Source organism: Acipenser ruthenus, chromosome 24 (genome assembly GCF_902713425.1).
Source record: "Acipenser ruthenus chromosome 24, fAciRut3.2 maternal haplotype, whole genome shotgun sequence".
Lineage (NCBI taxonomy): Eukaryota > Metazoa > Chordata > Actinopteri > Acipenseriformes > Acipenseridae > Acipenser > Acipenser ruthenus.
In genome coordinates, this window is record NC_081212.1 from 24,992,897 (window position 1) to 25,064,985 (window position 72,089).

Genomic DNA, 72,089 nt, shown 5'->3' on the forward strand with positions numbered 1-72,089 from the left:
GGGTATAGGGACTGGGCTGCTCCCTTCCATCCTAAAAGGGTGTTCCTCCCCACTTGCTTGTGGGACAATGTATGGGAGGCTCTGATAAGCAGTGATTATACAATATCTGCTACAGTGATGCCAAAGCACCTTTCAAGAGCAGCAACATTAATCAGGAAAAGAAAAAACACAAAATCTGAATTGTTGCGAAAGTTTCAAATAAATAATAGTGAGAAAGAAATCCTAAAATAAAAGTAATGTTCTGCTCACTAGGTCGTTAATGGTAATGGAAATACGAATGGACGATCAAGCAAATACATGAAAGCCCAAAATTCAATACTCTCCACTAGGAATATATCATTAACCTCTCCAGTCTGTGCTGCTGCAAGGCAGCTTGAATTCAGCCTCTGTCCACACTTTGTTTGCTTTAGGACTCCTGTCTGCGCAGTGATTCATAGAGTGCTGTTCACTACACAGGCTGTATTCACTGCCGTGGCTTTCAGCAGTACTGAAGAGCTTTATGTTTGGCCTGCTCACTTGGGTTAATCAACTGCACTGTAAAGGGAAAACTTTCCCAGTGGAATCACTGGAATCCCTACCAGTAAGGTTAGGTGGCTTGCATCTACTCTCTTTAGATAAATAAACAGAAAGGGGGCCATAGCACTGTAACACTAGGACTGTTCATGAATTCGCTGGAATGGATTTTACACATATATAGCAGACCCTATAAATGCACTATAATATACACTATCTGACGCAGCTGTCTGAGTTACACATGCACACAAAGATATACATAGAAACTGGAGCTATACACACAGTGTTTCCTGTCAATAAAAGGACCCCATGCGCCTGTATTCCTGTCACTCTTCATGCAAACATAAATAAACAAATAAATGCATTAAAACATTTACTGAAACTTAATTCTCAACTTCACATCTGTGAAATATAAAAAGAAGTGAGAAGTGTTTTCATTCTTACCTAACAGAGTGAGACCCTCAAGGATCTCTGGATGGATGGTATACAGTACCACAAGCCTAGCCTACACACTGTATATACACACATCATGTAGGGGGATGTATAAACTTGGGCACAGTGATTTACTGTGAGATACACTTTCTTAAGGCCAACATGATATTATGCTTTAAAAGCAATATACTAATTGTGAGACAGGAATAGGTTACAACTAAGTGGTTAATGCAGTGAAGTGACATCTTTATACACAGCTGCTAAAAGGGAGGGCGGTAGTTGCAAGTACCCAATCTAAATCATTGAAACTTTCTGGCAATGGGTTAAGAAAAAAAAAAAAACTCTTCTGAGTAGAAAAGCTAGATTGTTAAACTGTAATTCATAGCGCTCGACAGCCTGAAACACAAATATATCCAGATCTTTTTATTTCATTTGACATGTGGTAAAAACAATGGAACCAATACATCCCCTCCTCTCTATTCCATCAACAGGCATCAGGGGTTTAATTTGTAAAGGAGATAATCAACTCTGGTAAGTAATGTGTTTCATTTTCTGTTTTTTAGTTGTTGAAACAGAATGTCTGATATAATACAATGCTGCCTGTCGTGCTGGATTCCAAAGAAAGGTTCTGCAGTAGTTTTCTGCTTTAGAAGATGGACGTGAACCCAGCAGATCAGGTAGACCCTGCTTTTCTGAGACTCCTCAGGATTTCCTAATTCAAGCCCTGCTGTTTTGACATCAGCTATTAGAATTTAAAACAGGCTTGGGAACAGAATGTGAAGGGCATAGCCAACGTACAGCTGGATAGCTGAAAGAGGCAAATAGTGTTTTTATAGAAACTTGTTTTGTAATTTATATGTTTTGAGCCAATTAAAGTACAGAAAAGTGCAGTGAAGGCATGGTAAAGCACACAGAAGCATAGTAAGCTATACATTTAAAAAGGTCAGCATACAACTCTTTAAGACCCGTGGAGGTTTTTAGTGTTTGAAGGGTATGTCAGTAATAAGGAATCATGTAAAAAATGCAGAATGAAATGTCATTGTGATATAACTGTAATGATTTGGTATTTACTGTAATGTTATTCTAAGTTCAACAGGCATGATAAATAGCATATACACTAGGGCAGATTGAATGGATAATCCTCTTGGAATAGCAGCTTGTAGGGCTCATTGAAATAGGTCAACACACACAGAAGGAAATAAGAAAATACAAAATCTTCCCAAAGGTGTAGTTACTGCTTTCAGGGATGGGATTTAACAACAGGGAGTTAAGAACAGTATCTGGTTTAACAGCTACTGTAGACCACGTTAGCGCATTCATTTTCAACAGAGCTCCATTTAAAATGTACTGGGTGCGGGCTGCTCAGCGGATGTCTGGTGGCTGGGACAGGGAAGGTAATTAGACAGTGCATCTACAGTATACAGTAACTTGCATTAGGCCAGGCTGTGCATACCTGTGGGGTGGCAAACAGAATACATTTTTGTTGGACTAAAATAAGTGGATTTCTTTCTTTGTAGCTTGTAAACACACATATATTCTTAACTATAATAACCACTATATATATATATATATATATATATATATATATATAAATAAATAGCATAAATACATTTATTAAATCTTTTGCTTTTTAAGAACCACACATTCACCCACATACAGACATATATACAAACATATATAGAGCCGCCAAAATGTACTGACAGTGTTAAGTTTATTATACATGGATACTTTATTGCACAACAGAATCATAATGTGTTCATATTTATTTTGGAATGAACTCAGAATTTAGAACAGGTTCTGGAACAGAAAGTGAGGGGCATGGCCAACACACAACTGACATTAGCAGTACCAGTTGCACTCTGTGTGGTAACATTCAGAAAATGAACTGCATGTCAATGGAATATAAATCACTGTGTTTCTTCCAAATACAGCTTTTCTCCACACAAGCTTTCGAATGAATGTATTTAATGTGATATTTTGCTTCATTTCTTTCTATGAATGAAGTTTTGTCATTGTCTTGCTTGCTAGCTCACAAGCTTATCAAGGGCACTCAAGCAAAACCAAGCCTTGGCTAAGGTTTTGAAACAAAACAACATTACTGTTCTGTTGCATCAATATTCGAGTCGCAGAGTCTTAAAGGAAACTCAGTCTCACACAGCAGTGCTAATTAAGGGAAGAATGTGCTTTTTTTTTTTTTTTTTTTTGTAAATTTGTTTTTTATTTTAAGACCCAATGGGCCAAACTCCATTTGGAGTATGATTGAGGAAAAGTAGAGTCATACATTACGTTGCTGCAGTTTCTTTTACTTAGTGGGAAAGGGGTGTGAGTAACTTGATGCCAGATACAATCGTGGAAGGCAGTGGCAAATACAGGACGCTTTCTCTAGAAGCTGCACTGCAAACGGACACCTGCTTCAAAACTGGGAAAACTTAAGACAGTGTGGAATGACATTGTGTTCTCTGGGGTACCTCAAGGACTGGATAAAGGTCTACTCACAGCATATGCTTGCTTGGACTGTATCTCCATGTTTTCTTTGAGGAGTCAGTTTGAAAGAGAAGCAATGCCAGGTGAGTTAAAGGAATGCAACTAAAGCTTAAGAGACTCCGACAACTTATTTTAAATAATAACTCTCGTCCTGTTTATGCTATTTATATAATTGTGATAATCCAGCTACCAACCAGTGGCCAGTGGAGCTATTCTTTAATCTTGGCTGGTGAGACAAGGACTGTGTCTGTACTCTGTAGGCATCTGGTTCTCTAGTTCTTTAACAGTTTGAGGAACTGTGCCAGGCAGAGTCTGAGGTGTGCTCCTCATAGCTGTGGGTTGTGTAGAAATCTTTCCATTATCAGTACCAATAATACAAATAGACTGCATTGTCTTTCTCTTGGTACGTGTGTAACATGGTGGAGACTTTGCATAAACCTTTGACCACTCACACCTCGAGTGAGGGGCTTATTCACAAAAGAGCCATGTTTATCTGCAGTTGTAGCTATAGATCACTGACAGGGGGCAGAATCTGTAACGGCAACACTGTCCACTACACTCTTCCCTTGTTAACCTCTGTGATTCGCTGCAGCCAGTCTATGAGATCCGGGTGAAGGCATCAACATAACAGGGCAGAGCCTGGGCTAGGAACGGTGACCGCTCACGTTGCAAGTGAGCGACTTAACCACTACTGTATGTACAAGGGTCCGGATCGTCTGCTTGTGTGGTGGTAGAGCTTTGCACCTTCTCTCACCGGGAAGGGGGAGAATCAATGGCAGTACATCACACAGCACTGCCGAAAGAGAGGCTGGTCCAGGTGGGAGAAGAATGTGGCAATCCTTTATATGATCATTTCAACATCTTATCAAATGGAGCTCTCTGTTGGACACCTACAGTATGCAACCGGTTCATTTCTGTATGCAGCCTCTAAGATATGTTTTCAGACATGACACTCAGATAAAAGTTGTATTATTTTAACTTTGTACTGTACATACAACATAACATAGTCTGACAGTATGCTAGTCAGTTGAGCTTTTTCAGTCTCTATTGCCTAACTGTGCAACACAGACTGTATTTCATCAAGTAAACAGGAAGTTAAAGCTGTAAAAAAAAGTGGATGCCGATTGAACAGCTTTCTAAATCAAACAGGGCAGAGGTTCTTCAGTTTCATTGGGAGGTCTGTCATCCAGCCTGCCACAACAAAGGCACAGCAGAATAGAAGGGGCCAATCCTACAAACTTCTGTAAAAACATGTACAGTGATATAGCATGGTAAAAGCATAGCAAAGGGGGGTAAGTAAAGCATAGTGAGAGCATGGTAAAGCACAGCCTAGCAAAATAAAGAACAGAAGAGTGATAAGGTGAACTAAATGCACAGTCTGAGAATGGGAACAGCACGGTAAACTATGAACTGTACAGAAACCATAGGTGTAAAAACAATGCATATATAAAAGGGGCACATTGAGCATGACCAGATTGTTATTATTTATTTCTTAGCAGATGCCCTTATCCAGGGCGACTTACAATTGTTACAAGATATCACATTATTTTTCCATACAATTACCCATTTATACAGTTGGGTTTTTACTGGAGCAATCTAGGTAAAGTACCTTGCTCAAGGATACAGCAGCATTGTCCCCCACTGGGGATTGAACCCACAACCCTCCGGTCAAGAGTCCAGAGCCCTAACCACTACTCCACACTGCTGCCCATTATAAAAATATATACCGGTATATTCTGCCAGGGTCCCTCTTTTTATACATCAGGATTTTAGACGGTGCATCTGTGCATCTGTGCTGGGATTTCATGATCCCACAGGCTGCCAGCGTGCCAGTGTGCCAGAGTGCCAGTGTGCCAGTCTGCCAGTGTGCCAGCATGCCAGTGTGCCAGCATGTAACTGCTGGGAATTTGAACCATATGAATCCAGGCTGGAGCTCAGTGCCCTTCTAAAACCTGCCACGTTTTAAGAAATTGTCTCAGGACGACTTCTTAAAAAGTGCACAGGCATTAGATTGCCATGGAAACAAAACACAGATTCAAAAGTAAGCACTAATACACTGCCATCCTTATACCCCTTGCTAGACGGACCAAATGATGCCAGAAGTAGCTGTTGCTGCAGTTATAATGCCTTTCAGCTGGAATAACAGCCACACCCTTGCATGTCATAAACTCATCCTCCTTAGAGAAAAAAAAGGTTTGTATCTCACCTAATCCAAGGGAAAATAAACATGTGTTTCTTTAAATGGCAAATTATTCATCAGTCTGCTGCTTTTGTTTATAAACAGCTAATGAGTTCACAGGTCAGTTTCTCTTGTGATTGATAGTTTATATCATGCAACACTTCTTATTATTCATTGGTCTGGGTACTTTTGAGGTTAGCCAGCATGGTCTGCCAGTCCAAACAGAAAAAAAAAACTTCCAGTAAGACAGTGTGCTGGGAAAGTGCAGTGCTGTTTGTTAAATGTGGCAAGGTTCAGAGTTTGCATAACTATAGCTTTTTATTTGTCACACTCTATTAGAACTCTGATGGAGAGCAAAGGACATTCTCAGGCTGTGACAGAGGCTGTTGTCTGTATTGGAAACCGACTTAGTGCTGTCAACTTCTCTGTGCTGGAGCACAAGCCAAAATAACTAGGACTTGGAAAAGAATCAAAGAACACTGTGCGTGTGTATAGAGAGCTGGATGGAAAACACACATTTTGCAATAAAATGTATTTGCACATTATAAAAACACTTTCTTTTTTTGTTTTTTTATGTCCAGCTGTGGACTGTGCAGAATAAAATATTTCAGCTCCCCATTTAATGTATTACAAGTTCTCTGCTGTAGAGAAAGTAGATTAAGGTTAGACTTGGACATCAACATGACATATTACAGCTGTAGGCCTTATCTTAGAAGAACGCAATATGAAACTGATAGAATGAAATGGTCTTGTTAACACAGGGGAGACAGTGAATCAGGTACAGACTGTGACAGCTTTGACAGCTTACAAAGCTACTTGGTATGGGTATGACATACAGTAGAAGAGTTATCTACGGTATTCTTGCTGTTGTTATGTGATATACAAAGTGAATATAACAACAAGAAAACACTGAAGAATACATTAGTTAACATAATATTTCATACCTGAACCAAAATTACTATTGAAGTTTAATATTTTACCCCCTCATGCTATCTTCCCAACACATACTCAAAAACATATTGAACAAACACTGAACCCTACGGAAATCTCAGTGATCACACTCCTCTTCTGAATGTGGAATAAATAAATACACTATTCCTCCGTGCTAAGAAAACTTGCTGACTTTGTTTGGCTGACACTGTATTGATGTGGCCGTTCTCGATGAGCTGCATCATTGCTTACTAAAAACATTTAGTTTAATAAAACATAAATAAAACGAACACTGTATATGAATCAGGTTTAACTAGATATCAGGAAGTACATTCTTCTAGTAACCAACCCAAACACATGATGCTCAATTTGGCTTCTTATTTGGAGCTGACCTGCGTGTGTATAAAGTAAGAGCTCATTTTTCAACCCCTTTGTGCTTTGTTGTTATACATCAGTGATGCCCAATGTTATTGATAAGGGTGTGGGTGACATATATTTTACATATACTGTAGCCTATAGTAATAAAGCAATGTAATTTTCATTAAAATACGAATCAGGTGTTGGTTTAGGGCTGGTTACAGATCTGGTGTAGTTTAGTATTTGGGCAAATCAGAGTAAATAGAAGGGGTAGCCATTCCTGTCAGGATTGAAATGCATTGGTGGAGGTCTGCAAGAAACCTCACGTTGACCCACAGCATTTCTAAATCCTCCCTATATTATCCAGTCTCTAAGAGCCAATGGAGGTAAAGAGTCCTGTGCAAAGTACAAAACTCCAAGATGGGAATTAATAGGAAGTCATGAGGCAACATGTGCTTTCTAAGCAAGGAAGAAAAGAGCTTTTATCTAGTCTGCCTCAACAGTCTCTCAGAACACTTATGAAACAGGATTCCTAACTGAATTTTCTAATTGCTTTACAGAAAGTCTCTTTCCATTAGCTGGCCAGGGCAGAGGAAATCCATCAGCAAACATGCCGCACAGCTATACCAACCACAAGAAGAAAGCTAATGGGCTTGCGATGAAGACGGAGAGGAGAAGCACTACAGGCAAAACCAACAGGAGGTCGCGGAAGCTTGGGCTCATTTCCAGGTCGTTAATACTGTGCAATTCCAAAAACAGTGACGAAGGATCGAGCCCGGAGGAAAAATACCCTGATCCAGCTGAAAACGAGAAATACAGTGGGAGAGAAAGATCGGAGAGAAACCCCAGGGCACAGGTGCTGTCCACTACACACTCTGCTGAACACAAAGATTGTGACCCACAAAGGACCACAGGAGAACATGAGGAACATGCCAAGAAGACTATGAGGAGAACATTTTCCATTAAGGTACAGGATGTTTAAGATTTTTCAGATTGACTATCTATCTATCTATCTTTCTATCTCTCTCTCTCTCTCTCTCTCTCTCTCTCTATATATATATATATAGTTATGCTTATTGTACATATTAGAAACATATTTTGTTTTTAAAAGACAATTAGTTTGCAGAATTGATATCAACATTTTATCAATATTAATTATGAATAAATTGTGAAAATACAGCTCTATAGTTTTCTAAAAATGCTGAAAGTTGAACCCTTTTCCTAGGATTCACTATGATGAAGGTTTAACTGCTGATAACTGATTGTAAATTCATATCCAGTGCACTTCATAAATTGGGTTCAATTATCTAATGGAATATAATAAGAAGATAATTCATATTATTACAATTAAAACATGCATTTTCTATATACAATATTTGTATGTTTCTTTTTTATGCTTCTTGAAGGATAGAATAAGACAAATAATAATATAGCCAGTAAATTATGAACTAGTGTTGAATAGTTCATCTATTGCTATGTGAAAGTTATTAGAACATTATTACATTTGCAGTATAAATGCTTCTATAGGAATATGCTTTCTCTATTGGTTAGCCATGTTGTTATGTGTGTAGATGGTTGATAAGTCATTGATGAGCTATTCAGCTTTAATAAATTAGGATTTTGTGGTTTCATGTTTTTTTCTTCTATATTGTAAATATATGCATCCTTTTAACAAGCCATACATTGTGGTGTGGTATTAATTTTTGAACCCTTAGCATTTCACCGGTATGTTAAGATGTATTTTGAAAGAGCAGCTCACAGCATGACGAATATTTGTCCATTTGACTTGAAGTTCAATGAGATTTGGCAGCTAAGCTGTAAACGGCTGCTAATTCCAGGAGACATCTAAGGATAGCCATTTTTTCCATTTTGGTTTTGTTTTTCCATTATAAGACTCATAAGTGATGTTGTTTGATGTTTGCGGTTGGACGGTAGCTTGTGGACTTCGAATTGAGATAAGTAAAAAAAAAAAAAAAATAAATAATTTCACAATTATGACTTTCAAAGGCCATGCTATGTACCCTCAGAAAATAGCTGGATTTTTTTTTAAATGAGAAAGCAGCTTCTAAATGAAAGAAATCTAAATGAAAGACTCCTGACTGCTACATTTTGAAATGTAGTTAAAGCACTGTAAGTTGTTTCCAATTAGTCTTTTTTCCTTGTTTGTTATCTTGCAATTTCTTATGCAAATCAAATACTGCTAATCACATGGCCAGTATATTGTAATTGTCTGCTGCTCATATCCACGTACGGTGCAATATCTACTGGGTTTACACAAAGGAACCCTGAGGGGATAAAGTTGTTCATAAAATCCTGATGCAGATCGCAGAAGAAATTCCATTGATGTCATGGAAACAGGCTTTTTTCTAAACAACAACAGCCTATGGTCAAACATGAGGCTGCACTGATTTCAACATGGATTAAAATAGATTAACTATTTATTTTTTTCAGCTGGGGAAAAAAAAATGCTGTATGTTGACAAATCCATATTTAAGACAATTATAAGACATATTAAAATGACTAAAAGTAAATTCATAATACAGAATAAGTTATCATGCTCTCATTGCTATATTTGAATACACAGTTGTGCCTAAATGCTCTCACGGTACCTTGCAGAAAACTTGATTGAACAACTCTTTAAACTTGGCAGACAATTCATTCAAAATCTATGGATTTCTCACCCTACAACATGTGACTAACATTTAAATGCAACATTCTTGTTAAGGGAAACAACAGTGCAATTACAATATGACAGAATCTCATTGAAATCAAACGTTCCGGGGAAGTGGGGGGAGGTAATTCTCTAATGTATACACACTGATGGATATTAAATGAATTGAAAACTTGTGTGAAGCGGAACATGAGAAGGGCCACTTACTCTGTCTCAATCCCAACAAAAGCAGCCTATGTGAACCCTGAAAGAACAGCAGCTTTATATTTATACCACTGGTGTCTTGTTATTAAACAGGAAAGCAGCATCTGGAAATTGTGTGTGGCTACTGGTGATGAAGGTCTGGGGATTCAAATCTCTGCAAATAACACCTCTGCAGTACCAAACAAAGGAATTACTGTTAGCCATGTGATGAATGGAGGGGCAGCACACAGGTAAGCCTCAGTCTGTACCACTGATTCAAGTGGTGGTGGTCTGCTGTCCTACATTTCTCTGTAGCCTTGTACATGCTTTCTGGATTATACTTACAAGTGTACTGTTACCATTATATTGTCTGCTACATCCTTTGCTCTCTACTCAGAGATGGTCGTCTTCAGCCTGGGGATGAGCTGCTAACAGTGAATGGACAATCCCTGACTGGCCTCTCAAGACATGAGGCTGAGGCTGTGCTCCAGACAGCAACAGGGCTAGTGGATTTGGTAGTTTCCACCAAGCTAATGGTACGCTTTAAAAAAAAACAAAAAAAACATTTAACTGCAATCACTGAATTTTACTAGGCTTAGTAAATGTAAAACTTCCAATAAAACACTACTAACAAGTGACATTGTAAATGACGACTGAATACGTTCTATTTGTCTTCAGATTAACAAACATGAATTTGTACTATAAAGGACTGAGCATCTCAGAATTAATTTGAGGTTTACTATTTTTTCTGAGCACAGAAAGATAAGAGTTACAGGTGGGATTTAAAAAAATGTCAGTAACACTAAACTCTGCACCACTGCACAGCTTCCAAGTGATGTTTCTTATGAGACACAGGGTCCTATTCACAAAGATCATGAGTTAATTAAAGAATGTTTTCTTGAAGTCTGTTCTGATGGATAAAAAAAAATGTATGCATGGAAGAACATTTTCATGAAAATCTGTACAGTAGCTAAGTCATCAAAGACATTAAAAAAATAAAGAAAAGAATAACTTGCATAATGACATGCGGCCATAGCTTATTTCTCTCTATATTTTTCTTTTACAGACTTGTCCTGTAGATGAAGATAAGGGGTCACTTTTATGTAACAGATCTACCTCGGTTTCTGCACCACCAACTACCGACAAGGAAAACCTGCAGCCTCAGACAAACATCATTGATAAAGAAAATGCTGGGAACGACATTCCCCCAAAGGTGACTGCCACTGCCTTACCCCTAATCAGGCTCATTCTCTTTGACCAGCTTCTCTCAAAGTAAAATGCTATCAGCATAACTGATTCATTTCTTTTCTTTCCAAATCTGCAATGAACAACTTAAACACTAACTGCACAAAAAAGATGTACTGTACAGTGCTTTTTTTCCATACATTCTAACATTTTTTTCCCCCACCATACTGGTTTTTGCTTGTCTTTACCAACTGTGTGGTACATAAACAGACTTACCATCTATTGTTGACTAGGCACAGGAATGCAGGCATCAAGTTATAATGATGTGTGCTTTGTTTAACAGAGTACAGATGTCAAGATGCAACTTGCGTTTTAAGGTTGATTATCTTTCTAACTGGTTGCAGAGAAACAGCACAGACATGACTGGGGAGGGATCCAAAGAGCGTCATGCAGAAAAATCTGATAATTATTCCCAGACCAAGTTGTCCTGTAAAAGGACTCGGAGTAATTCTACTAGTAAGTATGCATTTGAATAAATATGAACATATTAACCCCTTCCTATTTTCATAAAATCATGCTAAGCTTGTCATACTAAATTCTAAACTATATATAAACCAGTTTAATCATGTAAATGAGCAGGTAATTCCAAAAAATGCATGTTAATAGCCTGAGCAATTATCACTGATTATGAACTCTCATTTCCCCAGGAATAGTGTGTGTGTGTGTGTGTGCGTGCGTGCGTGCGTGCGTGCGTGTGTGTGTGTGTGTGTGTGTGTGGAGGGGAGTTAAATATCAATGGAGTCTAGTGTTAATTAGACATTTCTTTATAGGCTTGTTACCACTGTAGAAGAAAATTAAATTCTGTATACCAGATTTGTTACTTGTGTTTTCTTTGTTCAGTGTTTTTAAATGCCACTAACTACATTGCACTGTAATAACACAATATGGTTGTATGAAACAACTTGCTTAATTACAAAATAAAAAAAGAAATGTTGGCAGTTGCTAGTGTCTTTTGTAATAGCACTGTTTTTGCACATGTGGTTGTAGATACGTACTATGTAACCACATATGCAATGACAGTGTAATTACAGTGTAGTTAGGGTCACTCAATGTGAAGTGTTCCCCTTGTGTGTGTTTCAGGTGTCAATCCCTATTGGATTGGAGATTTAGATGCCCTTATCATTAAAACACCAGAGATGTATAATAGTAACAACACACAGGGAAATCCCGGTTTCTACGGCAACAGGAAGGCACTCTCCCAGCAGCTGGAGTTTCCTGATGCACCTGCCCAGGTAAGAAGCAGTCAACAGAAAAGATCACATGTGTATACAGCTGTAATAGTTTGGTGTCTTACTGGGTAAGGTTGTGTGAGCAGCATGACTATTTAAAAGTTAAAAGACCCATCTGTGCTGGCGCCACAAGGCACCATGGGGACTGCAATAAGGGCATGCCAATAGGATCGCTACACGATTTCATTGTTTGTACATTACGTATTACATGTCTTTGTTTTTTTTTCCTCAAAAGGTTATTGCAAGACCCACTCGGTCTTTAAGCTCGGCACACTTAGTGAACTCGAGCAGCAGCGTGCAAGCCTTTGTTATTTCTAATATCGTTCTGATGAAGGGTCAAGGCAAGGTAACTTGGTTTTATTCTAACAAATGACATTATTATTTTGCACTTTGTTACTTGTAGATGCATAATTGCCACAATCACATATTCCTCTACTTGTATGTAAATGTAATATCTGAAGGCTGATTACTATAGTTTTGGGGGGCGATAAAAAATATACTCCTCCTATTTATTTGAAGAATGGACATTTATTTGGATGATTCTGCATTCACCTCAATGGTCTTTATCGCTCGTCAGGGTTTAGGGTTCAGTATAGTCGGTGGAAAGGACAGCATGTATGGACCAATAGGAATCTATGTCAAGACTATTTTCCCAGGTGGAGCAGCGGCATCTGATGGAAGATTACAAGAAGGTACAGCAGCACAAAGTCATACATTTTATTCTGCATGTACATTTTGTTGTGTAGCTGTGCATTACAGTATGTTACAGCAGATGTAAGAAAACTTGCTACCAACATGGCGGCAGCTTTCTCAGGCTAACACAGTTTAGATGGACACCTGAGAAGTCATTTCTTAAGCAGGTTTGCTGTATATTTACTATGGCTCTAGTGATCACAGTACAAACAGCATTTTTATGTATCACAGGAGATGAAATACTGGAGTTGAATGGCAAGTCGCTGCATGGATTGACCCACGATGAGGCCCTGAAGAAATTTAAGGTATATGCTAAAATGCAAATCCATGATTTTATAGCAATTTATAAAATACAATTAACAATGGTGGTTTTACTGAGCGCTGCATTTTGTGCATTTTGTTTTGAAGCAAACTAAGAAGGGCTTGCTGACGCTGGCTGTGCGGACCAGCCTGCGGATCGGAGCCTCGTCCAGCTCCTCCGGCGTCTCCCACCTGTGCCGCTCGCGCTCCCTCAGCTCCAGCGCCACCATCAGCAGCCGGGGAAGCTGCTCCGGCCCCGAGCTGGCAGACTGCAGCTTCCTCCCCAGCCCAGCCAAGCCCAAAGACAGAATCATGATGGAAATCACTTTGCACAAAGGTGAAACACGCTCTGACCCCTCGGGGTCAAAACTGCTTTGTAAAAAAGTACAAACTGGATGCACTCTTGTCAATGGCCCAGCCGGTTTTGGTAAAAACTGAAAAGGGGGTAGAATCGCTTGAATGAAGGTTAATGCCATTGTAATAAAACATGTTTCATATCATATCTGCCTGGATTTGGATTTTGGAAATGTAATCTTTGTGCACAAGTGGTGCTTTCCACTGGCAGTGCTGCTCCTTTGAGACGGTCTAGGATGCCTCTAGTAATTTGACTTTGGCCTCACTTGTAATGACAGTCAGTTAACCTAGCTTTTATCCGATAATTGAAATGCATCTTTGCGTTTGTAAACTACAGATATTGCTATTTTGGATCCTCATTTCTGCAATACAAAAGCCAACCAATAAGATAATTTCATCTTTTGCTTAATGCAGCTTTTCACCTTGTCTCCTGTCTTCAGAATTGGGTGTGGGCCTTGGGATTGGGCTGTGCTGTGTCCCCTCCAGTGAAGGCTACCCTGGCATTTACATCCACACCCTCTCCCCTGGCTCTGTGGCCCACATGGATGGAAGACTAAGGTATTTGTTCACACACCCCAGGAACAGTATATTTGAGTTGCCTGTTTGTGTTACTGTATTTTTGACATATGCGTGCCCTTAAAGTGTTTTTGACTGTGCATTTCAGGGGTGGGGATGAAATCGTAGAAATCAATGAAACAGTGGTTCACAGCATGACTCTCAATGAGGTTTACACAGTCCTCAGCCAATGCCACCCGGGGCCTGTCCAGGTTATCATCAGTCGTCACCCGGATCCGAAGGTAGGTAGGGTGCACTTGGTTTCTCGTACAATAGCGACCACAAGTGTTTGCTTATTCATAACGACACAAAGAGCTCCTTTGTAGAGCCCATTCAACATAATTGTTCAGTGATTATCTCTAGAATGTCATCATTTGTTCTCTAGGTTTCAGAACAGCAGCTAAACGAAGCCATTGCACAAGCTGTTGAAAACAGCAAACTGAAAAAAGTCAAGAGTCAGTGGAGTATAGAAGGTACACAAAATAACATGATTTAATCATTCAAATGGTATGGAGGTAAAGGTTGAGCATGCTTTATACCAGTAGATCAAAAGTAGTACCAGAACATGTTTCTTTCTTATAGAATATATGGAACTATTTAAATTTATTAAGGACCATATTAAGGAATGTTAAGGACTATTTAATTAAAGCCCATGTAAATTAATAAAATCACAGTTCATCAAGTGTTTATTCTTATTTTTTAAAGCACTGTTTAAACAAAGCAAATGTTTTTAAAAACAGTCCTTAAAATAACATTGCATGAAACAGTCCTAAAGGTTTGTGAATAGGGGGTGTGGGGTGCAATCAGAATGTATTTTTGGTGTTACTCCCCAAAAAAAAAAAAAATATATATATCTATATATTGCCCCTTATCTTTCAGCCCTGAAAAAGAATGAGCCGTGCTCCCATGGAAAGCAGAAGTGTGAAAAATGCTTGGAGAGAAGTTTCAGTCAACTGAATAACAGGAGACCCCAGAAGCTGATGATCCGCTCAAGCAGCGACACGAGCTCCAACCACAGATCACCCTGTTCTAACGGGGGCTCAGCCTACTCAACCCAGCAGGCAGGCATGAAGTGCAGGGTCCACAGTGTTGACGTGCCCATGACCGCTCCACAAAGCACTGTGGCTGGATCGCCAGGCTGGTCGGTTATAGAGATCAAACCATCCCCTCCTCACCCAGACGATTACAACGTACCTAAAAGCAAACATTCCAGCCAACAATCTATAGACTTCATTATCAAAACCGCAAGAGCCTCCAAGCCAAAGCCTCCACCGAGGAGGTATTTTAAACAGCAAGAAGATTCAAAGGAAGAGCATTTTTCTGATCATGGAGGTGTGAACGGAGATTCACCCAACGACTGGAAACCATCTACTACAAAGTGCCAGGTAGGATTTTATAAAAGAAATGAACCACTCTGCGTACTAAACATGTTAGGATGGTTATCGAATTGAGGACCGGTAGAAGTGGAGATCCTAGAGTTAAATACTAATGATTCTGTACTATCATTACACCTATCAAAGCTAAGCCTCAGTCTTTTAATACTTACACATTTTACTAGCATTATCGCTATGTGAATATGCTACGTGATGCGATATATAATTTAAGACATAGTATGCACTGATGATTTCCTTAAAAGCATGATATGACTGTTAGTGTGTTTGTAATAACTTCAATGCACACACTCACACAATTATAGAGCACTGTATAATAATACTGGGTGTCATTTGTCAAGAGGCCTGTTGAAACGAAAAGGCTGCAAAGTAACATTATAACACCTCTCAAACCTCAGTGCAGAACAGGCAAGGTTTGTCTGTGGATGTTTACACTGGCTGTTGCCAGAGCAGATGTAGTTTGACCAACAGCAAGAGCACAGTAACTGGTGTGTTTATGGTACACACCATAAAAAATATAACAGAACACTTTTTACAACACTCATGTTTATTGATTTAAGTCTCACAAACATGAATCTGGCCACATATATGTTTTTTTTTATTATTAAAATATGAAGATGTATTTTTAAACATACATTGCACGTTTACTGTTTCTGGATATGCTTCCACATAGTGCTCAGCAAATGCACAAACCTTTTAACACGTTTCAAATCAACATCATCTCCAGCTGATTTTTTTTTTGTCTTGCTGTAAGACCTGTAGATGTCCAAGGTTGTTCATTGTCATTTCAAGGATACGTGCTATGTCTGCTGGGTCATGTGCCTGTGAGGAAGGGCTGATGTCTTCATTCTCACTACCATCACTTATATTAGAATCTGTAATTAAATACATAAACTGGACTTTACTTTTAAGCCTGGAGAAAATACACATATAATAAGTATTACTACCACATTATTATTATTATTTAGTATAAGTGGTGCATTATTATTTGTATTATTATTATTACTACTAGTAGTAGTCGTAGTAGTAATGCATCACTAATACTAAATAATAATAATAATAATAATAATAATAATAATAATAATAATAATAATAATAATAATAATAATAATAATAATAATAATAACACATTCTTAGAAGAAACTGCCTGTTCACTATCTCTATGCACCTGTGTCTCATCATCAGAGCTGTTTTACTCACTTTCCTGATCACTACTATCTGTTGGAATACAGGCAGTTTGTTGTTTACGTCCATATCAGCCATCCTATTTGCTACCTACAAAGAGGAGATGGACTCATTTATATTAGATATTGTAAGAGGTTCACAGCGCCATCTGCTGGTTTGGTCCAACCTTTCATGTGTTTTTTTTACAACATACATTGTCCTCTTGTATTACTTATCTTACCCATAGAGGGTTCAAATTAAAATTGACATTTACTACTGCTCAGTGTGACCCAGGGAAGTCGGTAAGACAGGTGTATTGGGTGAACAAAGAAATTGCAGTGTGGTTAGCATGACTGATAGTTTCCTGTATCCTCAAGCATCTCAAACCATTCATCTGCATAGCTTAAAACTGAGAGTATGTAGATTTGTCTAGACGGACCGTGGCTAAGACACCCAGACTCATAAGACATGAGATACACTGTAGCTGTCATTCAATTATCCAGAGGAAAGGTTTTCCTATTGAGAATAAATCCATTTAATGTTGTGTGTATTTATTATCCACCTCATATCTGATAACCCAGGCTATAGCGACCAATTAAACAGGGTGTGGGCTACAAAGATGAGATTTATTTACTGCATACGTGAATTTTATTTGATAATGATAAGCGTGGATAATAGAGCTATATACTACATATGATATGCATGCATTTTCTGTGCATCTTAATTTTATATGTTGAAAAATGTGAAGTATAACTTTTTTTACATGATTTTAGTTTTTTTACAGTTTATTCATGGCTTTGAGAAAGATTCCTGATTTACTCTTTAAAAATGTACGTTTGAGTATTTCTCTGATTTGTGTGTTTAAATGGGGGAGGGGGAGGTGTTGAGTGTGGGGCATAGCTGAATTAACGTAAAAACATCTAGTTCCATAATATTCAAAATTAAGCTTCAGTGCTTCACTGCATAGTAATTTGACTTAATTACAAGAAAAAACCAGAACCCTGGAAATGTGCTATCAAGCCCCTTATAAAAGTGAACTATGGTCAATTTGCTTGGCAATTTTACAGTTTCTCATGATTTTCCTATGCATGCATTTGACTGTACATGCTTTACCATGCTTCCAATATGCTTTACTACACATTGCTATGCTTTCCCAAGGTATGCCACAGTCAGCTTTTAAAAGGGCGTCTTTTCATTGGCTCCCAACCCCCATTTTTATGTATTTATGTATTTATTTATTTTTTTCCCTGACTTTTGTGGTTAATCTGGACTTTTTGAATTATTTTAGTAAAATGTAACAACTGTGATTCCCCTACTGTATGCAAAGATTTTCCAAAATGCCTGTGCTAGGACATCAGATATTAATAAAACCAAGATGAATACTAATGTCTGCGTTTTACAGACATTCAGATCCAGTTGTTGCATAATCAGCATTGTTTAGATTTCAGCCTGCAGAATTGATTTCATGTATACGGTTTATTTAATGCATGCCTTGGTGGTGCATGTCAAATTGAGAGATGAACGGATGCATTGCTGTAGCTTTTGTGGTCTGTGCAAATTGTCTTGTTTCCTGTTTGTGTTACAGGAAGCAGGGAGCTTGGTGTCTGAAGGAACTAAAACGGTTCACACTAACACTCTCTGCGTGACTTCATTATCACCAGGGGACTCTGGTCACTTCTCTGAAACTGCAAAAGATAACTCTTTACGAGCAGAAGGAAGACTCCAAAGTATGTATACGTTTTATCACTAGAACACATTTAAAAATAATCTATTTTTTAGGTACAATGAATTAGGTGTATCTTGTAGGATATTGTAGTATAAGGTGCTGGTTTTGTTGGACTGGTAAAAGTGTAAGATATAGTAGTTGCTTCCTTGACTGTTTCCTGAGGTTTAATGCAAAGCCTTTCACAAAAGCAGTAATCAAACATAGTTCAGCCATGTCAGTATTTTTTGAGTGGTTGTTGAGCATTCTTGGATGGTAATAGGGGTTTAAAATAATGATTATTATAAAAACCTTGTAACATTTCAAATGTTTCCACTACTTGATTGCTAAAACCAGATAAAACTACAGTAAATAGCCCTCATTGCTAATCCATCAACATTGAGAAATACCCTTTGAAAAAAAGGACATGCATTTGCTGAACAGTACAATGTTTTAAATGTAAGACTGATAAGCTATGTTTTCTGCAAAGCAGCACTTGTTTGATTTGGCTCTTTTAATAGCGGATGTGATCGTTAGTATCTTACTTCACTCAGCACTAACACCTCTATGTGCTGTTGAGGCTTTTTGTCAACAAAGGGGAAATCATATTTTGCCTTGGCTTCTTTTATAAAAACAACAACAAAAAAAAAACTGACCCTTACTATTTCCAACAACACAAAGGCTGTATGTAGTCAGGCTTCATAATTTTAATATATGGCTGCTTCAAACTAGGTGTTGGTTCTCCTACAAACCTCTCTACGGGAACTAAAAGGCCAGCATTAAGAAGACAAGCTCACGTGGATCTCTTTGTGGCTCATCAAACACAAGACCCGTGGGTAAGGATTTCAGACAGTACTGAGGGACAACCAAGCTGTGCCATCATGAGTCAGGAGAATGGGCAACCAGACCTGAACGGCTCCTCCGTGCACGAAAAGGATGCACCTGATGGAGCTCCGGCTGTAAAAGACCCCCTGAATGTTAAGAAAGGTCCTCCAGTGGCACCAAAGTCGGTTTGGGTTCGCCAGAGCCTGAAAGGTTTAAAGAGTGGAAAACTGCCAGCAACAACCAAACCTCGGGACGGGGGCACACCAAATCCAAGAAGCACGTTTGGTGTGAGCTTAAGAAATACTTTGACCAAATCCAACTTGTCATTCAAACAGAAAATTAGCTCTTTTGAAACTTTCTCTAGCTCCGAATCTACTGAAAGAGGAACTAAGAGGATTTCTCCATCACTGTCTTTACCCTTGGTAGACAAACCTCCAAGCAGAAGTGACACAACTTCAGCTGTCAACACTGCTTGTCATGCTGCCAATAAAGCAGCTGAGGTTAGCCCACCTGATGAAAGCAAGTCAGCAATAGAGGTGACCATCCCGGCAGCAGAGCCAGAGGTACCTTCCTCTCCCCCGCCAGCGTCTTCATTGCCCAGCCCCAGGAGAAGCAGCAGCACAAAAACTGTGCCCTCCACAGCATCGCTGGAACCTGAAGAAAACGTGGTGTTCAAATCCCCTAGCCAACGGACAAGAAGCTTCCCACTGGCTACCACCCCGTCCTCTGAAACCTCCAACCCGAAGACCTATGATGGAGAAAGCCTCTGTAAAATTCTCTCGTTCAGTAATCAAGTATCGCATGCGTTAATGAGGTCAATGCGTTCCCTTCCTCAGTCCCCCTCCATCTGGCACAGCAACCCTTGGTCTGCTGCTCCAGGATCCCCCCAAGCAGCTCCTGACGATGACTTGTCCTGGGCTGACAAGACCCCCGGGTCGCCTGCTGTTGACCTGAGCCATGCTGAAAAGGGATTTTCTGTCAGGTAAGTTTCCCAACAGGAATGAGTTTTGTTTCTCCTTGTTATCAGAAGTAAGCTCGTGTTCTTGGGTATTTTAAACCTAACAAATGTATAGCAAGTGCTTGAACAGTCCTAAGTTCAAATACTAGTATGAAATTTAGACCGGTTCAGTTCCAGTATAATTTAAATTACTTAAAATGGTCTGCTTTCATACTTTTTATGCTGCGGAGAAAATGTTAATGTAAATTGGCATCACAAAATCTTTTGTTTTTGGTATTAAGAATTAAGAATTGGTTGAGAAATTCTTAATGACTTTACAAATGAAGCCTCCTATATTATATGTCCTGTAGAATATTTTCAGACAGCATTGCAGTGTTGAATATTGAATCTCCCAACAAAATATTGGGCCTTATTCCCAAAGCTTCCTCACAATATAAAGTGGACCAGCAGTAAGAAAGTGTATTTGAAAGTCTTGGTTATCGCTCCTGTAAGGCTTGCAGAATGCTAAAACAATCATTTTCCTTCCACAATAGCTTGGCAGAGCTCAGAGAATGCACGATAGGCATGGCGGACGAGAAGAGAGAGGACGGGAAGAGGGAACGCACCTCGTCCCTCTCCTCCTCAGCCTCGGCCCAGTCACTCATCTCCCTCATTCCTGCAGAGGAGATCAAGAAGATGATAGAGGAGGTGAAGGCCCTAGATGAAGAAACCCTGAAGGTACAAGTCTTCTTGTTGTCTTCACCACTTCTTTGGAGTCTGCATAGCTCCTTTAAATGAACGCAACGTTCTGTACCGTGTTTTAGGACTAGCACAATCAAGTTTGACCAAACATAGTTAGTTTAATGATTTAAAAAAAGTGATAGAGAGCAGGCCCTCCAGTGTATTAAGTGTTATAAGAAATGTCTGAATGTGAAAGATGGTGTCCTTTTATCATTCAGTTAAAACAGGGCTGTGATTCATTCAGTGCAGTGCTCTATTCTATATGATGGTTGAGACCAGGTAGAAGCATTTGTCTGGAGTGCACTGCAATATGTTCTAACTTTGATCATTTCCTTTACAAGCTAAATATTTGCTGTGTTGCGGCCAATTCTTTTTCCTTCATCTGACACTCTATCAGGATGAATTAGCTTATAACCTAAGTGCCCATTATGCATTTCCCTCTGGCAGCAAAAAGGCTAAGGGCATCAAGAAACAGTTACATATTTTCCTGTTCCTATTAAAAATGCATTCACCTTTCAGCTGGATTTAAGTGTCCCGGTAGCCCTCAACGTCTCTGTTTCCATTGTTTTAAAAGCACAACCGTGTCCCTCATGACAGCATTTCTAATAGGCAAAACAAGACAGGTCAATTGGCTACAGCTGCCTTCTCCATTAGTTACAACACCTGGAGGAAAACACTTCAGAAACACCAAATATCCGTTCTGTTATTGTTAATTGCAGCAGCTGCTCTTTATTAAGACACTCTGGTCAGCTGGTACTGAAATAAACTGGGTACTGCAGAGGAGAGTAAGTATTGCGAACGGGAAACCATGTAACAACACATCTGGTGTGAGTTTGACGCCACTTGTTTTTTTTAATGCAGTGTATAAAATACCTAGACTAGAGCTTTGTGTAATATTTAGTATTAAGCTACTTTTATGTATTAATATACTGTGTGATTGTTTCATTATTCAGCAATTTGAAGACATTCACGTTGTAATTTTGCACAAAGAAGAAGGCACTGGGCTGGGATTCAGTATTGCTGGTGGGATAGACCTTGAAAATAAAGTGACCACAGTGAGTATAATAAATAGGAGTACTGTTTGCATTGGTAGATTGGGTTTTAATAAGAGAATGTGTATTTGAGAAGCCGGTGTTGTTTTTTCTACACTATATGATCACTGGGAAAAGTATCTGTCTGTCTTATTTCCTCAATTTAGCAAAGCTGTCAAAAAAGCTAACCTGTGTGTGTGTGTGTCTGTGTGCAGTACACTGCAGCATTAACAATAATTCAATGAGTCCACAATTATTGTCTATTGTTAAGACCTGCTTACCTCCATCCTTCCCCATCCCACAAAAAATTACTATTTACATCACCAGGTAGCATCCATATTTTGGTGTGTCGGCACACAAACAATAAAAGCTAAGTAAAAGTGTGCATAGCCAATAAAAAGATCTACAATAAATAAAAAGACAAGTACCCCCATAGCACAAAACAGCTGAAAGTACTGTATTAAAGGTATTGAAAAGGTGCTCTTGCTCGCATCTTACATCTCATTCACATGCTGTCAGGTACACAAGGTATTTCCCAGTGGACTGGCATCAGAGGAAGGAACCATTCAGAAAGGGGATGAGCTGTTATCCATTAACGGGCAATCCCTTAAAGAGGTGACGCACAGTGAGGGCACAGCCATTCTCCGGCAGGCCAGGATGCTGAAGCAGGCGGTCATCGTTATTTGCAAGTCAAAGGAGAGCGACACAGGAAATGATGAGAGCAGTGAAAGCAGCTTGACCACAAGTGCTGTTGAAAATCCAAGTATGACAGGTAAGTCAGATTGGGGCATTAGTCCACATCACAAACAACCACAAAGTCCAGCATCACTTTTCATGAGCACAAAATTCACAAAATGTGTCTGTTTCCCTGTCAGCATTCACGTCTGGGACCTCCTGACTCTCTCACTGTCTCTCCCACCTGGACACCTATTGAAATTAATGACGAAATGTTTGAAGTGAGATATCTAATCCTGATAAAAATAAACAGTGGCAGTGACTGCAGATCTACAGCCACCACTAGGTGGCACTATAAGGCAATAATCAAAGTGTGGGGTTTATAACAGGAAAGAGAATTAAATGGGGAAAAATACATGTACACCATTGAATATAACTTTATGCTTTCAGATGCAGAGGATGCGGGTTCCGATACAATCGCTGTCGAGCTGGAGAAGAACGCCGGGGGTGTGGGGTTTAGTTTGGAAGGAGGCAAAGGGTCCATTCACGGAGACAAGCCCCTTGTCATCAACAGAATTTTTAAAGGTAAGCTGTTGGAAGGAAATGCAGCGCTGCTTGTAAACTGCAGGATAAACTTGCATCATTATCCTGAAAAACAATTCACAAGTCACGAGGAAGCAAGGAAGTACAATGTGTGCAACCCTAGGTGTGATGCAACATTCTAAAGTAACATTCCATTCCTGCTTCTCTTTTCAGGGGGGGCTGCTGAACAGAGCAGGATCCAGCCGGGCGACGAGTTACTGCAGATCCAGAGTACTGCCCTGCAGGGACTGACCCGTTTCGAAGCCTGGAACATCATTAAAGCCTTACCGGAGGGTCCTATCAGAGCTGTTATCAGAAGAAAAACTGATGTGAGCAAATCTGAGGCCACTGCAGAGGAACAATAAAACAGCTGCCGACATTCAAGGTTTTAAACAGAGGTGTGTAAGCCAGTCTCTGTCGTGGAATCAGCAGGAAAACGACACTGTGTTATCAAACAAAGCCCCCAAACGCTCGCTTTCCAATCGCAGGGCGGCTAGGAAGGCCACCTCGAGCTACAGCCGTGTAAAAACTGTTCAACGCAGAGAAACGAAACCTGGGAGAGACACCAGACAATGGACATTAGGAGTCTCAGTGTTCATTTAATTAAAATGTTTCCAGAGTGTTGACCATAGTGAACAATAATAACAATGACACTTGCAGTATAAGGGTACAGCATTCCTGGTGGTAGTCTTAATATCTTGTTGTCACTTGAGTGTAAAGCTACCCAAAATATACAGTGGTCTGGTTTCTCTTAGCTATTTATTCCAAATCATTAGCACAGTTCTTGTTTGATGTTACACTTTCCAGCAAGCGTTAAAAGTCTAGTTATAGAAAGGCTACCTGCTTCTTCTATGTCAAGGCAAGAAATGCACATCTGAAGAACTTTAGAAACCCTGAAAAAAACAGATGATAGATATCAGCTTGCTCGTTTGCTTTATTCATCAACAAAAAAAATGCTTGATGGTACTGTAATATTTGTATGCTGTTGACTACAACTTTTTAAACTATGCCAAACTTTTTTTTTCCTTTGTAGCAATTTTACCATTTTCACAATTATGTAAGCAGCAGGTGCTGTGTTCCAGATTTGTCCTCAACATCTGTTAAATCTCCTGGGTTTAAAAGCACAAATGGAATTGCTGGATTTTCATGTAAGGTACAAAATATTGGCAGCAGAGTATAATTCTAATTTGAGTTCACATTTATGTGCAATACTTTCCTTCTTAAAAAAAAATAATAATAATAATATAAGAGACACAGTATAATGTAAAATTTATAATTTTGGTCATATTCTGTGTCAGTGAAATGTATTTTTTTTTCAGGAAATAAAGTATTTTATAGAGCTATAAAAATAGGTTTTTCTTTTATTTTTACAATTCATTTAAATATTTCTTCTGACGCCCAAAATATACTGTTACGTTTTTCTTTGATTGCGTTCAATAAAACATTACATTATCTCCATTGTTATTTCAAAAGTTTATTAGTTACCCTAAATTACTCTCGTTTTTTTTTTTTAATTGAAGCTGTTTTATTTATTTTTTTAGAAAAAAATAAAACCTGGTGTTAACATAGGATGGTGCTAAATACTTTGTGAATATGGACTTCTGTATCTGACATTAGCAACACCAATATAGTTTGTCTAGTGACCTCTTCTGGTACCATGCAATAATGTACTTAGCAACTTAACCACATCAATCCTGAAAAAAAAAAGACACAAAACACACGCACGCTCTAGAATTACACCTTTAATTCCCATGCTGAGAAAATTCCAAATAAATACATTTAGTTTAAGGTCATTCTCAAAATGAATTTTTCTCTTAGTGCCTTACAATTACAGTACAACACAGTTTTAGGGTTATCACTTTCATAGCAGCAATCTGTTTAAAGAACAAGGAGTTGCAATATCTTATTGAGTCACAGATTCCATAATCTATTATAAAACATTAATAAAATAAAACTATCAGAATCTAAAATGTTATTGACTGGTACAGTACAGTATACAGACTAGCTGTGAACTCCCATTACAAAGACTACTCATAGAAACTTAAAACCGTGTGTCAATGGCACACATACAGAACACAGTACAGTACAGTGCAACAATTTAAGAAAACACAATGGGTCTGCTGCTGACTGAGAGAGTAACACTTGCTTTCATGAATGCAGGGACAACATGAAAAATCTTTCAAATAATACAAACCCTTACTCTAACATAGTACATCGCATGTATGTATATTGCACCTGTGTAAAAACATAAATACATGTAGAACTGTACCTGAAGGGAAGGATTACAAGATATAAACCTACAATAAAAAAAACAGTGTTGACACTGATGAAGGCGTTAGCGACACACTTGTCTACGTGACTTACACCAGGCGTTTGGGTGACAGTTATGAATAGAAAAGTGCAATATCACATTAAACACTGTGCACACTTGGAAACAACCATGCTCCCTGAACGACTCAATTGAAGTAAGTGCATTGGAAGAGTGACAGAGAAGACAGTCAACACTGACACACATCATGCTTCTCACATTGAAATACTTTTCTGAAAATCTGTACACCATTTGCATATGCTCTGGCTTTTATTTTTATGAACTAGTAACATTGTTTTTAAATGCAGCTATTTGCTTTACATATAAGTTTTCCAAGTGATAGTCTATGATTAGAGTGTGTTGCTGTTGGGTCTATATTCTCTGCTGGATTTATCCGTTACCCAGGTTTATTTACCATCTAATGTCGCATTTGACCAAACAAAACAAAAGTTTTTCCCTTTAGTCTGCTGGTCTTTAGCACATGCATTTCAAAATAATGTGTAAGAATGTAAAAAGAAAAGCTGGTCTTTTGCTCAATTTGTTGGATTAAATTCTAGACAAAACAAATCCCTGTGTTGTGCTTAACATCTGTTTTTTATACATACACAAGAATAGTTTAAAAATAACCACATCGTATTGAAATATTAAGTAAACATGTAAAATCTGAAATTTCCAAAAACTACAATATACCGTGCAGCTGGAATCTCTATGGAAACTTAAAAACCCATTTTCCTGTATGGTGCAAAGAAAGTTTGTTCTTCATGTGATAAAAAACTAAAGCGATACCATTGGCAGTATGCATGTACACAGCATTATAAAAGGCTAACAATCTCACCACAAAGAAGGGAATAAATATAATGCCATATAACATACGATGCTTTTCATGTTTTCCAGCTCCAGAGATGTAATTAATTTTCTTTGAAAGACTTCACTGCTTTTGTGAGGTTGTTGTAAAAATCAGTCATGCTCGAAGGAAAGAACGAATCCACCACAGATCGGGGGAGATAGCCTCCAAGATCAGTCTGAAAAAAACTGAACAGCTGTGTCTTACTTGGCTCCCTAGAAAGGAAAGGGAGATATTGTGAAGATGCACATGTTCTTATTATTCAATTCTGAACCAATATACGTGGCAAAGTGCAGTGGGAATTTCAGTTCAAATATATTATTGACATGCACAAGAAAACGAGTATGATAGCTAAACTGTACATACTTTATGAATTGTACATACACTGTATATAAACTGAATTGATTAATTACACGTTTTGCATTTATATTTTGCAGATTTTTAATAAAAGTGAAATGAGCCAATATTTCTTGCCAGGAAACATATATATATATATATATATATGTTAAAACAAAAACAATGTAAACATTGACAAGGTCAACTCACCCAGGAATGGGTACACAGAAACACCCACAGGGATGGTTAAATCCTCTAACGTAGCCTGGCTGAGGTGGACAACTGGGATGGCCAACATTGGTAGCTAAGAAAGAGTCTACATTTGAGTTTTAACACAATATTTGAAAACACTGCCTATCAAAATACTTGACATGCTGGAGCTTAAATTAAAGGTGCTTCATTGATCTTTTATGACAGAAGAGCTTTGTGCTGTAAAAATCCTTCTAGTAAGCAAGCTCTCAGTAGAGAACACTTGACTGTGGAATAGTCAAAACGAGATGGCACGCAACATGTGTGTGCAGAGGATAAACAGTACAAGCCTTGCCCATTTTAAAACTGCTCGATTGGTTTTGCATCATATTATCTGTCATTTCAGCCTCTTGGTAATGTACTGCACATTGCTAAGATCGCTTTAGCGAGTTAACCCTTAAATGAATACTCTTGGAATAGAGAGTTGTAAATCCCCAAACTTGTGCCAGTCTTTCCTACAAAAAGCAGTTCCACTTATAATATGGCACATGAATAAATGGATACCTTAGTTTAAGAAGGACACAATTCTAAATGTTTAATTAGCACACATTACCCACCATTGGAGGTGATGGTCCCATCTTCATAGCGCTTAACTAAAACAACGTCCACAAAGTCTCTTGGAGAAATAATACCCATTGCTGCCGACGGAGTTACTGTTCTGCAGACAGACACCTCCTGCACACGAGTGGAAAAAACAAACAGTTATTGTACCTGTCATTTTACAGCACAGAAATAAACGGGGCAAAAGACATTTAGAATATTGTTTCCTGCTTTAAAAAAAAAAAAAAAATTGGGAATGTACAATGACATGAGAACTTTACTTACTTTTACTTACTGTGTCTACCTTCAACAGGCTGCCACTGAAAAAAATCAATATACAATTTATGTGGAACTTTCAAGGTTCCTTTTATCACTCTGGACATTCCAACCAGCTTTCCACACAGCCACACCCAATCAGCAGCTATGAAACTGAGACAGGTGAGAGTGGGAGTTGAATTTGTCCAAGGGCTGCCACTGATCTGAAAACTTACATCGTCAATGGACTGGATGAGCTCAAATTTTTTGACATTGTTATCCCACTTCACTCGGAGTCCATCTGGCACTGGTTTCAAACACGTCCACACCTTTTCAGGACTTCCATTGATTATCCCTTCTCCTTTGTATCTGGGGTGGAGTGGTGATAAAGGGAAGCATGCCAGTATAGCATTCTACCACCAAGAGGCACACATCAGCATTTTAAGAAAGCGTACTTCAGGACATTTCTAAAGCGCTTCTTAGATTTTAGTGATAAATCGGTTAAAGAAGTTAAACACTTCCAGCTCATGCTGGTTTATACTAACAATTTCACAATATTACAGGACATCGACATCACCCTAATGTCACATTTTATGTTCTTGCAAATCATATTTCTCTTGTTTTTTTGTTTTTTTTTAATTACAACTTTCTGGTGGATGACAATTTGAGTTTGCAGAATCACCAAAAAAAAGTTAAATAACTTTGTGACATAAAAAAAATAAAATAAATAATTTGCTTACAAGTTTCCTGCAAATTCAGAGGATGGCCTCCAGAAGACAGCTACCTCATTCTAAAATAAATGTAAAAAAAAAAGGAAAAAATTTAATAAAACTCATGATGTATTACGGTTAAGTAATGATTTTACTATGCAATTCAAACGCTTAATTATAGTTAATTGTGAGCTTTACAGTTTGTCAAAATAAGCTCACTTGCTCAGTGAAACGGAGTGACTTTACCTGAATATAATTGATTAGAAGGGATTGGACGTTGACCGAACAGGTGAGCTACAGCATACTAAAAGACACACAATACTTTGGTACCATTGTTTACGTCAGTAGCTACGTCATTGTCCCAACCCACCAGAATCTCATGATCCTTGCTTTGTACAGCCCACAGCCTACGTCACAATGAATCAGCTGTCAGACAGCATACGGGAACTAATAATTGTGTTTTCAAGAACAGACCTCAAACCTAAGTTTTGCTGCTTAAAACGAGAACAAATATACCTACAGAAATATAAAATGATATTGTCAGTTTGTCTCGTAGAGAATTTGTAGTGACATCATTAGGCAACAACGCGAGACCACTGTTGAGACACTCATCTTTCTGTTTGTGCTAAATTAATTTTGAATATTTATATAGAGGCCTATTAAACAAAAAAAAACGAATGATATACCAAATATACAACTGCACATACTCACCGTTTTCTTACACATTTTCCATCCGCTCTCGTCTTTGCTGTAGTTCAGTAGATTATCAGCTACTGTATTTGCAATGTGCCTGTAATCCATACTACTGGTGTCGTGCAATTCAAAAAGACAAGGTACCCTACCTGTACTACAGGGCCAGCCGAAGGGAAGGCGTAACGTTGGACCGCCCAGTCGGCAGGCTACAAATCACTGGTACAGTACAAGAAAAGCGAGGATGCGCTCATTTTAACAGAAAATAAAGACAGTTCCAGTCTCCTAAAAGACAAGCAATATACCGTGAACGAGAAATAGACTACGTGCACATATTACGTATTTTATGCTGCAATTTGTTTTGCCCCAAATCCCACGATTTCTAGGTATACTTATTTGAAAAAATAATAAAAAAGACAAATATAGAAGGAATATTCGGACAAACTACTTAAACTATTATAGGTTATCATATTAATACGAAAAGCGTTTTGTAGCAGATATAATTGTATTCTAGTACAGAATTATACTGCTGCTTCTGCAAGCCACTTCAAACTGCAAAACAAGAGTATTCTGGTATTTGTAGTCCATCGGGACTCATTCTTTGGACTGAAGTGTCCCATGCTAGATATATAAGACTACAACTCCCATCGGGCACCTACATATGAGATTCGTAGCAATCACAAATCGAGGCAGAAAGGTTAGTATAAAGATTACCACATAGTATTAGAGAAAAGTACACCAAGCTTTTACGTGTTAGTTTGTTTTAGAATTAATGTAGTGTAAATATATATTGATATTTTATATTTATCCTAAGAAATTATGAAATGAATAAAATACCCATTACAAGTGAATGCAGAATCAATATTAAAAAATAAAAGGAATATATATATATATATATATATATATATATATATATATATATATATATATATATATTGTAGCGTGCACGGGGGAAGGCAGCAGCAGGGCTGTGTGTGAATTGCCTCGCCCTGTGTGATAAGCCTGCCTGCGGGAACCAAGAACGCTACAATATATATATATATATATATATATATATATATATATATATATATATATATATATCTACTAACCCTTTATGTGTATATGGCCGAGTGATGCTATTTTTTTATTTTTTTTATTTACACACAGATCAGTCTTGCGTGAAAGTGACAGGGTACTTTTGCAGTATCGCTGCTTGCAAGTAAGGTACATTGTTTTGTTTTGAATAATAATAACAACAATAATAATAATAATAATAATAATAATAATAATAATAATAATGTAGCTTATTATCATTTTAAATGTTTTTTAAAATTATTATTCCTGCTTCTATTATTAATATAAACGATTATTTTATTTATTTATTTATTTATTTATTTATTTTTGCATCTTGGACATTTGTGACTCAATCAAGTACTGTACAGACAAATGATCCCTACACGTGCATATCAGTTTTTAAGAACTGGTCCTGTCCACCTCCTGCAGACTATTTAGTTAAAAATACCTAGAGTCAAGGGTGTAATGCAAGTGCTTTGTAAGTCTGTATATTATTATTTGAGAATTCTTGATCAGAATCTAGGCAGTAGTAACCTAGAGTTCTGGCCTCTGATTGGCTAGGCTAATAAAGACTATATATACACCCCCTCACCCATAGTTGATGGAAAGTTGGTATAGACATTTGTTGTTAGTACGGTGACCTGCTGTTTCATGTCGGTCATTTCATCTAAGTAACTACCAGGAGGGTTCCATTACTTAATAGTATACTCCTGGTCCTCTATATAACCCTAGAGCCTGCTATACCCTTACAGAACACCAGGATACCATTAGTACACAGCTTCAACAGCTAGTCGTCTCCTCAAGGAAATCATGTAACCTCAATATTCCTCAAATCTTTGGCTGCATCACGGGATGTTTATTTTTTTCAAGCGGAAATATAAAATAGTAAACGAGCCACAATATTGTCATTGTCAGTGCCTAGGATTTTGGTTTGAAATTGTTTTTTGGAAGGAAGCATATGTTACTTCAATATTGCTTTTTTTCAGTTCAACAGGGATGAGCGTGTGGGGGGGCTTCATTTACAGTAAATGTCAGAAAAATTATGCAGACCCAGTAGAAGTCAAAGAAGCAGAAGCCTGGCATATGACCAGTAGACACAACGGGCAACACAACAGATTTGCTGACAAAACAACTTATGCTGCATCTTAAGCTCTGTGGGCAGTCAATCTCTTCTGTGACTTTAATATTGTCAAACATCAGAAATAAGTTAGCATTGACATACATACCATACAATTTGTCAAAGGAGATTTAAATACAAAATAGGCTTTAACATTTGTCAATCAAAGCAAGAAAAGTAATATGGTACAGCTTCACAAATTACACTGTCAGACATTGGAACAAATCAGTTCACTTGATCCTGAAACGTTTAAGTCTACGCTGGTCTTTGATTTCTTTTTCGTAAGCTTGCCGCTGGGTTTCAAGTATTTCTCTTTGTTATGAATGACCTGAATGTACTGGTCAGTGCTGCTGTTTTGCTGATCGCTGCTCGATGCGATGGACGCAGAGTCCGACTCGGTTAAGGACGGTTCAACCTTGTGCTTCGTTTTGGGTTTGACATGCGGCTCCGGGTGACGCTCCACTTGCTCCGTGCTCCTGATTTTTGTTCGGGAACGAAACTGGGAAGCTGTGTCTTCCCAATCCATTTTGCAGTTATCTTCGTAGGCTCCATAGCGAACCTTAGCCAGGCCTTTGGTGATGGCCAGCTGGCTGCCTACACTGTCACCGATGTAAAAACGTGCAGGTTGATGGAGGTCTGACAGGGAGCGAGGTCGATGGGATCTACTTAAAGAGCCTCTTCGCATTCCTCCTGCCGCCTCCTCCTCTTCTTCCTCTTCACTGACGTGAGGTTGGTGTGACCTTTGGGGAGTTCGAACAGTGTACCTTTTTATATTCTTCGGATATAACTCCACTATGTCTCCCGGCTCCTCCACCCTGTAGTGCCTCAAGATTCTGGTGGATGAGCGCAGCAGTTTTTTTCTGGCTTCATGCTCGTTGACTATCACATAGCGAGTGGTGTGTGCTCTCCGGCTGATGAAACCCTGGGCCCCTCCTCCTCCCATGGCTTCTGGGTGCACGGGACGGATACTCTTCCTGAAAAGAGGGTCAGAGTGGACGTTCTCTGTAAACCTACTTGAAGGGTTGTAGACTACGTTGTGGTAGGACTTTGATCTGCAGGCTCCACTTGCATCACCTTGTAGAGCTCCAGGATGCCTTTTTGAAAAAAAAAACAATAAAAAGGTTTATTTGCAGAGCCAAGTATATGAAGACTGTTAAGTCTTTTTCTTGAAGCTGTTCAGGTTGATCACTTTAAATAAATTAATGAATATAGTTACTTTCTTACATCTAGCACCCCCACCCCCACCACCTTGTCTTCAAGCACCGGATAACTTTAGGATTTCATGGAAGAGTTGAGATAAAGCTTTTACCTGTTAGGAATGTGTTCCATCCTGTGTTTCTGTAAAAGGGGAACGGGTGGGATTTGTGATGCAGTGGTTGCCCTGCTCACATCAGAGCGCGATGCAGACTGTGAGATGGTGCGAATGCTGTAGCCTCTGCTCACTGGTGATTCGAAGTTCATCACGCTGCCATTTCGTCTGGGAGACGAGGAGCGGAGAGAGGACTCCTGGCTGGTGATGTCACTCTCTTGATCTGGCTTTTTATCATTTCCTTCATGAGTTATCATTCTCGCTATAGAAGCACAAAAACAAGGACTGCGTTAGTTACAACATTCTTCAGGCAACAGCAAATACTAACATATTGGGACATATCTTCAGAATGTTATGCCCCGTGTTTTTTAACTTTGTAGGTAAAAGTAGAAAAAAGTGATTGTCAATAAAACATTTTTTTAAGGTTGAAATACTTACACACTGCCAGCTGATAAACCTTTTTCTTGTCCTCCGTTCTTTCCTAAAATAAAAATAAAAAAACGTCTGTCATTTTCTGATCCTGCTCATAAACCACATGTGAATTTCTGATGACCCTTTACAGAATTGCATCCAAACACCACCGCTGGTTATGCAGGTTAACAAATTCACATATTACAATTGATTTAACAGTATGGTATCTGTTGTGGCACATTTGATAAAGAGTTATGTGTTTGTGCAGACAAATAAAGACAAATCACTTGATCTACTTACTGCACAGACAAATGATACTCACTGTCTGAAGTTGCATTCTCAGCTGATTGTTGGTGACCTTTAATGATCGTGCAATAGACTGAAGATAATAGATCAGCATGCTGGAACATAAGAAGATACACACGACCTATAAACATTGGATGGCTACTTCCTCTTTGAAGCAGTGTACAGATTGTCTGCTTTGTAGAGCTCCTTGGTACGAGAAATATCAAGTGCATGCAAATCTTATACAAGGCAAAATGTATCCCTTTAAGATGGGCCTAAACATGACTGAATTCTACAGCACCAATCACCATTCCCGTTATTTCAGAATGGGGCATAATCTACATGTCATTTACTGTAGTTCCCAGTGAGCTTGTGTTACTGGGGAAAGTACTTACAAGAGAAGTAACAGAGCAGGAAGGACAACAACAGGGCTGGTGACGTAATCCATCACAGTCCTGAACCATAAAGGGAAATCGTTTGCAACGGTCTCTGAAATAATATCGTAAATCTTTTCCTGGCCACTGCAATGCAAGCAAAGAGTGAATTAAAGAGTAGCCAGGCATGTGCAGATCGTAGGTCTTCAGTTTAGTTGGGTTCATGATGGCGCTACTGTCCGTAAGATTGGTGAGCTGGAAAAGATGTGTATTTAGCCCTCATTCACTGAGCTACATTTGTGCAAATATTGTTATTTTAGTTGTTTTAAATCAACAAACATTCTCTGTCATCACAGACACTGACCTTTTATGTACATTTTTCTTAAACAAATGCTGCACCTATGTTTAAATAAAAGAATAATCACGGCTATAACAGTCTCTTGGCATTACAATTGTAAAGCAATGAAATGATATAAAAAGCAGGTTACCTGAAAGGTCCACAGGTTGCTGATGGTCTGTATCTTGCAATAGCAAAAATCGTTGGTAGCATACATAAGAACAGCATAAACAAAAGCATTGTAAGGTAGAAATTATTGGATCTGGGGAAAAATACAATGGGTCCTGTTAGATAAATATAGCAATTGCTTTTTTACAATCAGCTAAAATATGACATAGCTAGTGATGGCTGCTAGAATACAGTTTACAGATTATTCTAAACAATGATTAAAAATGACTTGCATACTGTAAATCAGTAAGCGACATACATGTTAGTGCACGTTAACAATATGATACAAGGGTTAATACAAAAATATATGGATGCACACCAATATTCTGCATACAACTATATGAAAATCCAGAGCTAAAACAAAGAGCTGTGCTCATAAAGCTTTAGCACAGCGGTAAATGCATTGGGCTGTGTTGCATTTACTAGCACGCTAATGTTTTATGACTATGGACCAAGGTGGGGCCGCTCTATATGCATCGACACATCTCAAACTGCAGGTTAAATTGACAGAACTTCCTTCAAGGAATCAGATGTTGCTTATGGTAAAAAAAGCATGTGCATTGAGGCTACATGAATGATCAACTTCTATCATGAGAGAAAAAGTCAATACTTCAGGTTTAATAGCTGCCTTCAGTTTAGATTAAGAACGGTTGAAATAGATAGCAGCAAGATTTCACATCTGGAAGTGACTGATAAGCCAAGAAAGAGGCAGACGTGAGGCTGTTAAAGAGATCAAGTTAAAAACGCAGGACTGTCACTTCCAGCAATAGTGGTAGGAACTGTGCTGATGAGCGACTAGTGGGGTAGCTGGTCATGCCATAGTTGCACTGGTTGAGGTCTTGGAGTTTTGCTTCACCAACCAAAAAGCAACTATGAAATTACACTATGGATGTACACCATCTATAGCCCAGTACCAGCGTGGATGTCAGGGTCTGTATTCTAGAAATTAACATGAGAGGCTTGTAAGAATCGCCTGGCGACCCTTACAATATTTCAATGTGAAAATATGATCTATCTTAATACAGAAAATAGCAGGCACACACGATGTGGAATTTAATCGGGTGTGCTGTGCATTTAAAACCCACTGGATACTGGCGATTCCAAAAAGTGCTTCAGCCACAAAACACTTCTACAGGTAATGGTCCAGTGATTGTGGAAGTGCTGTAGAAAGGGATCTCATATTCCATTGTTTTTAAAAAGAAGATGGAAGTAAATGCATTTCTTTCCTAAAACCGCATTCATCCTGTAGTTATAAGGGGTTTACGCTGTGAAGACATAAGACTTCTATAACTAAAGTGAGCTGCCCCATTACTCCATTAGTCTGCACTGACCTTGAGGCTCTGAAGACCTGCTGATGTGGAACATTGCATGTTAAGACTGCCCAGCTCCTCAAGTACATGAGCCCTATCAGCTTGAGAACATTGACTGCTGGAAGGCATGGCGAAAAGAAGGCGCCCATCCTGAAATGGGGATCAACATTGGAATAATGTATTACTTTAGCATGTATAATATACTGTATTGCAGCCTTCCATTTTTAAAGATGTGCCATAGTTTAAACACTGTCGTTTTTTCTTGTGTTCATGCTTCAATCCCCAACTGGGAATTGGCCTATCTTGACTAAACATGATTTAATAATAAATAAACAAAATGAGATTAATGCTCTCTAGTACAGTGTTTTAGGAATTATGTAAAACTGATGCCCCAATAAAGATCTCACAGGATAAGTCTGGGCCCTCTCAAGGTTTGGGGGTGAACAATAGTTGGAATTTGGATTTATTCACATTTACTGGTTTATTTCTGGTTTACAAAAGATGAACCTCATGTTTGCAGCAGATAGACTCAGTCAACAACAAACTCCACAATAAACTCAATGACTGTAGAACTGTAGTGTACAAATCTTGAAAATTATGTTAAAAGTTTTAGTAGGTGTATATCAATATTCCCTGTGCTCAGTTTCCCAAGACAAGGCAAGTTAGCATGTATAAATTGTTTAATGCTTAGTGCATGCTTTAGCATTAAATTATTTAATAACACAACGGTAAAGCTTTTATTGGATGTTATTTGGTTCATTCAAACACAGCGCCCAGCCAGACAGATATGCCTGATTGTAGCCAGCTAGTTTTGCATTGTATTAATGACGTACAATTTCTTACATACCATATCATCCCTTGGTTGTAAATCAAATGGAGAACATTTTCAGCAATTTTAAATTCTCCATATTCGGGCTGTAAAAAAAACACAAAGTGCATGGAAGGTTGCAAATGAAGATCAGCAAGACCAGAATTAAACCTTATAGAGAAACTCCGAGACATACTTACAAACTTGCTCTCCAGATCCCAGCACCAGCAGTCACTCAAGTAGCGAACAAAAAGCCCACGGATAAAATCAATCAGGAGGATACTCGCCACAGTAAATAACATATCAATAATGGAAAGCTTCAACATTTCCTGCAACAAAACATTACATTCATGAGCACTAGGTTTCAGATGGTTTCTGTTTAAATAATTACAGCTTAAAAAATGATTTTAGTATCACAGCAAGAATATGAATGTACATTTTAAAATGTTACAGCATTTGCAAAATCACTTTCTGTACTTGGTTTGACATGATGACGTTTTACCTGTCCAACATAGGTTTCCCAGCACTGGTTTTGCTGGGACTTCATGTTGTATTCATACAGAGCAGTCTTGTTGAACGCTAGTGGTATGATTGCTTTGGTTTGGTTTTCCTGAAACACTACACTCATCGTGCTGTTCCTGCTCTCTGTGAAATCAGGCACTATGGTGGACAGGTTCTCTTCTTCAGGGAGTGCTATGGTGGCCAGGAATGCAGTAGAATCTGACCAGTTGCTTGGAATGCTGGACATTTCCTGGAAGGAAAGAGCATGGTCAAGCTTTGATTTTCCATTGTGTTGCCTATAAAGACATGCCAAAATAACAGGCTACAGGATAGGATCTTGAACCATATCAAATTGATCAGACTTTGAAGACGGGGTGCTGAGCTGTGTGGCTTAGTGTCTCAAACTATGCCTGAACATTTGTGAATTATTTGTGAAAAGTTTTCAGCCTGTGGTCCCAGACTTACTTGTATAAAACACCACATACTTACATTAGAGCAAAGCTAAATCCAAACTCATACAACACATTTCAACCAATGTGAATACATCTTATTACTATCAGCAAACACTATTTGGTGTGATGGAAGTATAGTTAGGTAATGGCCATATGATGCACAAACATGGTTACTTTTTATTACAGTACAATACATGAGGTTTGTGTTTACAGAGAGTGTGTTTTTGTGTTTAAGGTGTATGTATTATAAAGGTATATAACATTATTTTTCACATTGCTCCACTATAAGTCAAAGCTGAGCCATCTTAGGCTAAGTGTTCGTTTACATTTTAAACAGCACAATATGGGTGTGGTCGTAGATGCTCTCATAGATCAGGGTCATTCACAAAGCAATCAGACGCCTCTCTGGGGAAATTACATACTTAAGAGGGAAGCACCTCAATGGGCTAAATCAGCTCCAGTCTTTCCTGGTTTTTATAGTGTGCTACATTTAGAATTTCAAGTTTCTTACACACCCTATCACATGCACAGTTCTATCAATTAGAACTGGCTGTGAAATACCAAGTGCCTCAACATTGTCTGAATAGACAAACACAGTAAGAAAATAGCCAACTATCATCCTTAACCCTAACCTACATGCCTAACCAAACTGTTACTTGAACTGTTACCATATTGCACTAGAAAAGACTTCTACAAGCACCTCATCAGAAAACATTGTATATTAGTTACTGGTAATGCTAAATCCTAACTGCAGTGTAAGATAAGAAGAGTACTTACAGCTGAACTCATGATGTTCACTTTGTCCAACAAAGCAATGATTAAGCTGTACAGGTTTCCCAAGTACAACACAAGAACCCTGACAAAATCAAACACAACAATTATACAAACTTGAGTGTGCAACTCAGGACTGTGAGGATTTTCACCTAATTTATACAAACTTTTGTGATTTTAAAATCATTGTGTTCATAAAAGAAGATAGGGAAATAATAGGCTGTATTTTTGTACTTTAATGAACATGGATCCTAGTAAAAATGAGTTGAGGTAAAGATTTGATCAACATTCTTCTAGTTCGAGTGCAGAATCCTTTACCTGGCAAGCTGGAACTGCAGCATTGTTCTGGGGTGGTACATCTCTAGCTGGGCAACAAGTTCAAATGCAGAAGGTGCAATCATGGTGATAAGTGAGACCACCACACTGACCTAATAAAACAACAACAGCACAGCCACAGTGAGCCATTTCAAAATAAGTAATAATAAGAAAGAATTTAGTCATAAATTATACAATTATACAACAAAACAACACTATCCAGAAATCTGTCAGCATTTAATAATTTAATACAAAAAAGGTTGTTTAATGAATATGGGGTGCAGCTGCATCTTTCTTTGTACTAAATCCTTTCCCTAAAAAATGTCCCCTGCGTTAATTTTCTCATTATATTAGTGATGCTGTTTTCAAGATTAAAAATAGAATTGAAAAGAACTGATAATTATGTTGACCGACAAAAACCCATCCCAGATACATATAATAGATTATAGATGAAGGTGACCTTACCTCATTCTTTTCCCACAGAGTCAACTCAGGCTTCTCTTGCTCGAGCTTCTGGGAACGGTCAACAACAAAGTAGATGATGTAAATACTGCCAGCAAGTGAGAGAAGGACCAGGATGTTCGCAAGGATTCTTAAACTTATCAATACAGCCCTAAAAAAAAATCAAATTATAAGCATTAATTATAAATCACATACTGGTATCCGAAAATCAAGCAATCACAGTTACAGATTTGTCCAAATTAAAACACACCGCCCTGTGTACAAACGTCATCCAAGAGAGAAAGAAAAACAGAAGATCATCTTCATTTGTGTCCTATTTACCGTATGACACATTTAAAGATGGTGTGTAGAGTGTCTCTAGTTTTTTTCTTAGTAGAGGGATTTGCTAACCGACAATAGCTGGAAATATAACAAAATGAGTCACTTTGATATAAAATAGATTTACGTTATATTAAATGTTTTTTTTGTAAAAGTCGTCCTATTATAAAACAGGTTATAAATTGGCGAGGTGGTGTGCTGCGTGTCAGTGTGCAACCTTATAGAAAGAAATATAGGTTTGGAGTCAACAGTTTGGCTACATAGCCTTCTTCAAGGATAACCCAGAAATAAAGCTTGGGGAATTAGTATCTTAGTGTAGAATATTCTGTTACTGTACAAGTGACCAGGCAGCGATTTACTGGTGCTGGACAGTGATTTACTCACAGCCATCCTGGGGAGCAGAAGAATGAATTAAGGTGCATTGCTGCAGAGGTTCTGTCAGAGGAGGAGGATTGGTAAATCACGGATAAATAAATACAGGGCGATAATGCAAATGAAGATTCAATCTATGCACCATATGCATTTGCCATCGTGTTAACAGTTTTAAAGGGCTGGGAATTCTTTAATTGCATAAAGTGTTCAAGAAGAGGTGAGTGATACTGCAGTGCTTGGCTATACATGACAGTTACTACTAAAGTTACCGCTCTGTTGAGCCACACTACAAGGTAATAAAGCTCAAAAACAGCGGTGTGTGACTTTTTTTAAAACTGCATCTCATTGTAGACTGACCTAGGCACAGATCACTGCAAAAGGTACACAGGACACGGAGATACACTCAAATACAGGAACAAGCTCACTAGGTTGTACAAACGTGAATGGCTATCTGCACATTTCTAGACTTTGAATACCTACAGGCTTGTGTCTTTCTTCTTTTCTTGTTCTTCTAAAATAGCTTCCTTTGGAAACATGTAAGCAAAATGTATAATTAGTTGGCGGTTAAAGGAATGTCACGTCTCTGGTAGAAAAAAAAAATGATACACACAGAGAAAATGTCCATATGTACAATTTTGGATCTTTAGTATGGGTTATATAGCTTTTTTTATAATGACAGTGCTGCACACTGGCTATCAAAATAATGTACTGGTTTTGGAATGTAATGGTACTTGTATTATTGAGACTTTTCTTCATGATATGTTGAAACTTAAATTCAAATACACCTTGATTTCATTCAATTTGCTTTTGTCTAAATACCGTTTTACATAAACTCCTATTGGGTACTATGATGTAACCAAACAGTATTTGTGTCCTGTCAGTTACACTGCATATCTATTAACACAGAAAGGCACTCAATGAATCAGATACCTTTTCATTCGTAAAACTACTGAAGATTTGAGATTAGCTTTAATTAATAGCCCCCCCCCCCCTTGGGAAATCAGCTGCAATGAACAGCACATAAGCTACAATGGCAGGTAATCTGCTACTAAATTAACACAGAATGATCATTGGAAATTAAATCAAGGGGACTCTATTTAGTAATGCAGCCAGCTGCTTACCCTGATGTTGTTCACTATAGCAGCTCCCTTGCTCTGTGCAGCCTCTGGGTTTCCTATCAGGTAGTCCCAGGCACAAAACACCCTCCAGCAGAAAGTGTAGTTTTCATCTGAGGCGCTGGCGAAACTCAATCTGGAGTTTTTGGCCATTCTGTGTTAAAGGGAAAAGGAATCATACAGGATTGAGGCACCGGCATTTATAACAGAAGCTGGTCATCGCAGACAACCATGTGGAGCTGTAAATTACTCAGCTGATCTTCACTGCACCACATTTCCAGTTTCCCCGACACAACATGGAATTAGCTTCCCTGGGAAACAGCATCATCTTTTATTTTATAATATGAAAGGGTTAGGAAAAAAAAAAAACAGTTTGAAATATACATTTTACTATATAAAAATATGACATAAAGCATAAAGTATTCACTGCGGACAAAAACATCCAATACAACACATAACGATGATACTATTGGTGACCAGGGCTGGATAAGTGATGGTGTTGTCAGGTACCCATATGCTTGTTGTACCCACTGTTTGTTTACTGTACTGCCCGCTATTAAGGACCTTGCCTAAACTGGAGATATCCAAGAAAACAGGCACATTTGATCTGTGGTACTAACACAGGTGTGTGTTTTTGGGTTAATCTATTATTGTTCATCAATTTTGTCTGCTTCATGCATTTCTTTTCATTAGTATATCCCTCCAGGTTATTGATTCAGCCCTCGTTGCAGATTAAAAAATCAAATGGTCCAAAAAAAAGATAGAGTAAGAAATTAAAATTTAAAAAAAAATTACTTTCTTAGCAGAATGATGAAGCTGTAGGCAAAAACAGCCATCCCGACCATAAAGTACGCCAAGGGCAGCCGATAACCAGCGTTCCCAATCTTCCTGTCTTTGCCGTAGTAGCCATAAAACAGGACAGAGTACTGGAGGTAGCCCTGTGAAGAAACCAAGAGACAGATTGCGCTTCAGAGGAAAATCCATTGAATTAATGAAATGCTTGTGCAATTCAGCAGGGTGCGGTATTGACAAAGCTATAAAACACGCTGATAGGCTTGCCCCCAGTGACCAGATGGTGTCCAGGTCTTGTGCTGATGCAAGGTGCTCCTTTGGAATGGTCTTGCTGCTCGTGGTTCCAAACGGCGCTCCTGCCAGCAGCTAAATTAGAAATAAAAAAAAAAACACACACACAGATGGGATTGTGTGACTGGTGTGGCTTTACTGATATCTCAGGAAATTGCATCGGGGCTCCGTGACAGAAAAACTTGAATAAATCAGAACTTCTGACTGGAGCCAAAGTGGTGCCGTGTTGCTTGTTGCCTGTGATGCCATTGTATTGTTATTTACTTAAATAGGTTGAAAATAACCTCAAAGAGGCATCTATAACCTTTACATTTTTTTTGCTATACTCAGCATGAAGCATTACTGCTGAAATGTAAACGATGATATAGCATGGCAGATAATGAATGGAAATGTGTTCAGATAAATGGTTAATGGGAGCGATAAGGGCTAATAAACAATACAGATATAAAGTGAATTAAGAAACATAACAAGTATGTATAGTTCAGCTACAGAGCCCATACAAGCAATCTTACTCTCGCCAGGCTGATGATATATGGCTTTTACTTACTTCTGGTAATACCACAAAAGCTCCCGTCATTACAGTTAGTACAATGTTGATTCCAAATAGCCACCTCAGGAAGATAAAATATGAAGCCACTCCAGAACCAAAATGACCTGCGAAGAATTGAAGACAGTATAAAGATGTTCTGCAGAAAACAAAGTCCTATTTTAGTGGTCTGAGAGCAATGACGGATCTCAATGCAATTGTTCTCATTTAGTGCTCAATCAGTGTTATTGTTTTTTTTTTTAACTCCCACTAAACGCAATAAAAACACACTGGAAAGAGAGCTACAGAATCGCAGGTCTTAGTTGTCTTCTAGAACTGTGTAATAGGGATTTCAGATGTTACGCCATATCTAATTATTTTCATTTTCATCAGCAAGCAAGTCTGACTCTTTCTAATCTAATGACTTTTTTTTTTTTGTCTGCTTTGGAAATAAATGAATGTCTGCATCTGAATATCCCCAGCCTAAAATAAGACTGCATACAAGTTAGCACTCACTCTCAATCTTCTTGATTCTCATTTCCCATGGAATAAAAAGGACGACTATATTATATGCCAGACGTGACAGCTTTCTCAGCATCTGAAAGCAATAAGAGGCAAGTGAGAAGAAATAAATAAAGCAATGGATGGACTACACGTTTTGTAATCTATACAGTTGATTATATTAATCTTCCAATTTTTTTTTGCTAGCTCAGTACCACACAGCAGGATATACACGAGTCATTATAGAGAAAGCTACATGTGTTAACAACTTTGATCCAGCTGTGTTTTGCTGTTTGTATTTAGAGTGTGATAATATGGATTCCAGAATAAATAAACATTTTATTAAAGTTTGAAGCAATTATTAACATGACATATTCCTTATTCTTAGAGCGCCGACAATACACTGCGGCCACAATATTATGTACTATTACTGCAAACAGAATTCTGTACAATTGCAGCACAGTATTGTCTATGTGGAACACACCACTTTTTTTAGATACTTTGAAATACCTACATCACATTTCTCACTAGTTGACCAGACAAACACAACAGCAGTAGGATATGCAATGAAAACCAGCTTTTATCCCTGAATACCCAGCATTTAACCTTGATAAAACTAAATATTAACTGCTGAGAAGTTGCTTTTGGAAAATTATTACTGTGCTGTGGCAGTCTGGCTCGCAGTGGTGATGTGGATGACGTCACGGACCAGGAAGTAACTCAAACCAAAACAGTGGATGGGCGGTTGAAGCTGAGTGCTGGTGCACTCAGCGTATTTAATAAACAAAACAAAAACAAAAGATTTAACAAAACACCAAACAAAAGGGCACGAGGGCCGAACGAATAAACAAACAAGTAAGTTTCGTGCTGGATACTCCAGCACGTTTTAGCAATTGTTTTCTTCCTCTCTCTCTCCCGTTCTCCACTCTCGAACACTCCACACCCCGAGTGCATAGTGCTGCTGGTTTATATACTCTGGCCGAGGGATTTAACTAGTTGGTAATTATCTTATTATCCCCCGGCCAGAGTCTGCACGCGTTTGGTAAGGATGCATGACTGTCAGCTAGTTAAATAATCAGTAGCTGATCAGCCATGCATCCTCACGAGGTTTTTAAATATAACAATAAAAGACGCGGCGCTTTTACCCGCGCCGCAAACAAAAATACAAATAATAATAAATAGGGGCGGGACACTCCGCCACACATGCCCCCCCTTGTGCGCAGCACACATGGCCTTTTCGGCCACCTCCCCCCTTAGTCCCCAAAGTCCCGGTTAGCAGTCCCGGCGCAGGAACAGGGGCAGCAGCGGACCAAAGGTGGCGGCCACGGTGGGATGTCCTCCTCCCACCCAAACAGCCGTAGCGTTCCAATGGCCCGCGCACCGGCCGGCTCCTCTGGCCAAAAAAATTTTGGGGGTGGTCTCCAGACCTGCCCCCCCTTCTTCATGGCCGGCCACCCTTTCTCCTGCAGCGAAATTGCTGCGGGGGAAGCTGGTCTCCTGACCTCCCCCCCCTTCTTCATGGCTGGCAGCTGCCCTTCATGGGGCTCCAGCCACAGTATTTCCTGCCGCGAAAGTGCGGCTGGGGGAGCTGGTCTCCTGACCTCCCCCCTCCTCTTCACGGCCAGCAGTTCCCCTCCGTGGGGCTCTGACCACATGATCTCCGGCCGCGAAAGTGCGGCTGGGGGAGCTGGTCTCCTGACCTTCCCCTTCCTCTTCATGGCCAGCAGTTCCCCTCCGTGGGGCTCTGACCACCCAAACTCCTGCCGCGAAAGTGCGGCTGGGGGAGCTGGTCTCCTGACCTCCCCCCTCCTCTTCACGGCCAGCAGTTCCCCTCCGTGGGGCTCTGACCACATGATCTCCGGCCGCGAAAGTGCGGCTGGGGGAGCTGGTCTCCTGACCTCCCCCCCTTTCTTCATGGCCGGCAGCTCCCCTCCGTGGGGCTCCGACCACAGTGTAGTGACCCCAGGCGAAGCAGGATCCCTGGCGACCCCAGGCGACTGCAGCGGCAGCGGACCCTCGGGAGGTGAACTCGGGAGGGGAGCCCCTGGCCATGGAGGCGGCAGCGGGAGCTCCACTTCTCCCTCGTTCTCTGTAGCTGGTGGCTCTCCAGGTGATGCGGAGCAACAGGCAGCCCCAGGCGATGCGAAGCAGGCATCCCTGGGTGGTGCGAGGCAGGGCAGGAGCAGTCCTTCCCATGACGGTGGATGTGGAACCAGCAGGTATTCACCCTCTGCTGGTGGAGGTGGGAGGGGAAAGCAGTCCTCCCACAGCGGCTGAGACGGAACCAGCAGGTATTCACCCTCTGCTGGTGGAGCTGGGAGTGGCAAGCAGTCCTCCCCCGGCGGCTGAGGCGGAACCAGCAGGTATTCATCCTCTGCTGGTGGAGGTGGGAGGGGCAAGCAGTCCTCCCACGACGGTTGAGGCAGAACCAGCAGGCATTCATCCTCTGCTGGTGGAGGTGGGAGGGGCAAGCAGTCCTCCCACGACGGTGGAGGCGGAACCAGCAGGCATTCACCCTCTGCTGGTGGAGGTGGGAGGGGCAAGCAGTCCTCCCACGGCGGTTGAGGCAGAACCAGCAGGCATTCACCCTCTGCTGGTGGAGGTGGGAGGGGCAAGCAGTCCTCCCACGACGGTGGAGGCGGAACCAGCAGGCATTCACCCTCTGCTGGTGGAGGTGGGAGGGGCAAGCAGTCCTCCCACGGCGGTTGAGGCAGAACCAGCAGGCATTCACCCTCTGCTGGTGGAGGTGGGAGGGGCAAGCAGTCCTCCCACGACGGTGGAGGCGGAACCAGCAGGCATTCACCCTCTGCTGGTGGAGGTGGCGGAGGCAGAGGCAGCTCTTGCTGCTCTGCTCCGGGTGATGGTGGAGACAGAAGCAGCTCCTGCTGCTCTGCTCCTGGTGGTGGTGGAGACAGAGGCAGCTCCTGCTGCTCTGCTCCTGGTGGTGGTGGAGGCAGAGGCGATGGGGCGGATGCTGGCCACTCAGAGGGAGGCTGTGGCGGTGCTGGCTCCCTCTGCTGTGGCGGCTGGGCTGGTGTGTGCCGTGCTCCCTTCAGCAGCATAAATAGAGGCTGCTGGGGAACACCAGCATCCTGCCCTTCTCCCCCCCAGAAAAATTCAGGGGGTTGAGCCTGTAACTCCTCCCCTTCTGGCTCTTGGGACTGCAGCTTGGGTCCTAGGGCTGTGGAAGCCCCGACTTCCCTCTCTTCGGGCCGTGGACACACCGACTCCTCCCTTTTGGGCTGTGGACGCACCGACTCCTCCCTTTTGGGCTGTGGATGCACCGACTCCCCCCTCTTGGGCTTAGGACGTTCGGGCTCCTCCCACTCGGGCGCAGGACGTTCGGGCTCCTCCCACTCAGGCGCAGGACGTTCGGGCTCCTCCCACGCAGGCGCAGGACGTTCGGGCTCCTCCCACTCAGGCGCAGGACGTGCGGGCTTCTTTGCCTTCTTAGCACCGCCCCTCCTTCCCTTCTTCGGGACCAGCAGTTCCACCTCCTGCCATGGAGGGGGTTGGTCGGGTGCTTTGTGCCCGACCTTGCCGACGGCAAAGCACCACTCCTCCCCTTTGAGGCAGGTGAGGCAGGTTTCCTGATCCACCTGCGGCGATGGTATGGCCTTCAGGTGGATCCACTCCTCCGCAGTCTCCACCTCACCTCGATCAAAGGCCTGCACAAAGAGGGGGTCTTCATATGGGCACACCTCAGGGAGGTGCCCATACTCCAGGCAGGCGAGGCACCATGTAGCCCCTCCTTCCTTCAACTCCCTCTGATGCGCATGCCACCTCTCCATATAGGCGTCCACTTCATCCATTTTTTTTTTTTTTTTTTTTTTTTCAAACACAAAAAACACTATTTGAAAAAACGAACACGAAAAAAACTTCCTTTGCTGTTCCTGGTCCGGCTGTTGGAGGCGTTGTTTGTCCCACGCAGGACACCATATGTGGCAGTCTGGCTCGCAGTGGTGATGTGGATGACGTCACGGACCAGGAAGTAACTCAAACCAAAACAGTGGATGGGCGGTTGAAGCTGAGTGCTGGTGCACTCAGCGTATTTAATAAACAAAACAAAAACAAAAGATTTAACAAAACACCAAACAAAAGGGCACGAGGGCCGAACGAATAAACAAACAAGTAAGTTTCGTGCTGGATACTCCAGCACGTTTTAGCAATTGTTTTCTTCCTCTCTCTCTCCCGTTCTCCACTCTCGAACACTCCACACCCCGAGTGCATAGTGCTGCTGGTTTATATACTCTGGCCGAGGGATTTAACTAGTTGGTAATTATCTTATTATCCCCCGGCCAGAGTCTGCACGCGTTTGGTAAGGATGCATGACTGTCAGCTAGTTAAATAATCAGTAGCTGATCAGCCATGCATCCTCACGAGGTTTTTAAATATAACAATAAAAGACGCGGCGCTTTTACCCGCGCCGCAAACAAAAATACAAATAATAATAAATAGGGGCGGGACACTCCGCCACATGTGCATTTTAAACTTGAGGTGAAACAAAATAAATGGAGAAGGGGTCTTAATCTTCCAAAAGCTGGAGCAACAAAAAGCAATCTTTCAAATTAATAAACCATCATCAATCTGCACGGTAAATGTCAATTCATTTTAATGGTGCTACCAAGATTTTATTGCATGCCTTTGGAGCATTTTAATTAAACTCAGCAATTACAACTGGCTATAAATTTTCCTGTCGGTTTTGAGTTAACGCAAAGGCTTTCTGTTAACTTCAGTATGCAGCCTTAAAAGTTGGAACGATAACCTGCAAAGTTTATAAATAGACACAAGAGAAATAGATAATTACAGAAAGAGAATGGCTAATCAAGATCAAATCCTTATGACCAAATTAGAAATAAAAGTTCTTATTGTTTTTTAATGAAAAAACAAAGAAACACACAAATACTGGATTTTGCAAATGATAGCATACTAGGAATTCCGAACTATTCTTATTGAGTAACATTTAAAGTTGTTAATTGGAGCAGGCTACAGCAATGAATGCATTTGGACTCAATGCTGGTCTTACCTACTTCTGTTTCATTAGGGTGTCACAGTTAATTCAAATATAAAGCATTCATAGTCCATGGGTGCTATTAAAACCTAAATGAAATTATTAGAAATCAGTTTACCTTTACAATACCTATTCTCCTGGGGGCTATTTCTTATCACTCCAGCTGCTCTCATCTTAATATTAGCACTCCAGTGTTCTCTACTTACATTTCATGAACCTTTAATAATAAAGATTTACATTACTTTGTGTGGGATCCATTCAATCATCAATTTTGTCCCCTCATTTTATAGCAAATACACTAAGGAAAATCACGAGCTCTAATCTGCTGATTGAGATGAAGTTGCTGTCCGCATATAAAAATGCTCCTGCTAAATGCAGGCTCCACGGCTTGTAGATGACCCCACAGTATACTCTGTGGTACTCATACAGAGACACAGTTTGCTTTATTGAAAAGTAACCTACTTCTGCTCCAGCAGCTTGATACCCTCTGGTCCTGGTCAGCCTGCCTTCGAACTTCAGGACAATTTCTTTAGCTTGTCTGAAAATAAATGAAACCATTAAATCTGTCATCAAAACATTTCAGACTGAAGACCTCCTGCTTGTAAGAAATAAAAACTATATAGAAATGTTGACTGGTACGAAATAAAAATTTACTGCAGAGAAGGGCACTGATGAGGCTGTTAATAATAATAAAAAAAAACATTTTACTGCTCCACAGCTCACTAAACTTGCCATTTCCAAGGATACAGAATGTGCTTTTTCTTTTGCTACATAAATGCATGTATCTAATGCATTCCCCTTTTACAATATAATACAGTATGTGTACATTTTTTTACAAAAATATATGTAAAAAAAACATCACTACAAATTCCCAAGGGTGGTCATCGCCAGACCTATTTGCATACCTTGGAGTTCAACTCAATTGATTCATTTTCAGTTAATCCTTTTTGAAATCTGCCTGAAAACTATGCATTCATATTTTTATATCAGCAATATATACTGGTATCAACCCTATGTTTTAACACTGCAGAATACACAGTAGTAAAACAGTGTGTCTACGGAACATGGTTACAATTCACCAGGTACTGTTGTCAAAGGTAGATGGATATGTGTTCAGTCTAATATGATCAGTGGCATGGCATTTCATCAAAGCAAATGGTCCACTTGCAGTGAGAGCATGCTAACATCCACAGTCCACATGCTAACAATAAATCACCTTCCTTACAGACCGGTGTAAGCAGATGCATGGTGCAGTATGGCTGGCTGTGATGTTGTTCAAGTCTAAGCAAAATTATTCAGAGCAGCCACAGTGTTTCATAGATGTATTACTTGAGCACTTTGAGTTTCTGTCTCATTGGCCACGATCGGGTTCTAATGTTGGCGATGATCTCCTTCTGAATCTGAATATTCTGAAAGATTTCTTCGGGGTCATTGCTGTCGGTTCTTTCATCTTTATCATCTTCATCTGAATTGCTGAGATTAAAAATCAAAAGCAAAGTTTCAGTAGAGAATACACATGTACAGATGCAGTATATGTATTCAGCATAATAGTGGCTTTAACACATGCAAAATCTAGACCCACAAAGTAATTTTTTTTTTTAGACATATTATTATCTGATTTCACACTTGTACAATATGTTCTACTTTTCATTTTAGTATTGCAAATTGTGAAATAGTAATCGTATTTGTAAATGTATTCCTTGCATTTTAATAGCAATTTGGTGAATTTCACTTCATAATGGCCAATATTTTTTTTGTTGCGAATAATGGATGGTTTGTTTGCAGCCCTCAGTTGTTTGAACCAGTAAAAAATATATAAAAGATTGTACCTTTACGTCCTATACTACAGAAGAGCATTTTAATAACATTAGTATGTGTTTTAGGTTGTGTCCAAATAACCTGCATTGTGAAATCAATTATTTGAACTACTACTTTTTATTAATATCTCACAGTGTAATGCATTCTCATATGATCTACTTCTCTGCTGCATGAGCATTAAATAAAATATGCCAGATTTGAGATCTGTGTGGCTTAGAGTGCTTCAAAATAATTACACCAAGATACAATAATGAATTAGAAAAACAAAATGCTTTTAGATTGCCATACGGAGAGTATATATTTACACAGTACAACATTAGCCTAAAAAAATATATATCTGTCTTGCAGTAGACATTTCAACGGAGCCCTCACCAGGCAATGCATGTATAGCTATATAAAAATGTTTAATATCATATTTTTAAAAAATATTTTCCAATAACTGGAGGATAAAGAACAAACATGTTTATTCAGGTTATGTTGTGTATGAAAAAAAGAATGGTTTAGAAAAGAAGTGGTCCAGCTACCGACTTTAAATGTTCTGTGCAGATTTTATCCTGACACAAAAAACAACATTACAGGAAAGTAGCAACAGTAATTCAGTGTGTGTGTATATATGTAGAAATATAAAGGTTTTCCTACCTGGCTTGTTGGTCTTGGTAATGTGAATAGATTCTTCTGGAGTTCTTCCTCACACTTTTGCTTCTTTTGGAAGATCGGGCAGATCTGGTAATCGCCACAGGCTCACTCACAGTTGACATTTCGAATGTTTTCTTTTCTGTGTGTGTGTGTGTGTGTGTGTGTGTTCAAACTTTCAGCTCTCCAGATGAGCAAACCCTTCCTGTAATCCACCAGTCCCCCAAAGACAGGCAGTGCTACCTGCTGACATGATCCCTCATCGGAGTGTGACAGAGACCCCCAGTGGGATGAATTTAACTAACACAATTACTCCAATCAGAGTCCTATTGACCACCTCTTAAAGGGGAACAGCTACAGTGCAGACACTGTGCTCGTGATGTGACCACTGCTGCAGAAGCAGTGTGCACTAGACTAAAAATGTACCAGGAAAAATGACAAATACTTGGGGCTTATTCTATCTATATATATAGAAAGATGTACCAGTTACCTTTTTTTCATTGTAAGGATTTTCTGTATGTGGCAGCAGGATTCGTGTCAATTAAATGGTGATTATGGACTATTTTGAAAAAGCTGGCTAACATTATATTACTCCAAGATAAGAGTTAATGAAGGTTACACTTTATTCACCAAGGTGATTAGTGAAAAAATCTGTTGTTTGTGGCTACAGTTCTGGATGTGTTGACTGTTTTATTAATATCCGAGCGATACACTATATTGCATTCTCAGTCAGCAATGGATAAGAACAGTACTTTAACTTATATACAGTATATATACAGTGCTTTACAAAAGTAATACAACCATATTTGGAGCACTAGGCAGTACACTTTGTAAACAGCACTGAGCAATTGGACTGAAGATTTCTGAGAAAACGCAGAACAAATGTGAAACATGGCTGTTTTTACACTGTTTATTCTAAATGGAATCTCTCAATAACCTTTTAGGCTATTGAACGAGGGCAATGAGCCAATAGCAGTCTCAGTGGCCCATGCAATAACCCCATCGTTTCTGACCTGTTATCATGTCACTGTCACTGATTTTATGATCTTTAGGGTGAATTGAGCTTGCTAAACTCTAAATGAATACCATCAAGGGGATTACAGAATAATAAGCACCTTAACCTTAACTAATACAGAAATTAATACAGTAACTATTGCGTAATCTCATAATTACACGTTCTTTCGTACTTTGTTAATGGTACAAATTTCTTAAGATTTCAGGGTTTTTTTAAAAAAAGAGCGCCTGCAACATTATTGCCATTGGCTGTATGCACAGAACACGTCTGGGCAGATTTTTAATTACTGTACATGGCAGAAATAGTAATGGCACAGATATCAAACATCCCCACTCGGAAGTTACGTGTGAGGCTTGTTAACAAGGTATGATAATGTGCCAGATGTTCATCTGGCTTCAGGCTTTACTTTACAGTGGTTTAGAGTACGACAGAAAGCACATCAGTCCTAAACTAGGCTTTATAGAATTTTATAGGCACAAAACATTAAACTAAAACTATCCTTGGGTGTGCTATACTATATAATGCATTACTGATAATATCCTACACTCTGGGGAATACAAGTGAAAAACAGCTGGAAGAATAAACACATATTCTTGTGCAAACACATATTATCTGTACAACAGATAGCTCTGAATTTGCCAGATTGACTGATAGTTTGCAGACACTTCTTAAAAGCTACTAGAAGAAAGGGTTTGGCGTAGTTGGTTGCTAGCCTTCCACCCAGGGTTTTGAATCCGAGTCAAAAGTGAAATAAGTTCTCAAATTTGGTCACGTCACAAAACCATGGATCAATTAGTACGAAGACTGAACTGCTCCCTCACCACCTAAGCTGCCAAAAGAAAGCTAGGGCAACCGTTCAAACTCCTTAACAACATAGATAATGATGCTATGTCTTGCAAAATGTGTGTACACACCATTCAGTTTGCTGCTGGAAACTTGTTAACCTGTTAAAACCCAATACTTTAAGATAAGAGCGGTTTTAATTGCAGTAGCTGCTACGGTACAAAAGGTCACGGGTTAATCATAGTTCTAGTTTGAAGCACTGTTGAGAGTAATTTAATTAACAGCAGCCTTTTTCATAAAGGTTAATCTGGGAATCAGATCCACTGGGGTTATACAAGTGCCTCTTATCTAATGCAATACAAACAATGAAGAGGTGAAAAGGATAGTAAATGAGGAGAAGGAGGTGATGCGGACAGAACCATAAACAGATTTTAAAGAACATTTAGGCGTTTGCAGCTACAGTAGCAAAGAGGCCCAGAATTACGACATCAATATTTATAAGCGCAATTCATATCAAAGTATGATAAGAAAATAAAATCCAATGACATTCTATTGTTCCATTTTGCAGTGATTTTGCAGTGTTTGCTGAGGATCACAAAAACCATCACCTAGCAATCACTAGACATTAAAATCAGATTATATTAGTGACTAACACAATAAGCTCTTAGCTAGTCTTATGGGAATTGTTCATGAGAATTTCAGTACTGCATGGGTAATTCATTTAGAGAAACGTAATTACAGATTCATAGGAGAATAGTTTCATGGTTTTTATTGCTTAATTACAGAGTTACCAGCTTGGAACAAATGTACAGTTACTGCAGTACTGTTCAGAACCCACAACATTCTGATAATACCAGTCACTGGATCTCTTTAGTTTGTTGGGTTTGTAATCACTTTCAATACTGCCGGGTATAAAAATTCTTTATATTACCATACTCAATTAAATGTCTATTTTTAATGGATCTGCTATTTAGAAAAAATATAACTTTTTTTTTTTATTTTTAATCATTGTGTATTAATCAGACTGCTAATTTCATACTTTCACACTTAGGTGCAAAGAATGAGCATTTTACTGCTGTTGCTACTAACTAGTCTCTTCAGTGCACTGTCTAGCACACATAGGAATGTAACACTCCTGTCAATTTCTTTTGAATCTCTATTTCCAAATACATTTACCTATAATATAATATAATGTATCATGGACAGTGCTATAGCTGTCTTTTAAGGTTTCCTGCTCTTTGTTCATTTCATGGCTTATAATTTGTTTTTTATTCTATTGCACAAGCTTAAACGGCTGGCTACACATTGCGATAAGTTGATTTGCAATTTATGGCTAAGTGCTGCTTTTATAATATCGTATTTTGGCATAAACAAGTTGATGACAGTTTTTGTTTTCAGTGAAAGTGTTGTTTTTCCTGTATTGATACCTTTTCTGTGTAAACTGTAACATGATTCCAAGGATGTTGATCCTTGCAGGGAAACAAGCTTATGCACGGATAATACTGCACCATTGTCTTGGCTGTAGGTCTAAGGTAAAACACCACCGAGTTTTAAATAACTCTTTGCAAAATCATTTATTTGACCTAAACTGACAATGTATAGCTGTAATGTTATAACAGCCCATTACAAATGTCAGTCAGTCAGAGTTTAAATGCGTTTACCTGCCCCATTGACGTAATTATGCGTCTCCTGACTGATTGCAGTCAGACTGTCTGTCTCAAGCTTCACAAGTGCTTTAAAAAGAGATGATTTCCAGCTTCACTATTACAATAAAAACAATAATAAAATAATTAAAACATATGTACATTATTAACATATATGTAAAGCGTTACACTATGTATTTACTGTATGTTTAAACAATGTCCAAAAACTGACTTTCCGCCCGTATGACAGTATAGGTTTTATCCTGCTATCTGTCTTAACTATTTCTGTTTTGATGCACAGTAATTGATTTGTATTATTTGCTGCTTGCCTGTACAATGTTGACCAGGTCAAAAAAGGAAACTAAGTTTTAGCCTGTAGTGGGGAGGGCCTGCCATCGTCTCATCTGACCTGTTCTGTGAGGTCTCTCATCCAAGCACTGGTGAGCCTCACTCCTGGTTCTGAGCTCAGATCAGAGGAAACGGCTGCAGAAAGCATCGACAAAAACATAGAAAAAAAGAACATAAAACAAATATAAGGAAATATAAACTGCAAACCATAATCAAAATTAAATACTGTATAGGTACATGCAATGACGAAGCTTTTGAGAAAAGGGGCTAAATTAGATACAATATATATAATCCACACTGGTTTCTTATTGAAGCTGACGTGTTTTGTTCCACAACTTCAGCATCCAACACGAGAATCCTGAAATGCAGATGGCTATAACAAATGACTTTAATGAGTGCAGGCAAGTACAAATATAATACTCAAATGACACTTCATTTTTAATGCTGTTAGGTATATTATGACCACAGATGATACTACGGGTTTACTCAAAACGACAGTCCAGATGCATTAATTACCAAATGCTGCACTTTTTCATCACTCCCTGATCACAGATACTTTCCTAAAGTCTGGATAAGAGCCAGAGTTCTACTGCTATACAAAGGAGGAGTGAGGCTGTATCGGAGAACAACTGAACCACTTCAACATCAAAAAAGTCTTTAAAATAACATTGTTGCAACCACCATGTAAAAGGCAGTTTCTATTAATGTATTGATACATCCCAGCTCAGACATCTGTGTGGGTACTAGTCTATCTAACTACCTATATATGAATGAATTCAATTATTTTACTCAGCAACACACACACACACACACACACACACACACACACACACACACACACACACACACACACACACACACACACACACACACACACACACACCTGTATGTAAGTGGGATAGATCTCAGTTTAGGATAGAGTTATTCATTATCTCTTGTACATCACTAAGGACAGGTTTTCCCTCTTGAGATTAACTCAAATGAGTGGTAACCTCCTTGGTTCTACAAAAAGCAGCATTCAATCCTGATGGTGTTCATATTCTGATATCAGATGGTGCTGTATGAAGTATTTGCAAAACTGTTCACTAATAGTAGGCAGTTCAAGGGGTAGGGTTTTTATTTTATTTTTTTTACCACACTATAAGCCCTAAATAGAGAAAGCAGATTCTTGGGCCAGAAGTTAGTAAGCGCAGCAACTCTTAAACACAATCAAGCAGAGCAGAAATAAAGTGGCAAGTTGTGATAAAAACCAGCGCCAGGCTGCTGAATGATGGTAATCACCTCAGTAAATTCAATAGAAGGTGTTATCTACTTAGCAATAAAGAAGCCGCGGCAGAAGATGATGACTTTATGGTTTTTAATAACGGTTTGTACGCTGAAATAACTTCTACACTGAAGCAAAGCGAGAACCCATGCATATTAATATATTTTAAAGGTCAATGAGAACAGTGCCAAAAAAATATTAATATCCTTCAAGAAACGTGCATCAAGACGGGTTAATTTAATATTGAGCAAATGACTTTGGCAGATTTATTTTCTTTCTGTTTACACATTACTAGATACACTGGTGATCGTAGTAGAATAGTCACATAAGAAAGATCTAAGAGGTGCATCAGGAGTAATAGACAGCTGTCCACCTCTCCAGTATATAAACCTTGACCTCTGATCTGATATTTTATCCACTCCATGTTCCCTCGTTTGTCGTTTAAGCATTTATTTTGGTACGATCTGTGCTAGACCTTGAAATTCTTCACATCCAAGCGTCAGCCATACCGTAAGACATGAAATACCGGCAATGTCTTATGACTAGGACAGCTGTGATGTAATAAAACTGAAAGAAGGTATGAGATGTGTATTGCACTGAAATGTGAACAGCTTTTTTTTTTTTTATTGGGTTCTTCAACAAGGGAAAGGGGGAGGGTTTCTGCTGTACAGTACTGTATGTCAGTAAGCAAGGTCACTTCTATAAAAAGTACAACAGATACTATTAGGGCTTCAGTATATCGGTAATGGAATCCAGTTTTATAGCATGACTGTGGCATTTCCTATTAAACATTATTTACTATTAATGCATTTTTTGTTATATAGCCTTAAGGTTTTCTATTTGCTATTTAGTAAAACCAGATTACATCTAGCTGGGCAAGCCATGTCTAAAACTGCTGAATGATTGGACATAAATGAAAGAATCTAGTAAATTGTCATTGTAACGGTATTACAGATAAGGATGCAGCTTCAATTCAGCCTCCCCACTTTTAGTGAATACAAACACACGGCCTCTAATAAAAAAAACAAAAAAAAAAACGTATTTGTTTTATATTCTTTATTACATTGTTAATCAATTCAAATTCTATCAGTCCTCTAGTAGAAATCAATAGCATTTATTTTTTACTTTCAAAAACACTTTGCTTTTGTTATTGATCAAATCATTCACATACTATTTGGCCACACGGATCATAATGTTAAAAGTGTGATGTTGGTCAGTGCAATTGGTCAGTACCTGTAGGACGATCTGTCAATATTGGTGCTCAATAAAAAATAAACCTGGCATGCAGAACAGTTGATCTAGCCTTTGGTTAAAATAAATAAATAAATAAATAAAAATCACCCTCGCCTTGTAATTCTGTGAAACATTGTGAATGTAGTCCTCTCTTCATTAAATTAAAAGACTTCCTCTGTTTTTGGTAAATTGTAAAAAAAAATAAAAAAAATACTGGGTGTCATTGCTATCAAACATGCAAATGATCTCATTTGAAGTCAGGGAAATAAAAACTCATAATTGTCAGTGTTATTGCACTCCACTGAATAGCAGCAGGTTGTGTGACTTATAGGGTACTGATAGGAAGAGGAAGAACAATCCCCACAAAGTGCTGCCCCCCGCCCCCCCTCAAGAATACACTGACCTGCAGTGCGCCACTCCCTTTAAAGTGGTATTGTTTAGTGGAATGATACCGTTCATGGCAAATATAAGAAAACCAAAAAAATCAATGTGATATTAAGTGATACATATATATATATATTACAATTATATTTCTCTGCAATATCCTCAGCTAAATGACCCTGAAAACTCCTGAGTCATGTCTCCTTTCTATCCAGCAGCATCAGTCCTCAGCCACTGTCTGAAATCTTGCGCTGCCTGGGTTACATCACTGACATTGGAAATGCGACGTGCTTTCTCATCAGTGGAGAGGTTGTCACATAAATTACATCTGAAATGAAGCAAAATGTAATTAAAATTTCCAGCAGCCACCTAAGTAAATAGGTAGTAAAAGAGCAGTGCAGCAGTTCAATAATGTCACAGAAAAGAAAGATCAAAACATGTAACGCTGTGCGATGAAAACTACACAGGGGGTATTCAGAGTTCACATGTCAGGGGTCACAGTGTCAAGGATGCTTCAATGAAAACTAACAGTTAAAAGTCCTGACACGGTACTAAAATATAATAGCTTGTAAATGATCTTTAAACAAACAGATTTTAATAGTAACACCAGCGCCTGCATTACATCCCTCCTGAAAATACAATTTACCTCGCTAATTGTAGGAATATTAATACTGTACAAACGAAATTGAGCACAAAATATGCTACCCTTTGTCAGTTAATAGCATATAAAAGAATGTACAAGATATTTTTTTGAGGGGAAAAAAAAACAACACATTTTGCATGTGTACCTGTCTCACTAAAATTATAATTAAAAATAAAAAAAACGTTTCAGTTGATTAAACAGCACTAAGAAAAAAAACAACTGGAAATGGTCAGCTAAAAAGAAATATCCTATCTAATTACAAACATTGGACAGTTTAATTTAGGGAGCTGTTTTAAGTGGTTTGTTTCAAAGTTTAAAGAATTATACCTAACCATTATCGAAAAGTTTTAATAGCTTAATTAATAACATCGATTTTATATAACCACTAATAACAGATCCCTAAACTAAGTGTATTATCCAGTTTTATAAGAACATTCTTCACAGAAATGGGCAGTGTATTTTGTTCTTAGTGAGACAGCATTATTGCTGAATAATGACAGGCTAAGTGGATATAATGATAAAATGAAATCTTACATGTCGTAACGACAAAATAATGAGCTCCTAAGTGCACATCTCCAGCTGAGTATAACATGCTGAAACCCCAATAGATCAAATAAAACTGTCAGCAGCAAACACGTTCAAATATACATTAGCATACACTGACAGTTCTTGGCTATATCAGTAATATGGAGGCTGTGTGGTCCAGTGGTTAAAGAACCAGGAGGTCCCCGGTTCAAATCCCACCTCAGCCACTGACTCATTGTGTGACCATGAGCAAGTCACTTAACCTCCTTGTGCTCCGTCTTTCGTGGGAGACATAATTGTAAGTGACTCTGCAGCTGATGCATAGTTCACACACCCAGTCTCTGTAAGTTGCCTTGGATAAAGGCGTCTCCTAAATAAACAAATAATAATAATAATAATAATAATAATAATAATAATAAAGTATATATAGACAAAAAGCATTTTTACTTCTAGAATACCCCATGCATGTATTTCAGTAAATATTGGTATAACAGAGGCGGACTAGTAATACTGCCATTCATAACCCTGCTGTATTGCAAACATCTTTCTACCGTTGCATTTAGTGATGTTATAAAGCCGTCAACGAGGCATGTGTTGTGGGGCAGTCAGAACATATGCAATTTGGTCAACTATTAAAGAGTATATAAAATCGTCTTCCATCTTTACAGGCACAATCTGATCAGGTTCAAGCTATCTAAATGGGCTAGGGTTTAAATCACATTCGTAGCGTTTTATTTTAAAAGGAAGAAAAGAATTACACTGCCATCTTGTGGATTACAGTAGAGCCTGCAATTATTTCTTTTTCCCCGGTAGCTATGTATTACAATATAACGGAAGCTCACTAAAACTGTGTTTGTATATGTGGTGCAACGATACTAGATTAGTTCGTAAAGCCGAGAGGACACTAGTCTACACGTTGCTAGGAAATGTAGAATAAGCTGTGTTGCTTCTACATTTTTGCTTCAATCTCAGGGGACGCTATTCTACAGTATGTACAAATTGTAGATAGAATGTTGATGGATAATAGTAATACATAGATGATATTTCCTAGCAACGTTTATTGGTGTTTTTTAGTGTCCACATAATTTACCAGCAGTTTTGTCCACCCAATATAATAACATAAACTTTTTTTCTTAAATATGTATATATATAGGATTGTAATATTTTTCCATTTAACGTTCTATGCTTGAACTTCAGCATCGTTACCAAACCGCCTTTTTTTTTTTTTTTTCTTTTTTTTTAAAGGAATATAATATTCATAATTTTGTCGACTTTAATGCCGCACCACTCATCTCGTGGCATTAACTGACAAATTGATCAATAACTACCAGGAATGGACCAATTAATACTTAAGTACTTACCTATACGAGCTATAATTTTTTTGTTTTGTTTTGTCTTTTTTTTTTTTTTTTTTTTTTTAATTAGTCCCCCAGAAGAAAAAAAAAAGATTCCTCACAATATTGCAAAACGTCTTCCCATTCATTTTCTCCGCCATTTTTCTCGCCAACAAAGAACCTAGTCACATGAGTTTTTTTTTACATTACTTTCATTGGCTGATTTATTCTATGATTTAATGTTGCTTCTACAAAATCAACAGTCCTTTGATATAAACAGCGTTTAATTCTTCACGCTTATTCAAACTACTGTTAAGCCGAGGGGACGCTTTGTAGAACGTGACGTGTAAGCTACAAGATTCCCTCCTTTCAAAACTATCATGGGGATTTTATCAGTCACATAAACCATGAAGAGCTTAGTTTCAAAGATTCTGTCCTCGAGCTAGTTGCATTTAAATGGCCCAGTTCTGGGCCTCCAGTAAGCCAATAGTTTCTCAGTTCCAACATGAAAGTATAAAAACAATCATACAAAGCAACAGAAGCGAGGGTCACACTCTGCATTGAGGTAAATCAAGGGTCAAGTCGAACAAAGAGAAAGTAGGTTTGTTGCTGGCAGCCGTGTAGTGAATGTGAATGTGCATCAGCTCCACCTGGCGGATGCAGGATGTAACTGCGGTGTCTGCAATTCAAGGAGTCCTCTTTACTTCACTTGATTCCGGGGGCGTATTCAAAGCCGTGCTGTACGGTTACTTCTTTAAAAAACGAGGAGTTATTAATTATCCATTAGCTTTTCACTAACGTTATGTATGAAAAAAAGGCTTTTCAATATTCAAAACACTGAAAAACAGAGAAAAAAAGCCACATTTACAGTTCCATATTTACAATCAACAACCCAATCTGTAACTGGACACCTCCTGTCTGTATCATGTCTTTGTATAATTGCTTTTTATAAATTAATTCATCCACTTCCAATATTTCCCTAACAGTATTCCCAGCCTTTGGGTCCAGCCTATATATATATATATATATATATATATATATATATATATATATATATATATATATATATATATATATATATATATATATATATTTCTGCATTCAGAGATTTAAAAGCCACCTTCATAGCAGTGTAGAGTAGTGGTTAGGGCTCTGGACTCTTGACTGGAGGGTTGTGGATTCAATCCCCAGTGGGGGACACTGCTGCTGTACCCTTGAGCAAGGTACTTTACCTAGATTGCTCCAGTAAAAACCCACCTGTGTAAATGGGTAATTGTATAAATAATGTGATATCTTGTAACAATTGTAAGTCACCCTGAATAAGGGCGTCTGCTAAGAAATAAATAATTAATTAATTATATTATCGTAAATGCTCATTCGGTAACTTTCACCATCAGCAAGATTTAAAGAGATCAAGTTCTGACAGCCCACAATCCTAACTGGGGCTGCTGATGGGAATGAACAAGTCTCATTTCAAATCACTTTTAAGCCAATCACAGTGGCAGCTGTAAAAATAGTTTTAGAAATACAATGAAAGTATTTGGAAACGAATTGTAGTCACTGAGCTCCTATGAGGAATTGAGCACCTCTGTAAACATTCTCCATTGTGAACTTGAACTGGCAAGGGACTTTTGAACACCTAGTATATGTATTTATTGCAGTGTTCGGAATGACATGCATTGACAAAACGTGTCAATACGTTGTGCTCGTGTTGCAATCAGTTCAGTCTCTAAACCTTTTCGTTTTATGGGATAGCAAAGGAATTGGCAGTATTTTTTTTTTTGCTGTTAATTGGATTTAAATGATATAGATATGACCTGATGTGAGGTTGCAAGGTCGTATTGGACTCCAAAGCTCGATTTCCAAAGCCATTATAGAGTCCTACTAAAAGGTCTCATAATTTTTTTATTCTCAAAGATCAATGACAGATGATCCATGCATGTTACAACATGTCAGAGACTTCTGTTTTCTGTTACAAGAAAAACATGTCCTTTTATGTAACAATATCTATTATTTAATGTGAGAATAAAATATGTAATCAGTATTGCTCCCTAGCAGTGCCTACAATCAGCAAACTGATAGGGGTTGTTATTACCTTTTCAGAACATACCGTTCATCATCCAAAGCCATCCAAAGATGATTGGAAAATGATTGTGAATGTGGAGTCTGCTGTGAAGTCTGATGTGTTAGCAGAGGATGCATTCATTTCATTACACTAATGAAGTGTCAGCTTTACACTGTTAAATATTGCACTTAAAGCCATGTGGCAGAAATGTGTCTCCCCTAAAGGCTAAGGATCATGCCATTCAAATGTACTGGAATGAATGCATCTGGCAGCTCGGGCACTTCAGCTTTCTCCAACCTGCTGTAATTGATCCTGCATGTTGTTAAATTAGTGTGTCACAGTGTACTTTATTTCTCTCCCTGTTGCATATTCTATTAAGATTTTTTGATGAGGTTTTTGTAGTTTAGTGAAATCTTGAAAAAAGACGGTACCGCTACCGTTGTAATTCACTCGTACTGGTTTGAAAAAGCAGGTAAAACACTTTTGTTCGAGCGACTTTTAAAACAGCTTTTAATGTACTTCTTCAACGCAATAAAAGTATTCATTTTCATTTCCTTTAGCTCTTTTCATGTTTTCGAAAGCTGTTTTACATCTATCACGTGCGACACCTTTTAGTCCCCCGAGATTATATTGTGCATGACGTTAGACAGTTTCAATAAACACCACTCTCCTGACCTGCTAATGCTGCTGCTACCTCTCAGGAATTCTGTGACTCACAGGGTTCTATTAAAAAGGGGAAGCCGTGGCATATGCTTCTGTTTTCTAACGTTAGATCTGATACAGGAAGTGGGCCTGGAAGGTATTACCCATCCACCCACATTCTAAATAAAACAAGTTGCAATGTTCTGTTATTTAGTCCTGGGCCTCTCTCAAATACCCAGGGAGCTTTTTGAGACCCTTCAAACTCATTTCATGATAACATTTCATGGGTTTTACGATAACTTCAAACTGATGTTTTCATTAACAAAACCTATTCAAAAATGTGTAAATTAAATACTGGAAATGCAATAGAATCTAATACTGGTCATGCAATAGAATCATTCACGATACAGGTATACCTCTACATGGCTTGCAGATAAGATCGATTTCTTAGCCATGCACACATGTTAACCATTACATCTCCTGATTTATATTTAATTTATTTAGTTGATGACGCTGCATTTCCAAAAGTCACAAAGTCACTCGGATTTAAACGGGCATGACAGGAGGTAAAAACGAAAGTATCCTCCTAAAATGTATGTATTATATGCAAATATAATCTGGATTCCTTGTGATGTGCCAGTGCTATTCTCATGATAATGCAATTTAAGGGATATTTGGACAGTATACACTGTGTGCACACGATGGCAGCAGAGAGCTTGATAAGTAGGACAGGTTTCTGAAAATAAAACCTGTTACAGAAGAGCTACAGTATGTGTGAAAAGCCCAAAGAGAATAGATGCCACTTGCAGAGTCATGTAAGACAAGTTCATTTTTTCAAGATGCCAGTGGCATGTCACACATACACAGCAGGGGGGCTGCATTCATCATGTTTTCACTGGAGAGAGTGCATGCCAGTAAGCTTACTGGAATGCTTTGATATGCACCTCTGATATCAATAGTGACACCTGCAATAAGGTCTGAACTGCAGGCATTTCATTCGCTGGCAGAAAACTAAACCTACATTTCATTCTTTTTCTTATCCTTCTTCTTCTTCTCAAGTTGTCATAATTGGGCCCTGCGGTGTGTCTCTGTTAAGAGCATTACAGGTATTATTCAGGTGCTTTTACCCTAAAACTAAATAAATAGATTAATTAATGAAAGCAGGAAAAATGAACACACATGACCTGCTGTGTTTCACTGTCAGTAGTTATTCAGTCGCTCTTTGCTTTGCTGATGGGATACACATTATTGTAGGTGCTGTGCACATTTAAAAAATAGCATATTAGTATAAGGATGTTGGTTTTAAAAAAAAAAAAAAGCTTACACTGACATATAAAGGGAAAACTATATATATACTGACATGCATAAAACCATACAAATGTATTAAGTGTTGGGAGAAAAAAACCCATAATACAGTAGGGGCTTTGTCTGATCTATGGGGAATCCTACCTTTGAAAAGCTGAAACCAGTCAAAAAGTTGGCTCAATTGAAGTGGTTTAAAGAAAAAAAAAAAGAAAAAAGAAAATCTGTATTATTATTGGCTGTTTGAGAGATACCAAGCATACTGTAGTATAGCACAGTATAAGCATAGCCTTATTTGTAAGTGCTATGAATATGTATATTTTGTCTCTGCTCATTATTTCATTAGCTCTTATTTTTGCTCTTTTGGCAGACAAAAATAAAGCTGCATATGGCAAACTGTCCAAACATACACATCTAATATACCTATCATGACAGTAAATATAGTCCAAAACGGCTACTATGGCCTTGTTTAGTGGGACGCGATAAGCACGTCAGAAAGCGCTGTAAAACATATTTTTCTGCATACTTTTATTTTCTTTTAATATACATACACTATGCTTTTGTTTCTGTATAAAAAAAACATAATACTTCATTAGGAACCGGTTTAAATAATTATGGAAACTAAACCTCGGCTGAATTTGCAGTTAACAGCGGAGTCATATACAATATGCCTTTTAATGCACCCACATGTGGCAATGCGGGTCTTCTTTGGTCTGTAAATAAACAAAGGGCTTTCCCATTTGGGTGGTTCTCTCACTCATACAAAAAAAAAAAAAACACAGTCAGCAAATTAAAGTTGTTCTCTTCCACTAAAATGTGTGAATAATTCTGAGAAATTACATCATACGGCAGAGGAAAGAACCGAGATACCATGGGAATCGGAGAGGACTTTATTAGGGATTAAGTCCTCCAAGGCTGTGCCAGTTGCCAAAGCCTACTGTTTAAACATTACAAGCTTAAAGGCAGTTCTGAGAACCACATCTATCTGTACACTCAGAGAAGTTCATTCTTTTAAAAGACTATATTAACCAATGAGATTCCCAGATAAAATATGATACTGGTGATAAACAGTCAGTAATCATATCATTTTCCTCTCTGGAAATTGTGAATTTTGTTATCATGTATGCTGCATATTTCCTTGAAGGATGGTACAGATTAAAGAAGCTTAGTTGTAAAGGACTCCAATGTTATGTTTGAAAACGGTTTCCAAAGAATTGGTGTCATGCCTTTAACCATATTTTTTTTGTACTGGCTAACAAACCAGTTAGGTATGTTTAATGATCTAAACAGAAGTAGATCTAACTTTACATTTAACCCTTTATTAACTTCACCCAATGCAATAAAGATACAGTGGAAAACAATGTGCTGTAGAGCTGGTATACAAGTTAAAGGGCGGTGGTATTTAGCTCCACCGCTGTTTAGATATTCAAAATAGACAGGGTGGACATAATGATCGAAGCAGAAAAAATACTGTTTTGCTAGCAGCAGCTGCAAGAAAGACAAAACCTTCTGAGATATATCAGCAAGTAAGTTCCAGCAGCTGCAACAGAAATGCCAACAAGTGTGTACTCCAGAGGGCTTATGTACAGATCTGCTTCCCCAAACACTGTAGATGCCCGATAAAAGTACCTGTTTAAATAACGTAGTGATCAAAGTAGGTTAAAAGCTGGTGCTGGCCTCAGCAGACCAGCTTACTCTACAAATGAATTGGACAATTGGCAAGCGTCCCTGAAAACATAATAATCCTGCAGAAATAAACCTAAGGGCTGGTTCATACTTCTGTCTCAGATGAATGTGATACGTCAGGCGCAGACAGCTATAAAAGCTGTACAGCTTCACTCCGACCATGCAGCAAATGTTGATATTTTTTAACATTATCCGACCCTATGTGATTTCAGGTCACAGACGCATGAGAAAAGGCTGTATGACTTTCCAAAAAAGACGCACGTGGCAGGAGTGTTGCACAGGGTCGGAGCCCCTCGACTCCGACCACAAACAAGTCTGAAGCATGAACCAACCTTAACTCTTATACATATAGATCTCAGTGTCTCAAAGGTCAAGATCCGTCATCTTTTAAAACTGAAGATAAACTCATGGCATGTATAGCATTGCAAAGGAACAATTAACAAATGAAAAGTTACATTTCAACCAAGCATGTTTCTTACTAGTTGTGTAGCACTAACAGTATTTTCTTTTCACAACAAAAATGGAGGACGAGCCTACAGCTGTGATAACTAGTCCCCAATATACTTTCATTTGTGTCAGGACGTGCCATGGGTGAAAGTTGTCCTTTAACAATGCATCAGAGTGCATCCGTTTTCCATGTTTTCATTAAACGCGCGCTTTCTTTAATTCTTTCTGCTGTAGTTTTGTCTTATATTGCAAATGTGGGTCTTGTGTTGAACGTCATTGACATACAATCCTTCGATCTATAGCTTTGACATGCAATCGGGGCCTCTCTGGATTCTGTCTTTGTAACAGGACCCTGTGAAGTGAAGAGTGAACTTGGCCTTCTCTGACCCTTGTGACCTACAGATTGACCTTCCATTTGAAAGTTCCTCTCATTTTCTTTCAAGCACAGCAAAGAGGTTGGAACTTATCAAGTTAAAAAAAAAAAAACATGTCCCAGAAGCCTGCCATTCAGCTGTTTGTCAGTTATATACCCTGGCCAGACACTTAACCTCACTGTGTGAACTTGTAGCTGACTGGTATTATCTGGTTACTGCTGTGGAACTAATTCTTTCTTAATTCTTCCACGTGAGAAAATAAAATAAAATAAAATAAAAACGAAACAAGCTAAATTCAGGTCACGTTTTCCCTACGTTTTAAATCCGTGTTTGCCATTTCAAAGGAAGCATGTTTCTAAGTTAGCTTTCAGCGATTACAGTCTATTCTTTAATCTTCAGAACACAGAAGAACAAAACTCCCCTGTCTTTTCTTATGGTGAATCTGTACAGCCTTTTCTGCAATGTGTTTTGCAGGAACAGAACAGTAGAAACACTGGGATTTAACTTCAGAGATGACTCCAGTTTGAGCAGTTTTTAACTCACATTGCACTGCATTCTGGTATTTATGGTCCTGCATATTATTATTATTATTATTATTATTTATTTCTTAGCAGATGCCCTTATCCAGGGCGACTTACAATTGTTACAAGATATCACATTATTTTTACATACAATTACCCATTTATACAGTTGGGTTTTTTACTGGAGCAATCTAGGTAAAGTATCTTGCTCAAGGGTACAGCAGCAGTGTCCCCCACCGGGGATTGAACCCACGACTCTCCGGTCAAGAGTCCAGAGCCCTAGCCACTACTCCACACTGCTGCCCCTGAAAAGAGACAGGTAAATGTACCAGAATGCATTGTAATTGAAATGAATGTAATACAAAAATGTCTTGATGGACATATATTCCCATTGTCACCCTAAATGTAAAAAAACCCAGAAAATTCTGGAAGGTGATTTTTTAATGTGGGTAGTTGAAAGCTTAGCAGCATCTATAAGCACTGTGGCACCTAGCTGTGAAAAGTTTGATTACACTGCAGGCAACTCAAGATCACATACAATCCCAGCTGGCTTTCTAACTGAAACAGAACCCAGCTTTCCAAGAGAAAAACAAGCCTGGAGCTTTTGTTCTTTTGCAAGAAAATAAAAAGTTTGTTCAAGTTTCATTGTAGCTACTGGTGTGTGGTGGTTAGAGAACTCTTCTTTACTTGCCTCTCAAATGTAAGACCTGGATTCAACGTCAAATGATTTCTGATGTTCTCAGCCTTCTCACCCCCCCTCCACCATCCCCTCCAAGAAGGCATTTATATCCATTTCATCAAATAAAACCTTCAAGTTGTGGCTCGTTATCTTCACAGATGTGTGTTTTACAGTGTGTTTACATTTCAATCCATGATGAGTGCCTCTAAGAACCCTTCCACATCTATAGTGCAGTACACTGGATTGCAAACTCAGTATATCAGAAATACTATTGCTAACTGTGGGGAGTACTGCATACAATTGCTGTGCCTTTTTTTAATTCTGGAAATGTACATGAAGGTTATATTATTAACCTTGGAGGCAGAAATGTTTCCAATCATAAACAGACTTAATGGCATTTAACCTTTCTCTTTGTTGACATTTTTAGACATTGCTAGGCACTAATCCATCATTTCTCTTTTGATAGCATATAGATCAACAAGAGACCATTATCTCGGATTGCTCTGCAAAGCAGCTAGTGGTGAAAACCTTTTTTTGACATCTTTTTAATGTTTCTGCTATACATATATATTGTGCCATTTTTAAGGCACTCCAAGAAGGAAATTCATAGGAATGCCCTGTAACAGCAACATGCAGTCAAAAATTCAAAACACTTTACTGTATTTATTTTGGATGGCATGCATATTTTTCATAACCTCCATTGATACCCGTGCTTTCCCTTTATAGACTGTGTGTGTGCCAGGGTTTTCAAGGAGAATGGCTGCTGTCACAGCATGGGTAAAGCATGGTAAACATGAAAAATACCAGACAATCTGGCTATTTTAAACTTATATGAGCATTCATAAAACATTTGCACGGGTATAATGTGCTTATCGTCTTGTTTATGGTGCTGATTATCGTCATAGTGAACATGGCTAAAATTCCATTTTAATGCTGTCACTGAACACTCACTATTACTAGCAATTACTAGCAATGCCACAATTAAATGTCAATCCCATTTCTGGTGTATTGTGTACATGACTACATGTGTATGCACTGCAGCTATATCTCCACATGATCTACAAGTGCCACAGGGTCCAAGTTTTTCCTGTGTAAATATTCCTAATAAATAGATAAATCAATAAAGTCAATCATGCATTAAAGACCTTCAGCATAGAGGACTACTAGTCTGCTTCAACGATTTAGATTACGAAGTAACTGCAATCAGCCTTGTTTGTAATTGGCTTAGTTTACAATACACAGTGGACATTTAATATGTCACAATCTGCCCCGCCTCCTCCTCCTCATCATCATCTTCTTAATTTTCAGACAGATAAATAGCTTGGGGGGGGGGGGGGGGGCGTGTAAAAATATAAAAATGGATTATAGTTAAAAATTGAAAATACACACTATTGCTTTTAGCACAATGCAATGAAATCAAGACCAGATACGATCTAGGCACAATTTGAAATGTATTAGATCTAATTTAAATTTAAAGGTGATTATGTGCATAATATATCAGCAGTCTGGACACCAAGTGTTTAGTTGGAGCTTGGATCAAAAAGATGAAAAAAGGTAATGCAGTTGCCTGAGGCTGTATTTGTAACTTTAATTGGTTGGAATGAGGTGTAGTTTGATGCATTACATGCCTTGGACTGCATTTTTAAAATACATTTTGTGAAGGGAGCTTCATGTTAGATTTTATATTTGAAATCTGATTTTTGTTACGAGTTATTTCAGCATTGCTGAACAGGCCTCATGCAAAATGCATTCCCACTGATGCAACTGTTAATGTTCTTACATTCCATTTGATTTCTAAATGTGTGATCAAAAAGCACACAGAGATAATAATGCTGGCTGGGGTTGAGTGAGCAGGCTTCATTTCCACTCTGCTCAACAGACTTCTCAAGTATTGAGAGCGTTCGTGGCTTGATAACACCATGCTGCTAAGGAACAAGAAAAAATAAAAGCTGCCATTATTGGACTAAGGCTGTGCACAATTTAAATGGTACTCACGGATATACTTTCCAGAAACAATGGAAGCGTTCATGTACCGCATTTGCTGAATGATTGCATCTTTGAAAATATATGCTCAGTAATGCTCGACCCAGGTCAGCAGAGATGAAAATGTTGGAGAGTACCTTAGGCTGAAACACAAAGCCATAGTGTACTGTAGGCAGCAGTTAGAATCATCTGGGGGTAAATTCAACAGCACAAGGCTGCCTTTATTGTGCAGTCATGTGATGCGTGCCAATATTCTTAATAACATTCATCTTCATCTGGGCTGCTGGGTTTTGAAACCATGCAGCAGCATATATTGTTTTACAAGTGCTCTGTCTCCAGTGAATATAGACGGTTTATTCTGTAAGAATGATGTTATTAAAAACTAGTAGGAAATAACACCACATACGTTTTTTTTCAGGATTTTATTTTTTACAGCAACAATTTGGGTTCAGTCTTGTCAAAGCTCTCGTTTATTGATGTAGAAATTTCAATTTAAAGGCCCTTTCATACATATAATAAATACAAAATCTATTATTCTTACTTACATTAGTATTAACATTTAGGGCTGGATTCCCAGACCGCTTTACTACAAATAAGCTTTTTTTTTTTTTCTGTAAACCACAAATAAACATCCTGACATTTACATGTAGGGCTTGTTAAAAGTCCTGGGTTGTTTCTTGTTTATTTTAGAATTGTAAATGGTGAATCATCCTTAGATAAAGACAGTTTGAAATTACTTTGCAGGCATGACCTTCCGGGTGCAATTAATATCACAATTAGATCTGGGAGATTCAGTAGAAGGCCTGATTCAGAAAAGTTTGGGTTTCAATTTGTATTGAAATGAATTAGGGAATAGTGTATTGGGGTATTGGGGTAGGTTTAATTTATTTTGCTTTAGAACATACATTACCCATGACATGCTCAGTAAATCTGACCCAGAAGATTCAGAATCGTACAGAACACACATAATAGGATATTAAATAAGAGAGATATTGGATATAAAATATATATAAAATAATGCTGGTTTGCAAGGTTTTTTTAGCCTTGTTTCAACTCGTTTCATATGTGGAATCGTTATTTTTTTTCCCCAGTAAGGTATAATAGAAGCAATTTACTGTACTACATAGATAATTAACATCTTTTTATTACAAAAAGAAATGCCACCACCAGGCACCACCAGGCTGTTAACACCTGGTAAAATACCACTAAACTAAACCCAATCTCTGTAAAATGTGTGTTTTCACATGACGGTTAAACTGATTAAATCAGACTAACACTGGTTCAGCCCAATAACGCATGCTAAAAGAGCAGAGCCTGGGGTGTAAAATATCATCCATTCCTGTCCTTACTGTCTGGTGAGCTCCAGCTGGTCGAAGACGTTTGAAGTCTCCACCAGGGGTCCTCTGTTTTAGAAATATTCTTACACTTCAGACATCCACAGCATGGGATGGGGAGGCAATAGGAAATATACATTACCAGGAGGAAAAGCACTGAAGGCTCATATATTACAGTGGTATCCCACCACTATTATCTCCTTTTATCTTGGTGAAAGCCAAGCCCAATATTAGCATGAAAAAAATAACAGTTACTCTCATGTAATAAAAATAAAAAATGACAGTATGTTCTTAGCACTTGAACAATCTAGATTTCAGAGGACGAGGTGGGCGTTCAGCGTGAACAGCATTTCAAGAAAACTGTTTCTGGGCACTGCAAACACCCTGCAACTCGGTACTGACCCATGAAAATGACACTTTAGTACCATCTAGTGGAACACATAGATTATTGTTTGTTTTTATTCGTTGTCGCTCCATTGGAGGTGTGAGTCATAACTGATTTAATTCCTATTTTTAAGTACAGTATGTGTTGCAGTGTCCGTGGAGCAACTCTATTTACCATCACAACATTCCAAATGTAATGTTTTATTGTTGTGTGGAATTTCTTATTTTGAATATTTTATTTATGTGGAATGAAATGTTGACCTTCAACAGTTTCTGAGCCAGAAAAGACTAAACAGCACCGTTGACAACAAAGAGCAAGAGTGAAACAAGTTGTCAATGTGGAGGATGATCCCTTAATGCAGGTCAGCAGATCCATTTTTAATCTAAAAGTAACAACACAAGTTTCTTTGCACAATCATTGGCATCACCGCAGATTCATAGTGGCTCATCTGCAGGAACTGAGAGATTTTCTGTTTCACAGTCAAGAAATAAACAAGAATCCTCTTTAACACACACAAGTAATATTTTCACGATTCCCTTAACAGCCAGCCCAGTTTGCAGGCAGCAAACAGATCAAGTACTGTAAAGCTTCTTAAAATCATTAAATCGTTGTTGATTAGATTATCGGTTGCAATGTACAGATTAAGCATGCATGGGATTAATTAATGACAGGTTAAGTACTCTGCTGAGGGTGCTTTAAAATGATGTCTTTATCTTAAAGCTGCTTAGTGAATGCAGATTCACAGTATAAACAGTGCATATTATTTTATGGGTTTATAATCAGAATCCATTCCCATCCTTCATTAAAGCAATAAGTGGAGACAGATTTATAGGACAAAAGGTAGGAGAAGCTTTTTTACACAGAGAATCACGTTGTTGATGCTAAATCACCGGGATCTTTTTAATCTCTACTTGACAAAAGTTTTGAGATCAATGAGCTACTGGGAATCAGATGATCACTGATGGTCCATATGACCCCCTTTTGTTCGTAATTTTTCTCAAGTTCTTTTTTAAGGGGAACATAGGATTAGGAATCAGAACGTGAATGCTGCTTTTTTTTCTTGCTTACCATCATGTAGGAAGCACTGTCTTTAGCTGGCCTTGTGCTACTGCAAAATGGACTGACATAAAAGTTAAATGTTTAGTGTGTTTTCCCCGTTGGAAATGATACTCCTCTGTCTCAGCAATCCAAGCCAGAAAAGCTGTTAAATACAGAAAATGAATTACATTTTGGAATGTGTATAAAAACGAGGATAACACTCCTGTGCAATAAAAAAGGAAAACAATTAAAAACCAGACAGGCAGCTAGATGAACACATTAGCAATTTAGAATTCTAAAATATTT

At 38.7% G+C, this 72,089-nt stretch overlaps 3 protein-coding genes across 6 annotated transcripts; 1 reads left to right on the forward strand and 2 right to left on the reverse strand.

Annotated features, from left to right (window-relative positions):
- Positions 1 to 1,309: 1,309 nt before the first annotated feature.
- LOC117429596 (pro-interleukin-16-like) lies at positions 1,310 to 24,841 on the forward strand. 4 transcript variants are annotated; one of them, XM_058998928.1, is made up of 23 exons: positions 1,310 to 1,476; positions 7,456 to 7,862; positions 9,864 to 10,000; positions 10,147 to 10,285; positions 10,816 to 10,962; positions 11,339 to 11,450; positions 12,075 to 12,226; positions 12,459 to 12,569; positions 12,801 to 12,915; positions 13,148 to 13,221; positions 13,325 to 13,553; positions 14,011 to 14,128; positions 14,235 to 14,367; positions 14,511 to 14,598; positions 15,005 to 15,510; positions 17,454 to 17,510; positions 18,266 to 18,407; positions 19,115 to 20,189; positions 20,699 to 20,882; positions 21,839 to 21,940; positions 22,436 to 22,688; positions 23,042 to 23,176; positions 23,348 to 24,841. In XM_058998928.1, exons 2-23 carry the CDS (start codon positions 7,506 to 7,508, stop codon positions 23,536 to 23,538), a joined length of 4,557 nt encoding a protein of 1,518 aa, XP_058854911.1. In that variant the 5' UTR covers positions 1,310 to 1,476; positions 7,456 to 7,505; the 3' UTR covers positions 23,539 to 24,841. The 4 variants fall into 4 exon arrangements, with proteins under 4 accessions (XP_058854911.1, XP_058854909.1, XP_058854908.1 ...); XM_058998926.1 differs by lacking the exon at positions 1,310 to 1,476 and adding an exon at positions 3,187 to 3,512; XM_058998925.1 differs by lacking the exon at positions 1,310 to 1,476 and adding an exon at positions 5,524 to 5,622.
- A 59-nt stretch (positions 24,842 to 24,900) lies between these two features.
- On the reverse strand, positions 24,901 to 29,559 carry LOC117429597 (stAR-related lipid transfer protein 5-like). The gene is made up of 6 exons (XM_034049284.3): positions 29,127 to 29,559; positions 28,446 to 28,495; positions 27,942 to 28,074; positions 27,468 to 27,585; positions 26,872 to 26,965; positions 24,901 to 26,540 (listed from the first exon to the last, which is right to left on the reverse strand). Exons 1-6 carry the CDS (start codon positions 29,214 to 29,216, stop codon positions 26,390 to 26,392), a joined length of 636 nt encoding a protein of 211 aa, XP_033905175.1. The 5' UTR covers positions 29,217 to 29,559; the 3' UTR covers positions 24,901 to 26,389.
- A 1,342-nt stretch (positions 29,560 to 30,901) lies between these two features.
- LOC117429951 (transmembrane channel-like protein 3) lies at positions 30,902 to 50,520 on the reverse strand. The gene is made up of 22 exons (XM_034049931.3): positions 50,165 to 50,520; positions 49,037 to 49,180; positions 48,170 to 48,245; positions 42,712 to 42,793; positions 42,217 to 42,323; positions 41,646 to 41,744; positions 41,382 to 41,524; positions 40,593 to 40,740; positions 39,952 to 39,995; positions 38,785 to 38,932; positions 38,323 to 38,432; positions 38,011 to 38,089; positions 36,783 to 37,031; positions 36,481 to 36,609; positions 36,320 to 36,387; positions 35,494 to 35,622; positions 34,146 to 34,256; positions 33,679 to 33,804; positions 33,321 to 33,399; positions 33,026 to 33,068; positions 32,588 to 32,849; positions 30,902 to 32,372 (listed from the first exon to the last, which is right to left on the reverse strand). Exons 1-22 carry the CDS (start codon positions 50,281 to 50,283, stop codon positions 31,487 to 31,489), a joined length of 3,381 nt encoding a protein of 1,126 aa, XP_033905822.3. The 5' UTR covers positions 50,284 to 50,520; the 3' UTR covers positions 30,902 to 31,486.
- Positions 50,521 to 72,089: the final 21,569 nt, after the last annotated feature.

Excerpts from the sequence above, each read along its gene's own strand:
- LOC117429951 (XM_034049931.3), bottom strand. The coding sequence starts at position 50,283 with ATGTCAACTGTGAGTGAGCCTGTGGCGATTACCAGATCTGCCCGATCT. Across the intron at positions 40,741-41,381 it reads TTCATCATTCTGCTAAGAAA|AATGGCCAAAAACTCCAGAT; the intron begins GTAATTTTTTTT and ends CCTTTAACACAG. Across the intron at positions 33,400-33,678 it reads CCTGCTCTGTTACTTCTCTT|CATGCTGATCTATTATCTTC; the intron begins GTAAGTACTTTC and ends CTTATGTTCCAG.
- LOC117429596 (XM_058998925.1), top strand. The coding sequence starts at position 5,553 with ATGCCTTTCAGCTGGAATAACAGCCACACCCTTGCATGTCATAAACTC. Across the intron at positions 10,286-10,815 it reads TAGTTTCCACCAAGCTAATG|ACTTGTCCTGTAGATGAAGA; the intron begins GTACGCTTTAAA and ends TTTCTTTTACAG. Across the intron at positions 13,554-14,010 it reads GGAAATCACTTTGCACAAAG|AATTGGGTGTGGGCCTTGGG; the intron begins GTGAAACACGCT and ends TCCTGTCTTCAG.
- LOC117429597 (XM_034049284.3), bottom strand. The coding sequence starts at position 29,216 with ATGGATTACAGGCACATTGCAAATACAGTAGCTGATAATCTACTGAAC. Across the intron at positions 28,496-29,126 it reads GGAAAATGTGTAAGAAAACG|AATGAGGTAGCTGTCTTCTG; the intron begins GTGAGTATGTGC and ends CATTTATTTTAG. Across the intron at positions 28,075-28,445 it reads TCTGAATTTGCAGGAAACTT|ATACAAAGGAGAAGGGATAA; the intron begins GTAAGCAAATTA and ends ACTCCACCCCAG.